We start from the raw sequence: 72,089 nt of genomic DNA on the forward strand, positions 1-72,089 counted from the left end.
GCCTCAAGGTTAGCTATAACTTTAAAGGACATAAGCCATGTAAAAATTTACTAAACACAAACATTTCAACTTCATGTCTTAGAAGAAAGGTTTGTCTGAGAGATACGCAAGCCAGGGACGGGTAACCGGAACTGGAAGTCACACTCGGTGTAGTAGATGCCCTTCAGTGCCATAAACCCCCCCGTCAAAACTTTTCCACCTCATGTAAATCACTTGACAAACGTGCCTAATGCACAAAGCAAACATTCCAGCATGAATTCACAGCACTTCCCTCTGAGGGAGAGAAGATACTCTCCATTGATGATGCAGTTAAAAAAGGGGGCTAATTTCCCTTTAATCAGCAGCTTAGCCCTGAATGGTATGTCACTACTGATGCAATGCAAGAAGTGTAGCTCGGACGAGGTATAAAGCCCAACACACTTAGCATAAATGACGGTCAGCAGTTCACATGCAGTTCGCATGCAAGCACACACTCTCAACTCTCTGCGGTTGTTTTTCAGACTTCCGTTGACCATTAAAGATTTAGAGTTACAGGCAGGACAGAAATAAGGCTTATTTTGATTGAAATATTGATGAAGCCATCTAAATTATTAACGGAACTGATTTCTGGAATAAAGATGCTGTTGACCTAGTCAAGAGAGAGGTGAGAGGAGCTGTCTTCTTTCTCTGCCCTTCCCTCAAACGTGGGTGAAGACTGCTGCGTAAGAACACTTTTCCTCGATGTTTGCATATATGAATGAGACAGCGATGACGTTCCTGCTTTTATTCTTTATGCAACCACACCATACCTGTCATTGTTGGAGCGAAGTAACAATCTGCGTGGTTTTAAGTGTCTTCCATGTAAACGTAATTTGTCTTTGCAGAATGGGGTTAGTCAGTGCAACTGTGAGTGTACAGCACATTATGCATTAGTCCAGCAGCTTGCTTGTATAACGGAGGTAATGGTTGATTTATTTTGTTTACACATGAATTCTTTACCTGCTGCCTCATGCAATCACATTGTTTTCTGGCTTTCTTAAAGATTCACAAGCCTTCAAATGATTTTTCATCATTTACAGCCGACTGCTGTCCCATCCATTCCATGCAGCAGGTAAAGCCTCACTTTGGCATTCGGTGGCTTGGGCTTACCTACCTCGATTCCTTTGCACAAGTTAGCACGGGATTGTTTTTCAACTGTCCACAGTCTTCCCTCGTCAAATGTAATGCCTTTGACTGAATTCTAATTATAGATACCCTGAATGTGAGCTGTAGAATCCTGTTAAAGTATTTTACGGACAGTATTATAAAGCTCAATGCCAATGGCCAGGTCTACTTTAAAACATTTTTAGACATATGGTGCATAAGACTTAACTTTTTAGAAAGATTTGAATGTAAACGAGGCATTCCTAACACAGGTGTGCATTATACACACAAGGAGTAGATATCAGGGTCATTGGTAATTAGGTGATTGCACACATTTGTGCTACATGGGCAAAAGCCAATCTTTGGGAGTCAGAATTTCACCTGTTGAATTTCACACACACACACAAACAAAACAACTAATAAAATCACAGATTTTATAGCATTCGTTAGGTGGTTAATTTCTTTATAAGAGAGCATTCTGATAAATTTAACAACGGCTCATATATTTCATTAGAGAGATGGACAAACGAATGGATCAACTTACTGCTTTGAGCTGCTTTGTCCTTCACATAGGTCAAAAGGACAGACAGGGATGGAAGGGGAGGTAGGGGGTGCCAGGAGGGGAACAGATAGCATCTCTCTCCTCAAGGGATAGAGGGAGGCAGAGAGGGGATAAAGACGTAAGCACATTGGCGAAATGAAAAGATGGAGGGATGGCGACAGGAGTTAGTTGTGGAAGTGAGGCCATCTTGTGTGTATGTGTGTGCTTGTGTGTGTGTGGTTTGGCTGGATAGAGGAAAAGGTACAAATAAGTCTCTGCAATGTGACTATTCTTCTCTCAGAGTAGAGAGTAAGAATTTAGTTGACAAATAATGCGAAAATGTGATTGCATTTGCTGACATATTTGTACCATTTTCACCATTTGTACCAGTTTCAGCTCTAATTGATGAACATCTTACACACAGAGACAATGCTTCTATCATCAGGTATGTGGCTGGATTGTGCAGCACAGGACAAATCCCTGGATTTAGTTAGATGGAATAGATAAAAAAAAGTGTCAAGGGTATAAAGAGATTAGCTAAAATCACTGGAAGCGTGAGGCTTTCAGAAACACGAAGCATAATGGAATGCTACAAAATTTGGAGTATTGTGCACGATGGAATGCGTGTGGGTGTGCGTGTGCGTGTGTGTGTGTGTGTGTGTGTGTGTGTGAATGTCTGTCTCTAAACGATGAGGTGGAATCCCAGGACGGCAGCTAATAGTTTCCATAGATTTATTGGCACCAACAGACCCGACATTGTTTTAGACTCATGGGACCCAAAACAATATGTTATCTACTCAACCAACCAACACTCGTCACAAGGAACAGTGGATTTACCTAGAAGGCTGCTTGGATGCACAGGGACGCATTTTGTACGGAAGGACAGAGTATCTATCTATCTATCTATCTATCTATCTATCTATCTATCTATCTATCTATCTATCTATCTATCTATCTATCTATCTATCTATCTATCTATCTATCTATCTGTCTGTCTGTCTGTCTGTCTGTCTGTCTGTCTGTCTGTCTATCTATCTATCTATCTATCTATCTATCTATCTATCTATCTATCTATCTATCTATCTATCTATCTATCTATCTATCTATCTATCTATCTATCCATCCATCCATCTATCCATCTATATATCTGTTTATATGCACAGGTATTCTTATTTTGAGGACGTTGAAGTAGTGTCCAACAAAACGATCCACTTTGTTTACTGGCAGCTAATTCTTGTGGTAACCTTATTCATATATATTGAGAAAAGAGGCAAACTATTAAGTATGTCTCAAGTGGCCTTTATATTCACAAGTAGCTCGCTGGACAGTGATCTAAAGAGGGAGTAGGAGTGTTAATCGATAGCAGAGGGAGGACCAATGAGGAAACCAACAAACCATTATGCCTGGCTCTGCGCATCAAGGACCGTGACCTTAAAAAAAGAGACATATATGTTTTTTTCTCACTTGCTTTGGTATATCATCTGACCACTTGAATAAAATCCATCCATCCATCCATCCATCCATCCATCCCAGCAGTCTTTGGGTAGTAGGCAGGGGACACTCTCCGAGTCTATAACCACTTAAACTTACAGTAAGTGTATAAGGTTTAATCATTTCAGATTTAAGTAAATACATGTACTGCAGCAGTTGGATGTCCAAGTTGTGTGGGATGTGCATTTAAAGTTAACTTGTCTGTGTGGCATAGAGAAAACCTTCATAGCATGTCTCTCTGCAATATAGCTTAAAAAATAAAAATCTGCTTGCGCTAAGGACATGATAGGCGAGGTGCGAAGTAGCGAGGGATCATGGTATTTTACCTGGTACAAATGACAGCCATGCAATGCATTACAATGATTTTTTAACCTGAAAGCAGTATCCTCCCCCCCCTCCAAAAACCCAAAACACAGCAAGATGGGAGAAGAAAAGTCCGGGGCAAAATCTTTACTTCTTGTTGTTAGTTTCCACTGCAGCAGAGAAGAGTGCGGCAGCAGCAGACCACAAATTTGATATGGACAATAGATGAGATGGACATACACCCATTACTTTCAGTTCGTCAGAGATAAGGACAAGAAGAATATAATAGCTAAGTACCCCCGCTGAAACCATCTACAGTATTTTTAAAAAATCTGTCCCTAACTTAGCCGAATGAACTTGAACTTGAATAATAATATTGAAATTGTGAAATGCAATGTTTCTGCCTAAAGCATCAACAATGCATCACTATGCTGTGAATGTAAGTAATAAAGGGATTAAAATGCAAAAAAAAAAATGTATGTTGTCATGTCTTTAGAGGTTTACATTAAAATACAGATCAAAGGATTTGTACAGTTTTTAGGCTTGATTTTGAATGCATCACCCTATCAAGAGGAGCTGTTGGTAACTTAACATGCACATGCTGGAATCCAATGGTATAATGAAATGTTGAAATGTTCTTTGAGACTGCAGTTTATAATCAAGTGCCCCAAGTTTGAAAAATATGTTATATCTATATGAACATTCATAGTCACCATCACCTGGGAGATAGATTTGTACACTTGTTTTTCAGTTTGTGCCATTTGGAAGCTCTGGCCAGCCCACAGCTCACAGCTGCACTGTCACCATTGATAAACAAACAAATGCGCTCCAATCCACTCTGACTTAATTTTTTAATAGTAGAATCTTTTCCATTTGTCCTAGGAGCTTTGTTGCCTCAAATTTGATCATTACTTTTGCATGCTTCTGGAACCTGTTGTATGGTCAATGATAGTGACCACAATGACAACCTCTCAACTACCTTGAACCTCTTTATGTATTGGCATAGTGTGATACAGTAAAATCAAGTAAAGATTTTACCCAAGGCGGCATGGTTGCAGTTCAGAGGTCCCGGGTTCGATTCCATCTCACCCCAGCCTTTCTGTGTGGAATTTTCATGTTCACGCTCCAAAAACTCGCATGGTAGGGATGATGGACACTCTTAATTGCCCTTAGGTGTGATTGTGAGTGTGAATAGATGTTTGTCTCTGTGTACTCTTCGATTGGCTGGCAACCAGCCGAAGGTGTTCCCTGTCTACAGCCAAAAGACAGCTGGAATAGGCACCAGCAAGCCTGCGACACCAGTGAGGAAGTAGCGCAATAGACAATGGATGGATGAATGGATGTATTTTATCCAAGTAGTTAGCCTAGGGGTATTCTGAAACCTCCTGCTTGTGACCTCCACAGTCTTCAGGTGTATGGCAAGGGCACACTTTCAAAATCTTAAGTGCAGGTCCTAAACTACCTGTTTATCTTTCTTCATCCTGGCTAGTTGCATTCAACATATTTGCTATTGCTCTGCTTCACTTTCTATAGACACAAGAATAACCAACTCCAGTCCATGATGGTACCTATGCAGCATGTTTTGAGTGTTTCCAACCACCACACACCTGATTCATAAGATCAGCTCATCAGGAAAGTCTGCAGAAGCCTGATCCTAATCATTTGAATTAGAATAAGTTAGATAGATAGATAGATAGATAGATAGATAGATAGATAGATAGATAGATAGATAGATAGATAGATAGATAGATAGATAGATAGATAGATAGATAGATAGATAGATAGATAGATACTGTAGATCTATCAGGCAAGGAAGTAGGAAGCAACAAACAGAAGTGACATCCGCGCCCCCATAAACACAGACATGACCGAATTGATCAACCTTCATATCTAGTGGCAATCAAAAGCATGTGGTCCTCCATGTGAAGGTGTTGTATTGATTATGTGCATTTTGTGTGCAAGTGTGTGCATTTTTGTCTTCAATCGCATATGACAGAGCAAGTGAGGAGAAGTGTTATTGATTGTTTTGGCCCAGTGATGCCAGGAAAAGAGGTGTTTGGGAACATCTGTAATTACTTCCCTTTTTCACCCACTCAGCCATCCCACTGTCACGTTCACTTTACATGCGTGCATCAGTCCTACGTTACAATTGTTTGGCCCAAACAAAACGTGCGGTTTGCGTTCATCTATTTTTAGCTTCAAGGAAAGCCGCAACTAGGTTTTTGCAGCTTACCAATTGTGTAGCAGGTATAAAACAAAAATAGCTTAATTAGAATCTAGATGTTATCATCTTACAAAATACAGGGAATACAGGCAATTTCAAGGATTTAAAAGCATTATCTATGAATGAGTTGCCTGGTAAAATCATTCAATACTGGCCCTAAATGTGATCCATTAAAACACACCAAAAACACTTACCGTTCTTCTCTGTGTATAAGTTGAGTTTTTCCCCCTCATTTTCATGCCCCATATTGATAGGATTGACCGATACCTGCATAACTTAAAACCAGACCAATTTTCTCCACATATCTCTGTTTGAATATTAATTTGAATGTGAAATACGTGATATTATTTCATTTTCAAGGTTTAAAATATTTATATATACCTCTATTTCGAAATAGTATGCATCTCTTTTAGCATGTTTGCACGTTCAAATGCACTTTCATCAAGCGCCGCCTTTTTGCCTCCTTGTTGTCAACAAGGAGGCTGCATGGATAATTCGGCGGACTTTGACCCTATATGAAAAGGAAATGACGGCTTGACTTGAAATGCGAGAGCAGTGACATGGCACGCATGGATGTCAGCGGGACAAAACACAGCAAAGAACAATCGTTCCTGCTCTGACCTCACCACAGTCTTCACTTGTATAAGGAAGGCTTCAGCAAAGTATTTCTCGAGACCTCCGTTTCACGAGGTCGACTTGTACACAGAGAAATATGGAAACTCGTGGATGGGAGTGAATGAGTTAACTGATTATTCTTGAGGGTCAATATTGTACAGTATGGTATGAAATGCACACCAGTGATTTGCAACTGTTGGGTTGCCGACCCATTTTGTGTAGGTAGTGGACAACCGTTAAATACTACAATACCTTGAGTAACATGTAGGGCAGCAAAATATATCAAAATACTGTATATTGTTGTGCAGCTCAGTACACCAGTGATGCAAACGCAACATCCACTGGCATTTATACAGCCCCTCCTGTACAAGTGTGATGCAGTCCAAAACAATAACAAATATGTATTCAGCAGCTACTGTTGCACGTGTCTATTTTATTCATTTTCTTCAGATAAAATCTATTGCTGTTGCACTTTTTATTTTCAAAGAAAGTAACATAGCTGAAAAGCCACAGATATCTAATTCCACCATACTTTTCAGTGTGTGAATATAATTAAATACTGGATTAATTCCCCAAGCAAGTCTTTAACTGCACCTGTGCAGAGTGGTTCCAGAAGCACAATGCTCTAATCCCTGGATGATAGCCAATACATTAATATGCACCTCCAACTATTCTTCATGATATACAATTTGTTTTGGACTGTAGGACACATTTAACACACTTTAATTCCCTCAAAAATGTTTCTTCACAAAGGGATGCACCTTATTTATGGAATACTGACTTGAATTTGACTTAAGTTGGACTTATTCACTGTACTGGTTTGTTGACCTTAATGTGCAGTAATGGGCCTTATAACCAGTGATGGAAAGTACAAATACTTTGTTACTGTACTTAAGTAAATATTGCCTGCATTTTTTTCCTTTTAGAAGTATTTTTTTTCCTGACAACTATTTACTTTTCCTCCCTACATATAAAACACAGACACACCTTTTAAAAAAGAGCTAATTATTCTCCTTTTAGCATCTTTGTGCAAATGACGTAAACTGCATTTGACAAATCAACCTGACTGCCGCTAAATCTAAAAAAAAAAGGCAGGGACGTCACAAAACTGTAAGCGCCCCATAACCTGTAGAGCAGAGAAGATACCTAGCGTCGAATAAGACATGGATGCCGAAGAAGCAGAGGCTCAAGAGGCTAAGCCCGCAGCCACTCATCCTCACTCATGGTCATACCTGAGGTTTTCCTCCCATTTGTTGGCGAAAACAAGTCATGTTGGATGGTATGCTCTCTCTCTCTCTCTCTCTCTCTCTCTCTCTCTCTCTCTCTCTCTTTCTCTCTCTCGCTCTCTCTCTCTCTCTCTCTCTTATATATATTTATATATATATATATATATATATATATATATATATATATATATATATATATATATATATACATATATATATATATATATATATATATATATATATATATATATATATATATATATATATAAGTGATGCAGTAGAGTTTTAAAGGAATTGATTATTTCAACTTGATTGACTTGCAGTTTTATGTGTCTTTATTGGGTTATTTGATTTGCACATGATGGCTCAGTGGAAGAGTGGTTAGCACGTCTGCCTCACCGTTCAGAGTCCCGAGTTCAAATCCAGCTCGCTCTGAACTGTGTGTAGTTTGCATGTTTCCCTGAGTCCGCATGGGGTTCTCTCCTGCCACTCCGGCTTTCTCCCACATTCTGAAAAGTATGATAATTACAGAGTTATGTTCATGTCTAATTATATAATGTGCTCTCAATCTTCTTTGGAATATTTGAAGATTACAAATTCATGTTGAAAAAAAATATTTTAAACGTATTTTCAGTGGCTATTTTTAACCAATTATTGTTTATTTTCCTTATCTTTTAAAATCCACTTTGCAGTAAAAGGGAAATATTGATCCCACGGTGAAAACAGTTTACCACCACTGGCTTTACGCAATCCGTATACATAACAACGTGCACTTGCATTACATGAACACACAAATATTTGTCTTGTACACAAATCTGATGCATGTTGGTCTAAAGCATGCCCCAATTTTCTTAGCCAAAGCAATCCAGATTGTAGAGTGTGTGTGTCTGTTGTAAACGATGAGTATGTACACATCTGCCTGTCTCTATGCTCACCAGCTTGGCTTTTTTTCTCTCATGAGAACAAAACAGACGGCAACACAAAAACCATTTGTGTCTCTGCGTGTATTTGTGTGATGAGCTAAACAGATACATGATTAGTTGCAACATAGGAGAAGGAATCTTCGTCTCATCATAATAAGGGCCAAGGATCCGGATTAAAAGAGCAGCATTATGTCTACCAGATTATTGCGTGCATGTGTGTGTGCGTGGTTGCCTGGTTTTCTCATTACAGGATTAAAGAGCATCTGGTTCAGTGTTCCGACTCAACTGTGCCAGTCAAATTCACGGGGGAAATAATACACAAATGTCCATCTGTGTCTTGGTGCGCATGTGTGTACCGGCCGCATACGTGATTGTGCATGCATGGTAACCAGAGGGAGCGCTTATGGATCGAACAAAGCTGGACATGAGTGGAAATTAAATGGCTGCGTCTAGGGGTTTGTGTCACAGAGAGTGGACAAGCATGTCTGCTGGGCTCCTGGTGCAAAAATGCTCTTGACTCAAATATATTTTCGGTTATATAATGAAAGGGAGGCTGCAAGGGACTTATCTGGATCTGCTGGTGGTTGAGTTGGGGTTGGAAGGTGGAAGAAGACAGATTGCATGCAACTTGAAAGAATTTGAAGGGAGATGGTCCAGGTTAAAGGTAAAGCTGGAGAGTTGAAGATTGGGTGCAGCTGTCTGATGGTCCGCACAAATACCGACGTGGAAATTTGATGGTTTTTTTTGTAAGCGCCAGATTTGCAGCATCAAAAAACAATCAGACGGAATATCAGAATTGAAAACGAACAACCTCAGCAGTAATAAAGCCCTTCTTGTTGAGTAAAGCTGGTATCCCACCGACGGGCAAATGCTGGCATGTGTCATTGAAGGCGGTGGCTCTTTTGATGTTGTCCAGTCATTGCAAGGTCACCAGAGGTCGCTATAAAAGCACCACATGTTGCTCACACAAAATTTCCTTGCGACTAAAGCAATGACTGGTGACCTTACTGCGACCTCTGATCTTGAACACACCCTGGAGGAGATCAAAGGGCCGCTACCTGCGCAGATGCTCTTTGGCCCTCAGAGGGATAGGGGCTTAAGGAAGACTGCCTTCATATTTTTCTGAAAACATTAATCTATAAGCTTTTTGCAGCTGTAAGATGATATATTTTCTCATTCTTGTTTTGCATTGTGTTTGAAGTTATTAAGTCACAATTTCTTTAACCGCAGGGAGTTGGGATCAGGACTATTGGCTAGTTGAAAAGCTTAAACTATATTCTCATTTTTGGATGCATGGTTATGTTCTGAGGGATCTGTTTTAAATGAAACTCCTAGAGTTAATAGTTTAATATACAATTGTTTTCTCTTGGTTGCATTTGTGAAAAACCACATTGCATTACAAACTCATAAGCATATATTAGGGATGTCCAGATCACATTTTTCTGCATCCGAGTCCTGATTTTGAGGATCTTATTGAGTCCTGATTTGATAACTTGGCAATATATAAAGCAGAAAAAAAAATGTTTTCAAACGGTCTCTTTTTTCTTCATTGTTGTTATTTACAAAAATAAAACTATTATGTCTGAAGCAATGTTTTAAACCAACCCTAACCCATAACTCTAAAACATGTAACGACTCGGTCCTATGGCCTAACTCAAAAATTATTGGATATTTTTAAACAACATTTCTCAATTGGAAAAGAGTTTCTATGAGTAGAAGATGAAGCTGTATAAGCAGAGAAATAATAAAGTCATACCTGTTTACTCTAATTTGAAGGTGGTTTATTTTTTTTAACCAGATTTATTTAAAAGAAGGTTTCATACTCAGGTGAAAGTGGCTATTACAAGCACACGTCGCGTTTCAACAGATTTTATTTAATAAATAAATAAATAAATAAATAAATAAATAAATAAATAAAATCTTGTTGCTCGTCCATGAACTGGGTGTGGAAATTATACAAATGATCATAACAAAATCTTTGAAAATTTTTATTCACCAGCATTAGACCAATTTTCCCTCTTCGTGACTGCAATGATGTTTTCATGGACTAATACACATTCCCGTCAGTAATTTTTGTGTGTTTGAATCTGTTGTATCCATGTTTATGGCCAATCTGCTCATTAATCAGAACCTATCACTGGTGCTTAATGGAGACAGATTATAAAGCGGAAAGACGTGACTTTCCCTAGAGACGACCTGGTTTCCTTGTATATATGTGCGTGCGTGTGACTGTGATGCAGTAAATACACTGATAACAGTGCGACTCTGTGCCGCCAACATTGGTGACACATGCCCCCAATAAAACTGGCAGGGGGATATTTCTGCGGATGCAGAGTCAAAAGCACAATAACTTTTTCCTTACAAATTAAGCCTGCATACATATGGTTTGTGTGTGTGTGCGTGTGTGTGTGTATGATTAAATACAAGACTAATTCCCCAAGTAAGACTTTAACTGCACCTGTGCCGACTTTTTCCACAAGCCCATGGCTTCACTCCCTGGGCGATAATCAATAAATATTTGGTCAACGCTAAATATTTTTCACTACATAATGAAGACATGTCTGTGCAAGGTAACCTTGGAAATTCTCAGTCTCCTAGTATGAAAAATCCAGTCATCTGAGCCTCATCTTAAAATAACAATACGCAGCTGCACAGCAACAACGGAGCTCATGCACTCCAATTGATCCTTGCATAAGCAACATTGTCAATAAATGTAGACATACTCAAGTATACAAAGACAGATACTGAAATTTACTTATGTATATATATATATATATATATATATATATATATATATATATATATATATATATATATATATATATATATATATATATATATATATATATATATATACAGTATATATACAGTATATATACAGTATAAGTAATAAGTATAAGTATAAGTATAAGTATAAGTATCTATATATGTTGCATGAGCTCCGTGCTTTAGTTTAGGAGGCAATAATTTATCCTGTTATTTTGGGAGAGAACAAAATCAAAGGCGTGCAATTTCGACATGGTTTAATCAACAGGAATTGCATGGAACAATTTGCTTGGAAATTTTAACAGCCTAGCAAACATTGTCAGCACCTCTCTTGTTATTTTATCACATGCGGTTGAAGAGTTAGTTTTACTCCAAAATGTAATACCCTTCAAAAATATGGTTTGTAATATGTCAATAATATTTGTGGCAAAAATAAAAATGACATTCAGAAACAAACAGGCAGGCCTATTGTGGTGACACTATACACTTAATTCATTTTTGGAAAAATGTTGGTGTCTGCCGTGGAAAAAGAAATTGAAAAGTGCTGATGTGATTTGGATTTGTTGATGACATTTGTAGGTCAGTCGAGCCGACAACAACCTTCAGGGTTTCAGCGAACAAAATACTCCAAATTCCCAAACACTCGTTACATTGTTTAGCTTCTTTCTTCTATTGATTGGCAGCCAGTCAGACTTGCTGATGACCTTTAAAATCACTGCTTGTATACCAGTGTGTGTATTTGTGAGTGGTGTCCAGAAGCAGCATGTGCTCTCTCTTTGTGCTCGCTCATGTTATCATATTTTCTGCTGTTCTCCTCATTGATTATCTGTCCACAGGCTGAAAAGTGGACTTTGCTTTGGCCAAGTTAGTAAAGACAGAGAGAAAGAAAGTGTCTGTGGGTGTCTGTGATTGTCTGAGTCGCTGGCCAGTTCCCTTTGTTTTTCTCATTTCTAGTCACTTGCTTATTTCAGTGTCTGGACTTTAAATGCATTGCATTATGAATCATTCAGAAGTCGTGGCATCTCCGAGCCTCTCCTAAGGTCTGACCTTGTTTAACAACGCGCGGGACAACCATTTGCTTTTGTTTCCTTCAGTGTCATGTGTGTGTCTTAGAATAAAGAATCAAACACAAGTAAAACACGTCTGTAAAGCGTGTCTTTATGCTGTGCGTGCTCTGTGTATCTTGGAGGCGTGTTATCTGAAGTCTTGGGAGTAATGCATTACTTTTTTTTTTTAATGCGGTAGTGTAATATATTAGACACAATTGTTTAAAAATATTTTACTCGTTACAAACGAGAGAAAATAAATGCATTAAAATGCGTTTTTAGCCTGGGACTGGTGTTTCCACCCCCCCACAAATTTGCCCAAAACACCGCGAGATCAGAGGAGAAAAGTCCGAGGCAAAATGTTTTCTTTCTGTTATTAGCACCTTCTACAGCAGAGATGAGTGCGGCTGCAGCAGACAACAAGTGGAATATGGACATATCATGACTTTCAGTTTGTCAGAGATAAAGAAATGAAGAATAAAATAGTTAGGGGCACTTAACGCGACACCTAAAGTCGAATCACCAGCGTTTCGAAACCTTGTCAGCAAGATCTAGCAACAAGCAATAATGACAAGGTAAGCTAACTCTCATTTTTAGCATTTTAAAATTGCTATCAATAATAATCTATAAATAGTTCTGGTGAATGTGTATCAAAGTGAAGCATACAAATACTCACATTAAACAGTACGTTTAACACCAAAACGTCCAACCAAAACCATCTAATTTTCAAACATCTGTCCCTAACCTAGCCGACTGAACTTGAATTTGAATATTAACATTGAAATTGTGGAATGCACTAACTGTTTTTGCCCAAAGTATAAACAATGCATCACTATACTTTGAAGCTAAATAATAAAGGGACTAAAATACATGAAAAAGATTCCGTCTCTTGTCATGTTCTTAAAGGTTTACAATACAGTACATATCAAATGATTTATAATGTTTTTAGGCTTAAACTAATATTTCACTGGATGTGTAATAAGCGTAATGCGCTAGAGTTAGAATGGCAAATCCATATTTCCAGTTATAGTGGTGAGGGTAACATAGAAGTAATGCAATGGTAGTGTAATGCATTACATTTCAAAAGCAGTAATATTGTAATGTAAGCAATTACTTTGAAAAGATGGTAATAAGTAATAAATAATGCATTACAGTTTTGAAGTAACTTGCCCAACCCTGGTTATATGTGGGACTGCATGTGAGGTTTGAAGCAGACGAGGAGGAAAAGGTTAAGTAGAAAGGTCGACAGAGTAGCACAAAGGAGATAGACACGTTAGCAGAAAGCAATAGATATCCGCAGACGCAGAGGCTATTTATTTTTATTTCTATTGGAACGACAACAGTTTGCAGAGGTACACTGGCAGCCAGCCTAAGGACAGCTTGGCACATCATCTGCAGACATTTGGATGAGAACATTGAGCCCAACCAAACAAATCAGGGGAAAAAAAGAAGCTTACTTGGCTGCGGTGTTTGTGTGTGTGTGATTTTTAAAGTGTATGTACTAAGTAGGGAAACCTGATTCATCCAATATTGAGTTAAAGCTTCAGTCTTTAGAGAACTTCATCATTTGGTGTTTGGTTTTTCACAGGACTGGTACTGCACCATAATACTTTCACGTACGTTTGAACATACTTGAAAAGGTTTTTAAACATTTAGGCTAACTTATACCGATACATTTGAAAATGATCCATCCATAGTGATTAGTGTTAATTCATTGTATTTTGTTTAGTCCCCTTGACACCATGCAGTCTCTCACTGGTCAGGTACAGCGACAGACTTTGTCCTTGTCATTTGTGGAGTCTGACTGTCACATTTTTAAAGTTGATTTGTGACAAGATGAAGAAACACATACTGCTGTTCTATTGTATGTCTTTCATCTTCACATGCCAACACAAAACTTGTACAAATGTCACAAAGTCACAAGGTTCAAAGATTCAAAAGCTCATTTGAACTTGCCTGCTGGATGAGTGGCATGCCCGCCACGGGTTCACTATTTTATTTAACACTACGAGTTACAAATTTAACACTCAAAAGCATTCGACATGTAAAATATTTTATATAGGTGTTTTCAAAAACTGTTGAAATAGTGTGTTGATATTTTGTAAAATATGGCGTTATATTTGTGCCACAATTACGCACGCGCGGAAAAAAAAATTGAGCGGAGAAAATCAAACTGAGCGAGCGAAAACAGATTTTGAGAGGCAAGAAAAAAACTATTGAGCGCGTAATGATAAGAGTTTGAGCGCGCGCCGATGGAGTTAGAACACAGAAAAAGAAATTGCTCGCTCAAAATTCCTTTTTGCTCGCTCGCAATAGCATTCTCGCGCTCAACATCTCGCTCTCGCTCGCGATACTCCTCCCTCCCTCGCTCAACATCGCGTTTGCTCAACATCGAGCTCTCGCTCGCTCGAGTCGTCCTCTGCGCTCGCTCAGTTCTGTTCACGCGTTACGTTTGTGCCACAAAACCAGCCAATCAGAGCTTGTTAAAGCACATTGATTGACAGCTTGGTATCCAATGAGATTGCTTGTTGTGTTCACCCGGAACGAGCAAACGAGAGTGCGTCACATCGACGTAGGCGGGAGGGGTGGGCTTATATTATTAAAGTACAAAAACTAACAAGGTATTTCTGTCAAATGATACAATACAGTAATAATAATAATATTAAAAGTAATTCTCCAGCCCAAGTCCGTGTTGACGCACTCTCGTTTGCCCTTTTCGGGTGAACACAGGGCAAACGAGAGTGCGTCAACGGATAGCGTACAAGCAATCTCATTGGATACTAAGCTGTGTCAATCAAAGTGCTTTTACAAGCTCTGATTGGCTGGTTTTGTGGCACAAACGTAACGCGTGAACAGAACTGAGCGAGCGCAGAGGACGAGTCGAGCGAGCGAGAGCTCAATGTTGAGCAAACGCAATGTTGAGCGAGGGAGGGAGGAGTATCGCGAGCGAGAGCGAGATGTTGAGCGAGAGAGGGCTATCCCGGCGCGAGCAAAGAGGAATTTTGAGCGAGCAATTTCTTTTTCTGTGTTCAAACTCAATCGGCGCGCGCTCAAACTCTTATCATTACGCGCTCAATAGTTTTTTTCTTGCTCTCAAAATCTGTTTTCGCTCGCTCAGTTTGATTTTCTCCGCTCAATTTTTTTTCCCGCGCGTGCGTAATTGTGGCACAAATATAACGCCATAGTAAAATAGATGGTTGTATTGGGAACTGTTGTAAAATTGTTGATAATTCAGAACTATTGTGTTGCTTTTAATTGGAAAGGAAAGCAAATCACAATTTAAAAAAAATACTAAATGCTCACTAGTCTTCATCACATTAACATTATCGCTTGCATCAAAAACTCATGCAGTTTAAGCAGAAAAAGAAAAAATAATACCTTTTAATACCTTGTGATTTAATACCTTTTCAAAACTCTATCCTGCCTCTTCCAAGCTGCTCTTTTAAATTTCTTGCATAGACAGCCAACCAAGACGATGTCATGCAACCTGTTCTCTCTACCATTTTGATTCCATTTCTCTCCACTTTCCTCCCACACGCTCCATCACCTTCTCCCTCCTCATCCTTGGATTTTCTTCTCTACTCCTTCCACGGATTCCATTCTCCTGTCTTCCTCACCTCCTGTCTCCATTGCCTCTCTAATTATGACTCGCTCTTGCAATGACAGGCCTGGGCGTGATCTATTTCTATCTCCTCTCAGACGTGTGTCATATGTATGCGTGTACTTGTGAAAGTGAGAGGGCATGCAGACGCTTGTACTGAATGAGCATTTACGTTTGACCACCATAAAAAAAAAAATACATCTTTGTTTGAGAATTAAGAACATAAAGTAATAGATTGCAACTCATCAACATTATATGATTTAAATATTGACATTAGAGCAGCAAAATCATATCCTTTATTTCTCTCTCTCTCTCTCTTTATATATATATATATATATATATATATATATATATATATATATATATATATATATATGTATATATATATATATATACATATATATATATATATATATATATATATATATATATATACACACACACATATATATATATATATATATATATATATATATATATATATATATATATGTATATATATATATATATACATATATATATATATATATATATATATATATATATATATACACACACACATATATATATATATATATATATATATATATATATATATATATATATATATATATATATATATATATATATATATGGGGTACCACATTTTTTTGTCCCCTCTATGGTATTTTTCCCGCTTTATGACAAAAACAACTGTCATGACCTAGGGGATTGGCTATATTTGTGTTGTTTTGTCTCCATCTTCAGGCGTTTTTCTGTTATTGCTCTTATTTTCTGGTCCAGTCAAACTGCCTGCGCTGCAGCGCGTCACTCAGGTGCTGGTCTGCTATTGGTCGGCGTCACTGTCAAAATGGCGGCATGCTCCAGACTGGATCCTGTCTGAGTGCTTTAAACTATTTATTGTGCATTTTACTGCTTAATTCAAACTTGGATGGGTGAGCCTGGGTCCCAAGATTGCTAGTGATGTTAGAGAAGTAAGAAGATGATTTATATGGTTAGAAGCTGAAGATAAGAAATACAAAGCTAGCTTAGCATAGGCTACCTTTAAAAGGGAATATGGCCATAACAAACTGGTTGTATATTTTATATACGTAATGCTTACTATACTATTTTGATACCATTTTTTAAATATTTTGATGTTTTAGCAAATTAACATATGATTGGATTGCCTGAATTTATATATATATATATATATATATATATATATATATATATATATATATATATATATATATATATATATATATATATATATATATATATATATATCCTGTTGGTTTGAAATAATCATGCAATGACCACAACATGGATTTCAAATTAAAAAAAAAAAAAGTGGGCTTCATGCATGGACTCCATTCTTCAGGTTTTTTAAATCCACAATATATAACTTTTTTAATACAGTATATCTGATACTGTTTTGATGCAGTTTATTTATTGATGCGTATCCTCCTCATTCCCACTCCTCTCTCTCTCTACCTAGAGGAAATATAGATGTGGATAAACCAAAACCTCCATCAGCACTAAAGCTGAAACCATTCTCATCGGCACACCTCATCAGGTCCTAACCTCCAAAATAACCCCCATTTCTTTTCCTGGTCGACTCATCAACCTCACAACTACAATATCCAATCTTGGTGTAAAGCTCAACCCACATCTAACCTTTGGTATCCACATCAAACATCTGTACTATTTCTTCCATTTCAAGAACATTTCCCTGCTACGTCTTACTGCTGATACTGTGAAACTTACTCATGTTTTTTGTTTTTTCCAAGCTTGATTACTGCAATAGTTTGCGCACTGGTATTTTCCCACAACACTCCCAATTTATCCAGCACGTATTCTTATGAGAATCCACAAACATGAACACATCACTCATGTTTCTCAGAATCTATACTGCCTCCCCATAACCTTCGGAATTCAGAATTTGATTACATTCCTCACCCACACCTCTGCATCTTTGGCAGCACACAAGTCTACCACTAAGACTTACTTATCCTGCGCACATCCTCTGAGCTGCTCTGATTTCGCAGCACCAACCTTCTCTGCCAGCCCCGAACAAATCTTAAAACCATGGGACACCGGGCCTTTAACACCACGTCCCTGCATCTGGAACGACCTCAATGAACCTCCAAAGAATCCTTTTTAGAAAGTAGTATGCTTCGTAGCACTTTGAGATTTTGTCAGAACGAAAAGTAAATATCCCAAAACTATGAGGCTAGTAAGGCACACATCAGTTAGCAATCAGAAAAAGTTCTGTTTATTGGCAGGTGCATACCATACAAAAACAGCTCACAATAACTCACTAACACTCATTTGGAAAAATAAATGAATAGTTGTGCTATTTAGTTGTGCTCAAATGTAATCATTTAGGACCATTTTCTACAATTTCATGAGAGAGTGTGGCCCAATGGCAGTGCTTTTGAACGCACCTCCAAACAAGTCTAAACTATTTCTCCCGCTCATATTCAATACTGTGTTTTAATGGCCATTCTTTACAAACATGCCAACACATCCATCTGATTATTTGTCGGATAAGAGCATTCCATAAAAACATCCTGTGCAACATTAACTGCATCCTCCCTCGTAGAGCTTGATGGGCTGCCTATTAACAAGCACAACACAGCATTAATATGGATGAGCTGATGTAAGGGAAATGTGTTTGGGATTGTTTAAAAACAGTCGCTCTACATAACAGATAGGGCTACTGTACTATGTATTAATTGAACATAACTTTGCAAGTTAGGCTATTAAACTTTTACTTGCGTCAATCACCTTTCCAGGTATGCTAACCCGTTGTCCCGTTCAGGGTCACTTAGCTGGAGTACATCCCAGCTGACTTTTGTAAAGAGGCAGGCCACACTTGGACTGGTCACCTATTATTGAATCTATTTATATATCCATATATATCCAACAACTTCTTATTTTATTATTTTCATTGACAGCTATGTGTTCATGGTTGTTCCACTTTACCAGGTTCGTCTCGTCCGGTAATGCACTTATCGACCTTGCTTTTTAGCGCTGCCAGGAAGTGAGTTTACATATTTATAGCACTTCACAAATAAAGTGCTTTGCGATGAGTGAACTTCTCTACCAACTCGACAGATTTAGACTAAGTTGATGTGACCCCAACCTTCTAAAATGTGTTATTTTTCCTAGTGATTTTGGATTTTCTGTTCGTCAACATAGAGCACCCAATAAAAGTAAATCCTTTCTATTTTTCAAAATATTTTACCACGTGTATAACATTGTAGAACAATGTATATATACTGTCCCCTCAGCGTGACACAATTAATATACATTGGCAAAATTGGTGACAACAGAAGTGAGTACACCCCGGCTGAGGTTATCCAAAGAATCTTTGTTTTGTTGGCAGGGGTCTCAAACTCAAATTAAGTGCCCCCTGCTGAAGTTAAAATCTGGTGCTGTCTGGGTTGCAACAAATACTGTACTCCACAAAAAAGCATTCATGTATTCAGAAATAGAATTATGGTACTTTCCGCACTATAAGGCGCACCTAAAAGCCTTTTTTTTTTTAAAGCTGATGGTGCGCCTTATAACCGGGTGCGCCTTATATATGGAACAATATTGAGATTGGGATCCGTGGATGGGGAATGAACTGATAAAGTAAGTTTAACCGGTTTCTTGTGTGTGTTTACAGTTGAACAATGTTGATCATATTAACATTAAGTTATGCTATTGAGAGTTTAGAGTTATTATTTGAGTTATTATTGTTATTACTTTGAGTATTACTATATTGTGATTGAAAAAGTTTTAAAATATTTCATTTATTGAGGGTGCGCTACATAATCCGGAGAGCCTTATAGTGCGGAACATACGGTACTTTAATATCATTCTTTTATAATAATTGTTCAGAATAGTGATAGATTTTGAAGGAACCACTTTGGCTATATGGTCCTCTCTTTCAAATACCTGGTAATTTGCAGACTCCTAAGTTTGTCTATTGAGTTATGATGTTTCAAGAGCACTTCTACTTTCTCTGAGCATTGATGACATATCGGGAACCCTTGTGCTCAACAAAAAGAGATTCTATCTCACGTTCTTCTTGAAATTGACAAAAACCTTCCTCTTCACATCAGGTGTTTAAAAAAAAACATAACTGGACCTGGGTGACAGGACATTTTTATCTTCCACGTGATGTCAAGAGGGTTGATGGCAGTTGCGCAAAAGAGCTATTTTTACAACAACACACTTATCATGTATGGAGGACTGAGAGTGCCAAAATTCACTAAATAAATGCACCAATCAATAGTTAAATAAAGTGTCATTAAATAATTCAATGTTTCGTGAATGAATTAAAACCGTCATCAATTCAATAAATGTTTAATTAAATAATTAAATGTTTCATTGTGTTCAATGTTTCAGTACACCACTCTAATGCACATTCCTCTTCTCAAGTCATTTTATATATATATATATATATATATATATATATATATATATAAAGACCTTATGCATGTTAATGAGCAAATGTGACATAATTTGCAATCAACCCCATTCAAAGCTGCTATGAGCATTAGCATGGCATTCTTTAAATGAATTTAAAAAAAATAATAAATAAATTAAAAAAAAAACACCAAGGTCATTGACTCATTAAACCGCACAAACACTAAATTGCAAGATCAAGGTATATTACAGTTGAATAGGGATCAATATCCCTATTTTGATACCCCTGGGTTCCACCTCTCCAAAACCTTTTATAAATGGCCCTTTGTGTGAGGCTGTCATAATAACAGTGAACATCGAGTCTTATCTGCACTCTCTGCGGTGTCATGAAACACTTCACTGGAATCTCCTCAGAGACCCTGGCCTGTTTTGGTGTGTGTTGCTCGATCCAGAAAGCCCGCCTGCCCTATCCCAAAGCTAGCATCGGTTTTCTTTTTGACCTCCCTCGTAACCTTCCTCCGGGGGGCCCACAATCCAATCAGATCATAGGCCTATTTGCAGACCATCCCTTTGGGCGCTCGGAGGATCCAATCAGATAAGAGTTCGTGTGAGAGCACAATCAACAAGGGAGGTGACCACAGTCACACACCCTTCAAATGAAAGATGGATGACAAAACCTTCACCCAAAAAAAAAAAAGCCTCATAAAAAAGGGCACAGCTGTGATGAGCTCTGCTGTATTTCACTAAAAGCAGCCTGCCGAGTGGGCATCTTACCCCAAGTCGCTTTGCAATGAAGAAAACATGAGCATGCCAATTATTTTGAGGATGATGCATGAGGATGTTCCCACTTTCTTCTATTTCATAAGCTGCGTGCGCCCTTGAACAACTCAACTCGTTTTTGTAAGCTCACTCACATTTCCGTGTTTATTTTTTTATGAATTTTCCTCCCTCCCCGTAAACATCTGTCACCATGTTCCCATTGTATGCAGCAGGTTGCATGTATAATATCGGCGTGCGCTGGAGGGGGAGCGAACGTGTTTGTGCGCCTTGTGGAGCGGTTGTCATCAGTGTCACTTTCATCCTGGCGTGCTACTCTCCACTCTGTCAAATGCTTTGAAGATTCACAGCCACTTTAATTCCATCTTTTGCTCACAGCAACTCCTAGATATGTACACAAACACACACACACATACTTGCAGCCCCATTTGTATCCGTCTTCAGGCCTTTAAGGAACAGTTGTGATCCATGGAGGAGTGCTTTCTCTTTTATTGTTTTTGTTTTGCCCAGAGGAGGAAATGATTATTCATGCTAAAACATTCATTACTGTACCTCTTAACCTGTTCATGGTTACGAGGAGCTAATGTTTTTCGTCTTGAATACCTGCTCTTCAGTGTACGCCTCAACAAATGTCAAGCCAATCGGAGGAACAATTTTAAGGCTCTGCAAACCTGTCGCGACCAGTCTTTCTACTACAACTGTTGCTGCTGACACCTGATACAAACAACACAACTTTGTTCTGAAATAAAGTTGAATCGCCAATCGCCAATCGGGGAGATAATAAATCACTTCAACTATGCCGAAATTGATATAAGGCAGTGTTTACTAGTGGCTCAAGCTCCATTTTATCCATTTTAGCATAAATTTGCCGCCAGCCAGCAGTGTTTGAGTGGTCCATATAGGGTAGTGTGATCGATATAAATAGCGCTGCACACTTTGGTGATGCCAGCCTGATAGTTGCTGTGCCTGCTGATCACTTTTTAAAAGAAAACATGCCGACTCAAATGAACTGTTTCAGTTGGCATATTGATCTCTTAGACCAAATTTATGGGGAGGGATTTGTCTAAAATCTAATTTTTCTTGCAAAGAAAGTAGTGCATTACTAAGTACATTTTACATTTAAATAAAAAAAAAAAAGATCATCAAAAATTTATCAAATTTGGTCTTTCCTAAGTAATGTGCTTGACTCATGCGTGACTCAAAATACCATGAGGTTACAGGGAAGTGGATGCTGGGGTGGAGAGTAATGGCTCTCTCCCATCTAAAATCCAAATAGATTGCTTTGAACTTTGTTAAAAAAAAGAAATGCCTGATGTTTATTTTAAACATGTCTGCTTTGTTAGATGCACTCGCAGAATATAATGAGGCTGACTGACTGCAAAAGGTCCATCAAACAAATATGCTTTAAGATAAAAGAGCTTAAGCTCATTGAAGCTGTCATAGAGGTATTATTAAGTAATGCTAGTTATTGCTGAAATATGCCATATAATTTGTCTTCTTTATTTAGGTTAATAATTTAATGTTGAGCTGCATCGAACAATTATTTTAATAATCCATTAATCCATTGATCATTTTGTTGATTGATTGATGACACTGATTAAGAAAACAGCTTTCGATTTGCATTTTTTTCTAAACTATTTACATTTGGAAAAGGCGAACAACAAAAAAATACATAAATCTAGCCATCCTTTTTTTTATTATTATTTTTTTACAGTGGTCCTTATCCTCTTTTGCATTGCACTTACAGCCATTCATATTTGGTTGAACAATTGTAGAAGGCCATGATAACTCCACATTGGAATAACACAGCTGAGATTTGAACCATTTAGCTGTGAGGTAGGCAACGTAACCATGACAACAATGTTTTTCCTGGAATATATTAATACAGTATACAATTATACAATCATACAATCCAGATAAACAGGTCAAAAAAGAGTCCACAGCAAAATGATCGGAATCACTGATTTTGAAACAACATTGATTATTTGTATTATTACTTTCCAAAACCAATATACATTCACTACTATGACATGACTCAAAAAATTAAATACAGATATCCTTCTTAAATGCTACATTGTTTTTGCATGTGCAATTCTATTTGGAATGAAAAAAAATCTTTATTAGGTGGAGTTTAGGTAATCTGTTGGAGCAGTAACTAGCAATTCACAGGTGTACCTATTGTTGTGGCTAAGTGTGAGTGCATTTGCATTATGAAAGTGATATATTTGGACTGCAATGGATCAGATGCTAATGTGTTCACTGCACCAAGGGCCTCAAATGTCCTTTATAGCTGTCAAAATGCCAAATCGTTAATCAACACTTGTGTGCCCACCAGGCGCCAGCTGCCCTAACATCAACATGGGTCCTTTGCACAACGTGTGCGTGCACATCATTATTAGCATGTCTTAAAAAAATAAGACAATTAAACTAACAACCTTAAATCTAACTTCCAAAATTGAAGGTGACTGACTTCAGATCTCCTCTTTGTAGGTCATTCTTTTGCCCACTTAATTCCAAAGCTCAATGTAATTCATATTCATCCTATTTCACTACACTGACCAGTGTAATCAAGCTTTTAAAGAGCAAAAAAAAGCCCCTGCACAAGCCCAAACAAAATTTGTACTTATCTTTTTTTTCTCCTCCCAAATCAAGTCTTAAGGCAAAATAGGGGAGAGAAGAAACATCTTTTTCACATATCTCCTAACACTGAGACCTAGAAAATACTAGTGGGAGCAGTGGATCACTTACTTTAAATAGCTTTGCTAATACACTCAAATAACTCCTCAGCCACACACAAATATACACACGCACACACACGCACATAAGTCAACAGACAGTATTACTCAAACACACATAACCTGGACAAGAAAGACTACGTGTAGTAAATGTGAAGCTTTCCCAATGTTTATGGAGAAAAGTGTGTGTGAGTGCATGCCTCTGAGTATATATTAATGTGTGTGTAGAACAAGTGCATTTGGCACCTCTCCACCATCAGTAAAGAACTCCTCTCCGCTATAAATGTAGATTTTCACCTCTTTGACCTGCAAACACTCACTCAAAAGTATTGACTGGTGTCTTACTTAAAAAGCCGGAGGCAGCTGAGTGGGCTGAATTTCAATAATAGTCTTTGGCAACTCATAATGGTTACAGTGATACCACGAATCCATCAGCTCGATACAATTGGTATGCTATTAGAGGTTTTTCTTTTTTTCTGTTTTAAGAGTGATCTTGAAAACAGAAAAAAAAAAAGATCCCTCACAGGCATCATTGAGGACACAATTTGAATTCTAAAGCAAAATTCAATATCATCCTACTCCAAAATGTAATATCCAGTATGATCAGCCATCAGTCAACTGTCCCTGGAGATAAAAACTCACAGTAAATGTTATGCGGCAGCCTAGAGGACCATCTCACTGTGGTAGTCCCAGACTAGTCATGATGAACCAGGAATTATATGAAGAAGAGAAGTTTATCGCCAAAAATGTCATTGTGAAGCATCGGTAACACCAAGTGTGTACTTAGTTTCTGTGTGAATGTTGAACCATCTCTCATTACGGAGCCTGGCCACTGCAGGGCACAGAAACCACAATGAAATATTTAACCCTTCCTTGCTCTCCAGCAAACGACATTTTAGTGCTCTTGGCAAACCGTCATTATTATAACATAAACACACACACACTTGCCCCATGTATGGTCATTATATTCCAGTTATACATCAATTGCAGAGCAACTGCCCAGAGTGTTCAACGGTTTACTGCTTTTATTAAAATGTGGAGAGCTTGGCTTCTGGGTGTCGAGGTCGCTGGTTTGACTCCACAGGGAGTCTTTAGTTAACATATATGCGATTAAAATGTCTTCTCGCTGCAGATATTTACAGCCTGACCATTGACCTCTACTTCCGCAAAGCATCACATGTGTCCAATCTATTCTGGGATCCAACACAGACTACAGTGAAAAATCTTGCCAATCATTAGCATGGGAGATTTCTATAGCTGTGGGATTTTCAGTAGCTTCATCATTAGAATAATTACTGTACATGTGTGTGCATAATACATGCAATGGGGTTTTCTCAAGGTACTCACATGGCCCCAAAACATACTTTTTTACTTAATGAAGAAATGTCCCGCAGGTGTGTGTGCGATGAAAAAAGTACTTGATCTATTCTGTTTTGTAAAAGAGTATTGGACAGTATTTTTCAGATGGAAAAGCCCAGACTAAAAGGCACTGCGCATTATAAGGCGCAGTCACAATTTTGGGGAGATTTCAAGATTGAGTTATACGAGACCTTTTGTAATTTTTAGAAAGTTAAAGGATTTTATTGACACGTCCCGTGTGCCTAATTGTCTGTCTTGGTCAGCAGATTAGGGGGTGGAGCCACCGGCCGCGCACCTGCAGCGCATCCCAATCAGGGGACTATTTAGGTGCGACTGAAGCAAGAGGTTGTTGCTGGGTTAGTGCTTTACGCGGCCTTCCAGTGCCCATGTCATGCTCCAGTTTCTCGTGTCCTCGTCTCTTAGCATTTTCACCTGTTTTTGTTGTCACTTGCAACCTTTTTTTGACACTTGCTATTTTATACAGCCCTTTAAGCTGTTACTTTGTGTTTCTTGGTGATGTCCTCCTGCTGGTTCCGCCCCCGGATCTGGTTACTTACATGCACTTTAGCATTGTCACTTTCATTTGTGCTTTGACTCTCGTTTTCACCTTTGTGTTTTACTATTAATAATATCTGTTGTTAATTCATGCATCGTGAGCTCTTTTTGTTAATAAACTTTTTATCACTAAAGCTGCCTTCAGCATGTTCCAGGGTTCACTAAAATACTGTCATCCTACGTGTAATATTTCTTCATATAAATGACCTTTTACATGACATATATATGCTACGTTCAGCCGTCTGAAGTTACACAATTTTGATCCACTTTTTTCAAATGCAGCCTAGGCTACTTGGGTACGTGGTCTCTAAGCCGATCCATATCCAATCTTTCGTCATGCGACTTCAATCTGAACAGCCAGGTGGCATTCATCCGACCAACTTGTGACCAAAAATCAAATTTCTGCACTGAAAAAGGCAGAACCAGCTGGGAAAAAACAAAAAATCAATTGCACACAATCGTGCACACACGGGTCACATACAGGTCAACTAATTTGAAATGGGTACAACCTCATAAAATCTCAAAATTTCAAGAAAAAAATAACTGAGTATTAAGCCCTGCTGTGTCAGCGTAGCATAACATTCTTGTTTTTCTCACTTCACAAGGTTGAAAAAAACTTTACATGGAAAAAAAGAACACTGTACTTGTGTTGTGCTTTTTTATGGCGTTTGTTCTGTCTTTGCATGTCGGCATGTATGTATTTGTGTGTGGAAGTGTGGTGCTATGGTAGGGTTGACATAGCGTCATTTTTATACATGTATGTCATTTATTTATTTGATATAATGGTAAAGCTACTGATTTGTTTACATTTCAATTTACATCACACCTGTGTAGCAGTATTATGTTGCCATAGTGACAGCTTACCTAAGTACAATGTCAAAGTATGTAGTAATTTAATAGCTATATTTGAAGGAGATACACAGTCTTTCATATTTAATAAATGCTCAATTTTTCTATTACTCTGGTATCTTATGATGCATAAACCTTACCATAGCCTACCCCATCCCTCTAAAAATGTGTGTTTTCACAAAACTATGCTTGTATTTCTGAAGTTGACAATAGAGACTGATTCTAATTCTACAATTAGTTCTTTCTCTCTCTCTCTCTCGCTCTCTCTCTCTCTCTCTCTCTACTATATATATATATATATATATATATATATATATATGAGGTTTGAACATGGCTTCACCTATTGGTACATGTGGTCAATAAAAAAAGACATTCTATTACACAGCAACATAGAGGAGGAAAACTGTTACGTCAGCAACTTTGAGCTTTTATTTCATTCCCTTAAACATCAGATTGCAGTCAAATGTCCGTAGGGAAGTTCCAAATAGTGCACTGTACATCTAACATGCGGCTCCACTTTCATCTCCTTAATGTCTGTTGATTACAGTTTTACGGCCTCATTTCATCCTCTATATCTTTCCCTCTCTGCTCCTTGACCATTAAATGTAATATCCCTCCACTGCAACTACAAAACCAAGACCAATTCCTAGCCAAATCCTTTTTTTAAAGATGTCAAATTAAATTTGCATGATTATGGAATCATGAATTAACTGCCTTTGACGCATCTGCAGGATGCCTGACGTTGGGAACCTTGACTTCATTGTGGCATCATTGTTTTATTGAAAGCTGTCCATCAAGATTTAAATATTGTGAATGTGTGTTTAATGCGGTGGGAATGGATGCGGTTAATCAAGTCATGCAGAAATCAATGTTATGCTTTGTCTCAATATTTAGTGAAGAAGTGAGCCGTGAATGACAGGAACCAGCTCTCGTCTTGTGGTCATTTATTCATCCCCTTTCTCTATTTTTGAGGGCATTTTCAGAAATTTCTTTTTCATGGTGTGGTCCATAATATTGGTAAAACAAACAGAAAAAAGACACACTGTTCTCATGAAGTGATGTGCAACAGAGGACAAGACAGATTTCTAATAACAAACTCACAGTGGCGGCGCATATATGACTGGAATATTTAGGTCAAATAGTGGGCTCATTAGTGGTTCACACCAAATGCCTCAACTCTGTGGGGAGTAGTAATAATAGAGTGCATGTTTATGGATGAGAAAAAGTCCATGTACAGTAGTATGTAATGTGTAGCGCTATCCAACTGCTCATGCAAATGCAACTCACACTAAATTAATGACAAGAGATCCAGCTGGGGTGGAGGTGTTCAATAAATCAGGCCTTCCGAGTGTGTCTCCTCCAAAATAAAAAAGAAGAAATGGACTGAGCAAGGCTGGGAGGAGCCAGACAAAGAATCTTGGGGGAAATTTTGTCACATCCTAATACAGTACTTTCTTTTTACACCATTTTTAGTATTTGTATAGTATTAGTATTTTTTATTATTATTTTTTTTTTGTGTCAAGATCCAAGTTTTGGGCCTTCTACTCCAAGCTCCAGGTGTATTCTTATCACCATATTCAAATAAACATACACAGCATACATGGGATATGATGGATAATTATGTTAATATGTCAAAATTAAAAAAAAACAAAAACAAATTATGCTGTAAACAATTCTAGTAGTTTATTTTGTGATTTATCATTGCTCGCTTAACACAGTCGTGTCATGTTTAGTTGGGATTTTGTTCTGGGTTTTGGGTTTTTTGTTGCTGTGGGGTTTTGTTTACATTTCTAGTTTATGTCACTGTTTCTTGTGTCTGCCTTTCGTGTCTGTGTTCTCTTTAGTTTGATATCGTCCACCTGCGTGTTTACCTGCCGCCCACATGTCATGCAATACCCTTTCCCTACCTCTTGTTCCCTTCCAGGTGTTGCATATTTCCCTAATTAGTCTTCTTGTATTTAAATCACAGTTTTGTTTTAGTTATTTGTCGGTCATTGTTTTTTCCTCGCTGTTTTGTTGTCACTGTCCACCATAGTCCACCATTTTTCACGAGTTAGTTCCTAGCTTCCTGTCTCTGTTCCTCGCTGCCTCTCATGAGTTTTTCTTTTTAGAGTTTTTTGTTACCTTGTGTTATTTTTGCTCCTGTTGATCCTGCCTCAGTTTTCATTAAATCTCATTTGTTTGAGCCATATTCTCCGCAGTTTCCCTCCTTCCACACCTCCACTCACAATGCCAAAACGTAACATTTCAATCCCCATAACATATTTATACATCTTTACAGAGTTGAGTCATTTACATTATTTTCTGTTCAAATCTTTGTTTAAAGAAGGATCTGAAAATAGATGGCATTGAATAAGTAATATAATTTCATAACAATTTCTTTCTCTGGGTCTTATGTAATGTTTGCCAAACGCCACTTGCTGCATGACAGAATCATTTGTGCGCTATACACAAATAAAAAGCAGGATGTCCGACAAACACACAAAAATATCCCCAACAGCTTCGTAAGGGTTGTAAATGACATGTACTCTGGACTTCGTCTGTCACAGAGCTTTATTATTTGACCTCTTTTATGTTGATAGCAGCATAAAATTGGGCTGCAGAGGTCTCACAGACAAATTAATGTCCTTCGAGTCTTTGGTAGCTTCAGGACAAAAAGTAGAGGAATATAATAAGCTAATGAGTTGCTGAACATAGGCCCTGCATCTTTTAAGAACTTGAAAGAATATAACTGACAAGCCAAAAGAAATTTTCCCTTGCTGTCATTGATGTAATTGCATTGTGGGATTGCACAGATGTTCAACGTTCCACGGCTCACATTCTGATCTTGAATTATATTAATCTTGTGTTGAATGTCATGAATGTCAGAGTTGCACCCTTGGAAAGCAGAAAAAGTTGATTAATTTGTACATATGAAAAATACAGTTGTATCCTTTTATGTCTGAAACCATTTGGACTATTTATTGAATCAACTGAAAGAGGTGAATCAATGATTAGAAGCTTGCTATACAAGTTCTACTCAGCAACACAAGGTCTGTCCTTCACCCTGCAATGGTAAATGCTCAACAACCTGCACAAGAAAAACCTGTTCTTTGAGGTTAAGGACAGCCAGCTCCAAGAATGATAAATATTAATATTTATATACATTAACTTTGCTGTTGAAATCACTGTTCTGTATTCAATATAAAATACTCTTAATAATCTTAAGAATTGCAACGCCAGCACCCTTTGTCCTCTCAATTACTCTGTATTGAATATAAAAAATCAATTAGAAATAAAACCAGCAACATCTGCTTGTTGTGATGGCCTCTAGGGCTCTGTTGTACCATAAATAACCCAGCCTGTATGGTGTATGTGCACTTTAGTTCATTGGGGGAGAAATTGAACATAAAATAGCACATGGAACAGTAAAAGTGACTATACAAGTTTGCTGGTTTATGCGCTTTCTAAGGTGTGGCATCATTTTTCACTTCCTTTTTCCTCCCCTCCATCTTGGCCATTTTTTCCCCATCTCTGATTCTGCTTCACTTTAACAAAATTGTCTTCTGTCCATGCCATCTCAGAGCCTGTCAGCTCCCCTCGGAGAGACACCCTGGCAGGCAGACGAAAATGGAACATGATGCCTCTCAGAAAGTGGATAGAATTTCAATATTTAGGTGGGTTAACATTTCAAATACAGTGTACAATTAAGCCTCACGTCCCTTCCTCTGTGACACTCTATGGGAGCGCCTCTGTCATCTTAGGTTTTCTTCAGCACGGGTTAAACTGGAGGCTAATCCTTCTTGCCCCACGAGGACACCCGCAGACAGCTGGAGATGACGTCATCTTGCCTCTCCGTGGGCCGCACGTTTACGTGAATATGCTCTGAAACAAAACTCCTGTGAGGGTTGATCCTTACTTTAAGAAATGTAAATGTTGTGTGGATTGTGCAGGGTGTGTCAAGGTTACTTCCTGAGAACATCTTGATGTGCAATTATGTGAACGTTTGTGATTCTTTTCAAACAGTTTTCATGATTTATTTACATTTTGGAAGCGAGCGCAGACGCTTCATTAAAGGCACAAACAGAAGAAAAGAAAAACGCTAATGAGCCGAGAAGCAGCTGAAGTGCTATCAAGTATTTATTTCTAAGATTTTAATTGAATTTCAGGAAGCATTTAGGAAACTCGGCCAATAAATATAAAATGGAAATGCAAAACTGCATAAAGTATGAAAGTACACAAGATGCCACTCCAGATAATTGACATGTCACGGCAACCACGCGGCACACTCTCGTTAGATGAAGCCTCTCTATCGTATATATCCAGTTCAATGTATGTCAGCATCTTTTACTTGTAAACAGTTCATCAAAACAGCTTTCAGTAGATTACTTTAATAGCTGTCAACTACTGTTACCCTAACCCTGAAAAGAATAATAAACGAAACGACAATAGTAGTCTTTTCCCTGACATTTGTCAGCGACACTAGCCATGACAAAAAAAAAATACAGATATGATTTTTACATAGAATTTCCAAGGAACAAATTCTCACTTAGCCACTGGTATTATTAAGTGTGTTTACTGTCAGATGTAGTCATTGACAGACTCGCACCAGTTACGACAGTATGAGCCTGTTATATGTCGTGACATCATTAAAGAGCAGGATAGAAATGCAACGAACAGTCTTACAGACAGAAGGTGTGTTGAAACTTTGTAAATTGGAGTGGAATTGTCATTAAAGCTGCAATGTTCATTCTGCTGTGTCCAGACACTGTTTGGCTTGAGTGCTAGGGAGGATGAGGTTCTCAGGCAAATACCCCACTAAATTACAATCAAAGTCTGTCAGATAAGTATGTCTCTTTTTCCCTGTTGTAAAACCACCACAAGTGGACCGACAGCAGTATTGACCATTACCACTGATACCACCAGTATGTACTTTTGATGCACAAAATTTCCCACCCAAATCAATGACTGATCATTTTAAAGAAATGTGTATGCTTATGTGAGCACATAGTTTAGTGTATTACAGAGTGATGTTAATGAGGGCATATTATTAAGATTCCACCTGGACAAATGCACTCACTTTTTAAGGCATAAATCACACTAATTCAAGCTATTGTCTCCACTCATCTGCATGTGTGTATTTGTGCGTGTACACTTGTGTGAGCATTGCCTGCAAACATCTTGGTCAGTATGATGACCACGCATATTCATTTGCATTTATGCGCCAGCATGCCCACCTGGGGATGTTGCATGTTTATGTGTTCTGGACTGAGCGCACAACATATGTTGGTGGAATTTGCATATTCACTTTAGCACAATGCTAAACTGCGATGCGGCCCGCCCCGCCGATCTGTCTCCCTGATCCTTTTTTCAGGTTCAGCGCAGGTTTTCTAATGCTTTCACTACAACCATATGGTGGGAGCATCCGTTAAATTGCTGTTGTTGCAGTGCCACCTGGCCATGCACACAGAGACTGTGAACCCTATATGGCTGGTTCAGATCAAGGACACAAGAAAGGGTGAGACCTAAGCTAGCGGGACATGTGTACAAAGGCAGGATGGAATAAATACATATGGAGCCTTCCATCGGTCTTAAGAAGCGTGCATCCTTTCCAATTCCCGAGATTCAGGTCTTCCAAGCCTCTTTTGCGCCTCCATTGACTGAGGCAAATGGGACATAATTAAACTCTAAATTCTAGTTAAGGTTCGGCCTCTTATCAGCACGCTGCTGAACTTCAAAGCCATTGTATGTGCTTGCTTTTGAGTCACGAACTGTACGTATAAAGGTCATCTTAACTCAGCCTGATTAAAAGCCTGTGCATGTATCGAAGTGTGTGCATGTGTGTTTTTAGGAAACATGACTATAGATGTTTCCTATCCTCCCAGCCATTAGAAGAGGCTCATATAACCGGCCGGTGGGCCTGAGAGACACCCACTCTATAAATACACTCCACTTAAGGGCCTGTGAGGGGGGGACTTGGTATACACATCCAGCACACAGGCGGCAGTTTCACAACTTCCTATTAAGCCTTCAAATGGATGTTTATGCTTTTCTTAACGTGAACAGGCCTCAAAATTTCACATCAAGGTCGAAAAGGGAGAACTTCACGCCGGCAACCTTATTGCTTAACCTTAACTATTTCTTATTGTACTTCTTTTCTGCATTAATTAACTCAGTGAATTAACTTTGTCATTTAGACTAGGCTTAGGGGAATGCAAGCTGGCATTTTCTGGAGATTTGAAAGAAGGTTACATGCGCCGCTCTTGACACATAACTGTGCATGTGGAACACTTAGCCACAGTGTAAAGTGGCAATGCTGTACACCTCTTCCCCCTTTTCCTTCTGTGTGCAAGTGTGTGTAAATCCTCCTCCATCAGTACTTTTATACTTTTAGCACCTTGTTTTGGCAGCATGTTACTACTTCATCGAGTGCCTCCGTAATGGCTGGTGCGGTATGACACACAGACATCCACACACACACGCATACAAACGGAGGCTACACACATTAACACACACTCACACATGTGTGTACATTTATCCCCCCATGTGTCCACATTCAGTGTATCCCAGCAGAGTTAATGTATGTCAGTCTGGTAGATTTTCACAGTCTGTTTGTCTCTCACTCCCAAAAAGCATGCTTGTCCTAATAGAAGGGCCATCCGTCAATTTTGATATCTGTCCAGCTGTTTGTCAGCACAAATGCATGATGGATGTAAAAAGCCCAGTAGTATGGGATATTTTAGCAATGCTAAATATAGTCCTATACAGTGAAACCCCGAAAATACACTAAGTGGAGCCCCCACTTTTCACATTATAAAAAAATATATAATTTTTTTAACGTGACAAGTCTTCATGCTATACATATTATTAAAGACAGTTGTGGATTACTTACCTCACAGCGTGGGCCAATCCAATCCCACTAACTCACTGAGTAAGTGTGAATGAATCTGTGTCTCTATTCGTGTTATATCATTGACCGCCGACCAGTCCTGGCCAGACAACTCGGATAAGCTCCAACTCCCCGTGACGCTGAAGGGGATATTAACAACAAATGGATGAATTATATTGAAGCACGTTCCAACATAAACTAGCATGAAGCTGAAAGCATAATGACTAAATGACTGATGAAAGAGTACTTTTTTTTACCTACACATACCTATTAGAGTGCTGAATAAATTACTCTCCATTAGGATAAGTGGCAGAGAAAATGTATATATGAATGGATGTGTCAGGCGTCTGCAGAAATTGAGAAGTTTTGTTGAATGTTATAACACAGCGTCTCTTTTATGTACTTGCAAAACTCGAAAAGGCCAGTGCTTTTGACATCGTGCATGTGATGTGACCAAAATATTAGAAACATACGGTAGCATTGATCAATCCACCTCAACGCATAGACCTGAACCTCCAGACACAGCTATTGTTCATGGAACCTTTCAGGAGTGATTAAATACCTAATGTTCTGGGTGAGTGTTAACATTCTCGAGGAAAAACAAAGAATCACATATCTTGTCATGACCAAAAGTAGTGGTGCTACAATTATCACTCCCTCGCACTTTGTTTCTTGTAATGTGCAATCATGCTGCTTCTCTCCTACTGACTGCAGTATAGCAGTAGAATTGGGAAGACATGTTTATTAAGCTCTAAAGCAATGCAAAGTTGAGTGTTATCGCTTGGCTCTTATGCAAAGCAAAGTTGTCAAAGTTGTCACATCCCCTGACATACTTAGCTTCACTGGTTTCTTTTCAAGGATTCCTCAATTGGTCGTCTTGAAACTCTTGGCACGTTTCAACAGCGTCTGTCACTCATTTTCCTTTGTGCTAGCCAGCAATTGTTAATGTGATTTGAAAACTGTTTAAAAAAATTAAAATAAATAAACTAGAAAAAAAAAAACAAGTAAAAAAGGAACAAGTACAAACACCCACACGTCAAAGCATTTTCACAGTCTCGGCAATCAAAAGACATTTAAAGTTTAGATGCAGCATGACAGATTTATATACAGTACCGTTCACTTTCCAATTTAAATGGTTTCAAACCCACAGGTCAAGAAATTCAAGCAAGACATAGCTATGAACCTAGAGTAACTTTAGGTCATAAAGCATCATCCGCATCTTAAAGCTGACTGAGAAAACAACAACATGTGTGCAAAACCAATATAGAGGCAAAAAGTGGCTGACCGAAGAATCTAAATGATAAAATCATTCTGTTTTGGGTGAAAAAAAATTTGTTTGCCATGTACAGCTATCAACATTTCTTCTAAATTCCTATGAGGTGTGAATCTATATTTCAGGAATTTTTTAAGTATGGAAAAAAAATAGTGTTTCCATACTTTTGACCGATACTATGTCTATAAATGTTAAGCACACACTGCACAGTAAATAATTGATTCTATCACTGTTATCTTGAGATTTTCTGGTTGTTTTTGAAGTTTTGAAGAACATATCTGACCGTCTTCAATATTATTGATAATAAACGTGCACTGATTTGACCTCAGCTATTCTGAGCATAGTTTTTGACATACTAGGAAAAAAAATCCCTGCCAAAGTAAATCATGTATGGTATTCAGGTGATGCAGATTTTACAACTGTTGCTGATCAAATACACACTCTCCTGGGATACAAGCATACATAATAAAGCTAAGAAACGCCGCCTTTATGAGCGTAATAAGGCTCAGTTTTGGCATTGCAATAACCCTACTGAGTGTTTATTACAGTCATTGTAGTATGCAGTGGTGTAAATTCTCACTGCATCATACTGCGTGGCATTTTAAAATTCTTAGAAGCATCAACACGGTAAAGTAATATTTATTTTTAATGATAAATTCATGTTATATAGTACTTTGGTTTGCTGAGTGTGTTAATATGCAAATTAGCATTTAATATTTACATCTTTTTACATCCTGCTGTTTACTGTTTTCACAAGTTTCCTAAAGTTCAAATCATTTTTTTTACGTATCCATTTTAAATATATTCTTTAGTCGTTTAGATCAGAAAAAGAAATGTGCATTTTTTTGTGATTACGGGAGGCATTGCAGCTTCTAACTTCCAAGATTTGGGGTTTGAATGTCAAACTGTGGAGTTTGCATGTGCTCTCCATTCTTGTGTGGTGACCACTGACCACAACAGGGTTCACTCCGCCTCTTGCCCAAAGTCTGCCGGGGTAGGCCTCATTTCACCCATAACCTGACTAAGGACACATACTAGAGAAGATGGATGGTTGGATGGATTTTTTATTAATGACTTTTTAATGTGCCAGACGTAGCAATCGCTACGTAATTTTTTTGGACAGTTTTTTTCTTTTTTTTAATGTGATTGGGTTAAAGGCATCAAATAGAAGAAAGTGGTCTTTGTCAAAAGGCAATCTAGGCCGGAATAGATGTGCATGGGCTGTTGCCCCTCAGGGTGCACCTCAGGGGGTTGACATGGAGTTGCTGTGAAGCTTAGATTCTCACACTGTCAACGACTACTTGCTGATGGGCTTTTAATCCTGTGTCTTAGCCCTCCAATCCCATGGAGGAAGGGAGAGTTTTTGCCTAGGAGCCCATGCACAAAACCCAAAGAGTAGGGGGCGGGAAGTGGGGTTGGGCTTCGGAGCACCTAGGATTGAATGCTCCTGTCCCATCTAATAATATCTTTGTGTGTGAGTGTGCGCCCGTGTGTGTGTCTGCTTGCACACGTGTGGGTACACATGGGCTTGGTAGTGATCCATTACTCTGTCAGCTCTCTCCCAAGATGCTCGCCAGAGCCTCACACCGTTCTCCACGTCTGGAGAAAATGACTTCATCCTCGCAATGACCGCACTACCTCATTCCTTTACTGTATTTCCTTTAGATTGTCTCCTCTCCTTTGAACCCGTCTCCATGCACTGTAATCAACTCCATTGGCAATCTTAGGTTTTATCTCTATCTCTGTCTGCTTTTGTGTCATTCTGGATCACTTCATCTGCTTCCCTATTTTCTGCCTGTGACTCATTTTCGTTCTCCCTATCTCCCCCACATACGCATCCACTCTGTCTTTTTGTCGCAGACGTTACAGCAACATGTCAAGCAGCCTCAAGCTTTTATGTAACGCTAACATGACAAATGCCACGTTTCGTTGTCTGTTTCAGTCCCGTCTCACACACACGCTCATGCACAGCGGAACATTTAGTGTGATACGCTTGAGTGTGAAGCATCAACGAGGCCTCGAGCTATATGACTTTGTTCGCTCATTTTCATGCGAAGCAGTATCGTACACTGATTTGTGTTGCGGGACACAGTCAGCGGCTATTCATACCGCACACACACTGTAATCTTTCACATTCCCTTGACAAAAAAAAAAGACTGAAGCGGCCATTGGGAGTGATTTCCACCATTGAGTAGTTAAAGTTCTGCTGCATCACCTGGAAATAAAAATAGAAAGGCTTTCAAATTAAAAGATTCATTACTTTTGAGCTTGAGTTGGCGTTTGCACAACAAAGATTTTTTTTACTCTAAAAGTGTTGCTTGGCATCATTTATTAGGCTTCTGTTGTTGGTGGAAGGACAGGACATGAAAATAGAAGCACATTTGAGGATTGTCGGTCGGTCGGTCGGTCGGTCGGTCCGTCCATCCATCCATCCATCCATCCATCCATCCATCCATCCATCCATCCATCCATCCATCCAATATCTGATGAATAGTAAATTGAACTTTAAAATCCATCTCATCGGCAAAGCTAAAAATGGGAGGGATATGCATTCTTGTAAAAAGCTTGCTCAAGTACAGCCGACCACATAAATGCAAAGCAGCGAGCTGTTTATGCAGTCATAGCTAGCGATAGCAATACAGATGCTAACCAGCAATAGCAAAGTTCTTTGCCCAAATAAACCTGAGAGCACCCCACATTTGAGCGAGTAAGAAATGGACAGAATTTACAGTTTTATTTTAACGTGATGTTTTAATTATTTGGTGAAAATAGAAAATAGCACCGTTCATCTTGAAGGTCAAAAATGAACGCTGCAGCCAGCACTTGGACTAGTCTCAAATACAGCATAAGGTATAATAGTTACAAATAGTTACAATTGCATCTATTAAAGAAAAGAAAGAAAATAATAAATGTATTGGTGAGATATAAATAAATTTTAGTAAAAATTTCATCAATTAATTACCAATCTTTATGAATTAATCTCATTTTTTTTAAATCTCCCCACAGCTGAATTCCAATTTGTGGATATATCAGAAACTTTTTCAAATGATGTAAAACTAGCATAGAAACACAAAAACATACATCAGTGAGGACTCTGATAGAAGAAACCTGACAAATGTGGCATGACTACCAATAAAGCTTTCATTCAGAAAAAAAAAAAAAAAACCTCTGGGTGACTGGATTTCAGCATATAGAAACTATTTTGAGACTTCACTATGCTAATAGAGTGAATGTAAATGAGCTTTGTCATTTAATTTACTGTGAATTTTTGCAGTACAACAGTCACAAAGAAGGAAGCGTTCATCAGCCTAATCCTTCAATCCCATAAACACGCAGGCTATAATACTGGTCATCATTGTTATAGAGCCGCTAATTAGTTGTGTTTTATGAAGACAAATGCGGTTATTCCATCAAACTCAAGTATATGACTAAAGTACTTTACTGCAGAGGCTTTTTTTAATCAAACTGATTGAAGCAAATTGGATCCAAGGCATCCTATTTTTGTCTTTCTACCTATATAATGTCTTTGCCTGCATTGATGGATGCTCACGTGTGTGCACATTCAACTGTCTCTTCCCTCCGCAGTGCTTTTGCACACAATGACAACCTATTCAAATCCAATTAACGCAGCAGTGAGTACTCCACGGCATCATTCATTCATCTGCCACTCATCCTCTCCTTCTTATCTGCCCCACACTCTCACGCTTGCAGATGACTGGATGGCATCTGGGTGGGTGAGCACCTTGTTTCATCTCTGCCTTTTCTATTTAATCCCTTATGTGCATGCACCTTTTCTTTGCCCTACCAATCACCAGTTTGCAGAGGTGCACGTCAAAACACTTGTTCAGCTGTCAATGAGGATAGTACACAGAATGTCACAATTACAGTCTAAGATTTCACACGACAAATCCATTTGAACATAACTAAAGCACTGAGGCATCCATAAATAGTAACAAAAACAATGGCGGCTTTAGCATGGATGATCCTATTTTTCACTAACAAGTTTCAGTTTTATTAAACAGCAATATGATCGTCGCTTAGATTTTTCTCTTTTATCAATTTGTTCAGGAAAATAAATAACTACAGCAGGGAAGTGACCCAATTTCAACATTGGAAATCACTGTACTGACTTCTCTTGTAATGTCCCAGATAAGCGATCAACTGGCAATAAAAATATATGCAGACATCCCAAATATTGGCCAGTTCAAATATCTCAATGATCCGTTATGGAGCATCCCAAAATTCATCAGAAGCTGAAATAAAAAACATCTCAAATCACAGCAAATTTTTATTGAGGAGTAAATTTAGTGTAAAGATCATTTTGACACAAAGACCAATTATGTAAGTGCAAATTTTCAAGCCAATCAAGTGGCCCTCCAAAAACTATAGCGGGAATTAGCTGTGCAGGTGCAAGTTTAGATTCAAGAGTTTTCTTGTCATATACATAGTAATACTACATAATGAAATTCTTATTCCGTTCACTTCCCCGAGCAGACTACATTCCATAATCGAGCAAATAATAAAGTAGGCTTCCCCTTTTGCCTCGTTTCCGCCTTAGCCTCCTAGGCTGCTCAATCCACCCGAAGTCGGAGCTGTTGTGTCATTCAGACATAACAGAAAGCCAAAGTCCGCGAGGCTAAATGAATTTCAATGATGTTAAGTCGTGCCTCTTTGCTGTAGCGTACAGTCGTCCGTGAGTGACATATGTTCAATATAAACAATAAGGCAAAAATAAATTTAAAAATACGTCTGCAAAGGGAGTGTGAAACAGAGACGGCTGCCGCAGTGGGGACCATCTTGGAAAAAAAATCTCTCTCGCTCTTTCTCTCTCTCTCTCTCTCTCTCTAACTCTCTCTAATATGCAAGTGTTGTCACATGAGCAGGAAGATTTGGACCAGAGGAGGCAAAAGTGGAGAAGTAGAAAGTCATTAGATGCAAAAATACAATGTAAGCAGTGAGCATTGGAAACTTGAACTAGTTTTGGAACACAATACTCAGATACCGTCTCGGGAAAATAAACTCGGAATTTACAGACTCGGAAAGAAACTCATACAGCTTAACATGGCAGCTGGATAGGTTGATGTAACGTTCTGACAATGTGTCACAGAAATCTCAAATATTGTCCCATATCCCGTATGTCATATAATCCCATGTGTTCAACGGATACCACAACAAGTGTAAAGGTTAGCCACCATCATTATAATTAGTATTCAGCATAATGGTGCCTTCATTTTGTTGCCAAGTGATGACATGCTCAAGTGATGCATGAGTCTGATTATTAATTAATTTGAGTCCCTGGCCAAGGCAGGTTTTTCTTTTGAATCAAATTTGCAGAAAGGTCAACATTGTTTTGATATGACATTATTGTTTTTTAATACTCTACCATGACTATTAAGATATTATTTTCTTTTTCCCCTATAGTTTCATTGAATTCCAAATAGGCTCATTCACTTATAAAAGTTCCACTGTAGCACAAAATGACCTCAGGCTGTGATGTGCTATGAAAAAAAAGCAGATTTGAAAAGCATTGTAATACTCTGTATTACGCTGTTGGATGAACAAGACTGAAGAAACAGATGCAACTCTGACTCAGTATCTTGGCAACATGAAGAGACTTGTGTTCCAACAGACAAAGTGAAAGATTTCCATCTTTATTTCAAAGCTGCTCACAGCATGTATCAATCTTTATAATGTACATCTCTAATGCACAAAACACATCCATTTAAATATAGTGCATCAAATTAATTATCAGAATTTATACAAAGTAAAGCAAACATATATATTGATCTTGCATACAAAATGCTATGCTATCCAGTTTCATTATTCACAAAGTTTATATACATTAGTGATGTCAAATATTCAACAACTGTTTAACTACCATATTTTTGGATATTAAGGCACTCCAAATTATAAGACACAACAATAAAACCTGAATAGAAAATGTATTTTTGTCATGTATAGGCCACGTAGGACTATAACCTTCAGGTTGTAACATCAGATATTGACACAGGAAGATAGTACATGTTTTTTTTTTATTTTTATTGAAACCTTTTTTTTCTTTTTTCAAACTGCATGGTGACAGCAACATCATGCTTTGAACACATAATGAAAATGCCTGCATGCTTAGAAATAAGAGCAGCACCAACATATTGTCAAGTCTGACACTCTCACATAGTAGACTAATTATTGCACCAACAAAACAGTAACAGGTCTGATTGAGGTTACTAGTGGAAAGAGCCCCCTGGCGGGGAGTAGAATAGCAGATCTCCAACGCAAATCAACATTTCAATATTTCGTCTTTTGTGTTTCCATTTACTGATTGACTGACTGAGATTGTCCCTGGTGGCAAGTACTGATCTACAAGCCGCAGGGTTTACACATGAGAAAAGAAGTAGTGGCGTCTGGTTCGAAATTTACTGTTACTTAATAAAACATTTCCATGATTACTCATGTTTAAGCACATATTTTATCAACTATTCTCTGTTTGTAACTGATACTTGTGTAAAAAAAAAAAAAAAGCCGTCGGCAGCGTTAGTTGTCTTTCTCTGTCTGTATATTATTGACCCTTCATTACATTTGGCTGAGATGAGTATTAATCTAATATTTTGTTTGTTTTTTTTTTCAATCAAAAATTCTGGTATGTTATTGTTGTCGCTCTTTAACCCTTAATGCAAATATAATTTCACGGAGGTCAGGCCAGATTGCAATCTGTTGCTGAAGCAGATTGTGCACAAACTGTTCAAACCAGAAGGGCCAAAATTTCAGATTTTACCAGTAGGAAAAAGCTTGATTACTGCGTGTCTCTGAAAGATTATCCGCAGTGATTATCCTGCGGTGTGAGGTGTGTTACAAGTGTTTTTTTTCTTTTGTTTGTTTCTTTTCTCCCTAATCTGCTCAGCAAATGTCTGGGGCTGACAATTGAAATTTTAAACCTGTTCATTATGTACAATTGCAAATTCTTATGTGTTTGTGTCTTCAAAAGTGAGTTCACACAAGGTACACCACACGCTGTGAGCCTATTCTCATTTGTGCTTGAGAAGGAAAAGCCATGCAGTTCTGCTTCGCGAATTCTCCCATCGACTTACAGTAAGTCTATCATTTACTCACCTCCATGCCGCGCAAAAATGTGAGCAACCCTTGTCAAATTTTGTTTCTGTGCACTCTTTTGTTAATTTGGCACTTTTTCTCTCGCGTTCCTTTAATGAACCAATAAAGAAGCTGGCAGAATATGTCTTATTTCTAAGTTTCTATTTTGTTTTATACAGTTTTATAAAGATTGTCATTATTATTAATGATGCCATTTTGACTGAAAAAATTATTTTGCAGGGATAGATAAATCTGGGCAACAAGATGCAAGACTGGTTAGCAGTTAGGGTTTGGCTCTGGCTTTCATGCATTTGCATGTTCTCCCCATGCCTACATAGGTTTCCTACCACATTCCAAAAGCAGGCATCATAGGTAAATTCTACAGACGACGGTAAATTTCCCTATGGTGAGCTTGTTAGTGTGTATGGTCTTTGGATTTTGTGTCCCCGTGTTTGGCTGGCAAGCAGCTCAGGGTGCATTCCACTTAATGTCTAAAATCAGCGAGGAAAGGGTCCGGCACGCCAGCGACCCTTGTGAGGCTAAGCGGTTAAGATGATGGATGGATGGACGTCACTGACAAAAGGTTGGAGGTAGGAGAAGCAACTAATTGGACAGTCGGTACAGCATACTTCTTCCTTAATTGCCGGACCTCAAAATATGGATTTAGAGTAAAACCACAATTTCCTTGACTATATTTGATTTGATTTAATACTGAAAAGAAATCACGCCCTTCAAAGTTGGAGTGATGCACAGTTCCCGCGCGCACAGTATCTACTAAAAAAAAAAAAACCCAAATATGTTTAAAGTGTGTTTTATATTTTTCCACATTCCATAATTCCCAGATAGCTTGACTGCCGAAATCACGCTTATTCTGTGTTTTTGCATTAATTTACCGCTTCTGCTTGGAAGTCTATAGAATACACAGCAATGAAAATGGTGCAATTGCAGCGGCGTAAAAAACAGGACTGGAGAAGATGGCCCTGTAAGTACGGTATGGTTCATTCGTTTTTCTTCTTCATTATGCGTTGGGGCTTTCAGTCAAAGTTTAAGACTTATAAAATCTGTATGTGTATACCTGACCTCATTAGGTCAACTACATGCCCCTGTTAGTTGTACAGCTCTATTGATTTGAATGATTATAATAGGACATAGAGCAAAAGGTTAATTGATTAACTAAGATCTTTCACATAAGACTATTGCATCTTCGTCCGAGCTAAAATGCAACTCGGGCATCTGAAATATGCTAATTTGTCGCTGTAAATTCATGACAGAATCAATGGCTTTCATTTTTATCAAATCAATCAGACCTCAGCGCCATAAAGATGCACACACAGCAAGGACCAACTGAAAATGAATCCTGACTGGGCAGGCAGGCCTCGGAACAATATGTCATGTTTCTGACTCGCGGGCCCATGACTTCATCCAGCAGTGGCCCTGAACAGCATTTCTCTTATGGGGTGATCGTAAACATATATTTTGTCTCACGATCAGCCGAATCATGATAACGTCAATGAAAGAGGAGTGAGAAACCGCGATAACCCGAATAATAACTGCAATATTGGAAATGCTTCCATGGTTTTCAGGATGGACCGAGACAGGTATATTATTTGAAAGTAACCCTCTTAGTTGCTCTTGTTTCCATCAAACAGTATTGATTTTAGTGTAAATAAAGATAGGATGCTCAATAATCTACTGAACTCCATGATTAGTTCAATTGTATAGTGATTTTTAGGGAAATCCCAAACGTAATTTACAGGGTTACAATTACTTTTATTATTTGTCTCACATTAACAATAACGCTTTATTAAAAAAAAAAAAATCATATGAAATGTTTATTATATGCTAGTTTTTCACATCTTTCAAAAAGTTATACAGACTATCAATAACACACCACTCACAGTTCAGGAACCCTGAACTGTGAGTGATGCTCTAAGTATTATCTTTAATCCTACTTTTGGCCCACTTTACACAGTATCTAAAAATAATTTTGATGGTTAGACCTGGGCCCACACTCAGCTAAAGATGACCCTTGCCACCGCCCGTAAATGATTTTCTTTTGAGGAAAAAAGGAAGTCTTTTGGTGGCTGGGACTTTTCATTCAAGTGGATGACTCATTCAGAGAACAATTGAGGCAAAGATTATTGAAAAAAATAAGATAATGTTGACTTTGGCATGTTTGATAAGCATTACATTTCATTTAATGTTCTTTGTTGTTGAATTTCACTGCTAAGAGTGACATTAATGTAGGTTTGACAATCCCTATCCAAGAATGTAAGAAAGAATCAATAGATTTCAGTATCAAACACACATTGCGGCATTTTATGGAATACGGTGTGATAAATGAGGTCCCAAGTTAGCCAAGTTTTGTGAAAATAAATAAATAAAAACACAATCAGATAAAACAAGTAGCAGTTCTAAATGATTATAGTTTTCTCAAAATATGGTGCAAAAGATTGAGACTGTGCTAAAAACAGCATGGGTTATATGAACCTCTTTTATTACACATTATATTGCATTTTTTATGATATTCCATATTGTAGACTTCTTCTACAATTCAAAGAAGCTACAGCCAAATGTTGTAATACTCACACAGTCTTTACTATTACATTTTGCAAAGTATGACTATTTCAAGGCTTGATGTGCTACTTTTTTAAAAAAAGTTTTGGACATTCCTCAAAGCACGGGTATGCCCTTCATCAGGTGAGGATCAGCGTAAGATTTGGCAGAGGGCCACAAGCAATGACATGGCTCTGCAAGCGTCTGTGAAGTTGAGGCGAAATCCTCTGGTGTCTTGTTGGCATGACGACGTGACACGTGGAGAAGGTGGGAGGCTCACCATGAGAGGAAGAAACGACCAAGCAATCCAAGAAGACACCTCATATTTGCTTTTGTTTCAAAAATGGTGTGCTGTGTACACTTGATTAAATCATCTTGATCATCAAGACTGAATGAAAAATGTTCACTTTACTTGAGTTGCGTTGGTAGCATAAATACATATAAAACGATAAAGCAATTGTTTTATAAATGTAACTTATTACGTTGTTAATAGATGACCTCGGGCATTTAGATGTTATTTTTCAATTCCAGAATAGTACTAATTGCTATCTGACATTGAAGGAAAGTCAAATAATTCCAAATTAGGGTCTGTTCATGATCTTTAGCTGCCACAATTTGCAATCGATTTGAAACTTTGTAAAAATCCTACCAAAGTAGAAATTGTCATCAAAGTGGCTGCTGTCAAATGCTATATCCTTTTCGAATTTACAATGAAACACAAAGCACTGGCCACACATTGAGCTATGATATCTGAATTCTGCAAAACTAAGATTTTGTTTTGATTTAAAAAAAACAAAAACATCAAAAGTTAATAAACAGTCCATCATTTTAGATTATAGTCATATCTTGATCCTATTGCTGGTGCTGTGCCAAAACTGCAAAAGTTATCATTTGGTGAATGTAGTGCTTTTAGTGCTTTTTTTTTTTTTTTTTTTTTTAGTTATTGACCAACATGTTGAAAATGGCAAGCGATCTTTCACAATGTTTTGCTAATGAATGGACAAACTTGTAATTTTTGGGGTCTCCAGCGACGTTTCTTGTGTTAATATAACTACTGTCAAATTTAACAGCTTTGTTAAAATGTTGGATGCTAATGCTATCACTTCTGCTCCAAGTTCGACTGACACCTCATATCACAACAAACAAATGAAGCAATACGATTTTTATTCAATAAAATGAAAGCAATAAGAAAGGTAATACTCATTATCAGATTTATTTTTCAGTCACAGAGCCATAACAAGTGGCACATGCAGCTCCACTGACTTAATTAGCTTGACATGTGTTCCAAGGTGATCTGATGTCACACTGTAGCATATGTACCTTTTCAAATGATCTAAGAAATTGTTCCCTCTAATCTGGTAGTGTTATTAATCATTTTAAATGTTTGGAGGAGGAAAAAAAATCTCTTTGATGATTTGAGCATAACTTCTGGAGATAGCTATTCAACAAATATGAACACTAACCATATTTTCAGTTTTATTTGTTGGCTTTTTACAATTATTACTCTTTTGAATCTTAACAAAATGGTGGCTTGATTTGAAAGGGCCATGTTTTGTCCTCTGCTGAATCTTTACATTGCCCCTTGCATTTTCATTAATTATTTTGTACATGCCACATTGCGCTGAAGGCTTTTTTTTTTATATCATTATGAGAGGATGATGGAAGGAACATAATAAAGAAAATAGAATATTCAGCACAAAACAAAGGAAAACTGCATGTTTTCATTTGAATTATTAATGGAATTAAATTAAATCCTAGTACCAATAACATCTAATTCCTCATTGCGCTGCACTCTTAATGCATGGTGGCTGTGTGGTATAACCACAGTCACACAGAGAACACAATCACTGAATACTTAATTGTGACCTCCAAGCAAAGCAATGATACGCCATGGCAAACTTACATGGCTCCATGAATACACTGTCACAGATACATCACTGGTAGCCATGAATTCAAATGGTGTATTATTGCAGTCGTTGGCTAACATGGCTATACTGTCAAATTTATTTATTTATTCATTTTTTGTCAATGTGTTGCCCCCACCACAATATTGGAGATCGAGTCCATTGTAACATTTTAAAGGCATAATTTTGAGATCACTTTTGTGTTGGATCTCATTACTTGATATTTCCGTCCTCCATGATACCTGATTCAAATGACCTGGATGCTTCTCAGGCTTCTGCTGAGCTTGCTGATGAGCTGATCATTTGAATCAGGTGCGCTGGAGGATGGAAACGTCAAAAACTTGCAGGTTAACAACCTTCGAGGACTGAGCTTAGACACCCCTGGTTTGTATTGAAAGTGTTCTGGTTTCAAATAGCATTAACAGAAATAAAGCAGATAAAAATGCACATTTACATCCTCGCAGTTGTACTGCGCATGCACGCTGGCAGTTTTATCAGCCCCTCCTCAACTAGTGTCTTTTTAAAATAGGTCAGGACAGAATGGAAATCAGGGGATTCCTCATTGTACAAGAGACAGACAAGTAGAGAGCCTGAAACACGAATGGGAAGTTATTGTGGTGCTGCGGGTATGATTTTTTTTCAATAACAAAATTTCTCTAACTGTCTAACAGCAAAGGCACTTCATATGTCAAGGGAAGAACATTGATGTATTTTTCATATTGCGCATTACGAGTGGGTAGCTGTTTGAGTGTCTTTGCTGTGTATATGTAGAAACAAAGTCATAGTCATATGCATCCAAAAAACTATTCCAACAATTGGTACATCACCACTTTTTCTTTCTTTGTTGCCACCAGTTTTCTTTTTTTGTTGCCAAGACAACAGTTATAAAGCGGATGTTCTGCCCGGCTGACAATTTTGCCCTCAGCTACTTTTTTTCCAAAGTCAAAAGGTCTGCAAAGAGTGTGATATTGTTGTGTGGCTAATGATTCAGTAACGTAAACAGCCTTGCATGGGAGGCATAGGGAGTGAGCCAGCTAGAGGCGGAAAAGTAAATACTGGACGTGGGAGCTACCTCGGGTAAGCGAGGATACTGAGAAAATATCACAGAAAAAAGAAAAACAAAACTGACATTGACTTTGTTTACAAGAGAGCAAACACTTGTCTGTACAAGCACTAAAACACCACAACCAATTTTTAAAATGTAAAAGACTTTGTGTTCTAAAGTGGATCAATATCGGTCACCGTGTGGTGCACTGACATGGCAAAACATTCTCTAGGCCATTTTGCTCTTCCTATAGTGATGCTGAGGTTGTCCTGTTGGTAATAGTGTCACTAGAAAGCAAAAAACAAAAACAAAAAAATTAACTGCAAGTGATAGCGCCAATAAGGCTAAACACTTGGTATCAGTATTGGTGATACTGGTACAAGTATTTACTTGGTATCCACTGATTAAAATGTACTATGTACAGCACAGCTCTTACTTCCAAAGTTAATCATTTGAATCACACCAAACTGAAGTCTTGTGAGGTACTATTTGTTGTCAACTTAGGTCAAACTCTCAAGTGCAATTACTGTATTAAACGTTAGAGCATAATTGTCAAAATGAAGTCCTCCAGGGCAGGTAGGTGTATTGCATGTTTCTGGTTTTCTCTCCCAACACACCTTGGCTTTTTATCAAACTTTGCAGGAGCTTGAAAAAGATCTTACTCATTTGAATCAGCTGTGTTAGAGAGAGAAGGTTCAAAAACAGGATATGAGTTTGACAAATGTGCGTTAGAGGCTCTGCTGTATTAGTGATGTATTTTAATTTGTGGTACAATTCATACATTTTAGAACAGAACCAAAAGAGGTTGTGCTAATGTTATTTAATCGCTCCATTTTTTTTCTTGATTGGGGCAATCATCCAATCAAAGCTTTCTGTTGATAGCCTCACAAAGCTATTAACGGTTATCACAGTGTCATAAAAATAGCACTGAGAACAGACGCTTCCTTTTTTTTCATTGTGCCCCTTGTCAATATGTCCTGCTGCTGTTGACTCTGCCTCGATTACTTTGTGGATAACCAAAAAACACACAAAAAAAACCCAAAAATCATTTCAGTCCCAGCTGACAAACCACAGCATGACATCATCATTGGGCCACATTAAATTTGAAATGACATTTTGCTGTCAAAAATGTATTCTGGGGCCTTCCAAAGCCTCTTTATGCTTTACACTGATGCAGGAAAACAATTTAAGTTAACAGCGAACACAGTGGGACATACATGTGGCATAGATATCAAATAAATGAAACAAGGAAATTTCCTTTTCTTTTAAATACCAAAACCCATTGAGATTAATGTATTTTTATATTCCTTCTTTTATTTTCTGTAACATTTTACTTCAGTGAGGTCAAAGGTCAACTGAAGTATATCCTGGTCAACCTTGAGCAAGAGGCTGTTACGGCGGGACGAGGAAGGACCCAAGAGCACGCACGCACTGGTAAGGGCAATGGCAGAGTGTTTATTGAACAGAAGGTGCGGGTAGCCGTGGGAGCTGACGGGAGCGTGGCACAGACGTCTGGGGGGTTCTGGAGTCGGGAGAACTGGGGTTTGGCTGGGAGTCGGGCAAAGGGAGCGAGACGGGAGGGGGGCTCGGGCATACAGGTAAAGACGGCAGGCTAGCGGGTGGTCAGAGGCAGGCAAGGTCGAAATACCAAGGATCCAGTCAATTCGGCAGGCAATCGGGAGGTCAAGGGCGAACAGGGTCGGACAACAGGCAGGCTGGCAGGAGGAATTGCTGGAAAGCTCGGCGTAGCGCATAGAGACGATCTGGCGGGTTGTGGAGGGAAGTGACCGGGCTTTATACTGAGCGGGTAAATGGTTGCAGGTGTTGGTGTTCGAGGCTGATTAGAAGGAGGGCTGAGCGGGTGTGGTGAAGCTGGAAGTGAGGTGGCTGAAATGGTGGACTGTGACAGAACCCCCCCATCAAGGGACGGCTCCCGACGTCCCAAGGCCACCACTGGGCGGGAGGGAAAGGCCAACGGCCGGGGAAACCCCATGGGCGGGGGGGCGGGCAACACGCCGGGGCGCGCCACGACGCCCAGACGGTCCAGATGGCTGATCAGGATGAAGGCGGTGAAAGTCAGAGACCAAGGAGGCATCCACAACCTGGCGGGCTGGGATCCAAGACCGCTCTTCCGGGCCATACCCCTCCCAGTCCACTAGGTACTGGAGGCCCCTGCCGCGGCGACGGGAGCGGAGCAGCCGCCGGACTGTGTACACCGGGCCCCCATCAACGAACCGAGGAGGCGGAGGAGGCGGAAGCGCGGGAACCAGGGGGCTATCTATTGCAGGCTTGATTCGGGAGACATGGAAACTTGGGTGAACACGCATCGAGCGAGGTAGGGCAAGACGCACAGCTGACGGGTTCAGTACCTTCTGGATGGGGAAGGGACCAATGAAACGGGGAGCGAGTTTGTTGGATTCCACTCGAAGGGGCAAATCCTTAGTGGACAACCAGACCTTCTGACCCACCTGGTACGTTGGGGCCGAAGTACGCCGCCTATTGGCCGTCCGAGTGTAGCGTTTACTGGCCTGCAGCAAGGCCGAGCGGGCTCGGGCCCATGTCAGGCGGCACCGCCGAGCAAAGGCAAGGGCAGACGGACAGGTGGCGTCGTCGTCTAGAGCCGGAAACAACGGAGGTTGGTAGCCGTGAACGCATTCGAAGGGGGAAATTCCTGTGGCGGAGCTGGTCAGCGTGTTGTGGGCATACTCTGCCCACTGGAGCTGGGCCGACCAGGAGGCAGGGTCTCGGGATGCCAGACAGCGGAGGGCAGTTTCCATCTCCTGATTTACTCTCTCCGTTTGCCCGTTGGTCTGCGGATGGAACCCGGAGGACAGGCTGGCCGTAGCGCCAATGAGCCGGCAAAACTCCTTCCAAAAAGCCGCCCTGAACTGAGGACCCCTGTCTGACACCACATCAAGGGGAAGCCCATGTAGGCGGAAAACATGATCAATCAGGAGTTGTGCCGTTTCCTTTGCGGAGGGAAGCTTCGGGAGGGGAACAAAGTGAGCCATTTTGCTGAATCTATCAACTATGGACAGGATGGCTGTGTTACCGTTTGATGGAGGTAGACCGGTCACGAAGTCAAGTGAAACATGAGACCAAGGGCGATGCGGAACAGGAAGGGGGCGCAGCAGCCCGGAAGGAGCCTGATGTGACGATTTATTCTGACTACAAATGGGACATGCCTGGATAAATTCACGCACGTCCCTCTCCATAGAGGACCACCAGAACCGTCGCCTGAGGACAATCAGGGTCCGCTGAATGCCGGGATGGCAAGTCAATTTCGAAGAGTGAGCCCACTGTAGAACTTCGGAACGAAGATAGTCGGGGACAGGCAGACGGTTACTGGGACATTGGCTTGGTTTAGTCTGCCCCTTGGCAGCTGACTTCACCTTCTCCTCGATCTCCCAGGTGAGCAAGCCAATGACACATGACGGGGGAAGGATAGTCTCGGGGTCCCGGCATGAACTGTCCTCAAGTTCAAACTGCCTGGAGAGGGCGTCCGGCTTGATATTCTGGGATCCTGGGCGGTAGGAGAGGTTGAAGTTGAACCTGGTGAAGAACAATGCCCAACGAGCTTGGCGGGAGTTCAGCCTCTTAGCCTGACGGATATACTCGAGGTTTTTGTGATCTGTCCACACCACAAAGGGGATCTTCGTTCCCTCCAGCCAGTGCCGCCATTCCTCCAGGGCGGATTTCACGGCAAGTAGTTCGCGGTTTCCTATGTCATAATTTCTCTCTGCGGGAGAGAGGCGCTGAGAAAAGAATGCGCAGGGGTGGAGTTTCCCATCCTTCCGTGACCGCTGGGAGAGAACGGCCCCAACCCCAGTCTCCGATGCATCAACCTCGACCATGAATTGTTGACCAGGATCTGGCATTTGAAGGATTGGGGCCGATGTGAAGCGGTGCTTGAGTTCCTGGAAGGCCCTTTTGGCACCTGGGTTCCACCGGAAAGGGGTTTTGGGGCTGGTGAGAGCCGTAAGAGGAGCTGCCGTGGCGCTGTAATTCCTGATAAATCGCCTGTAAAAGTTAGCAAAGCCAAGAAAGCGCTGCAGTTGTTTTCTGGTTTCGGGCGTTGGCCAGGAAGTAACAGCCGAGACTTTTGCGGGATCCATACTGATGCTATCCTTAGCGATTATGTAGCCCAAGAAGGACACTGATGAGGCATGAAACTCACACTTTTCCGCTTTGACAAACAGAGAGTTTTCCAGCAGGCGTTGCAGAACTGCGCGAACGTGGAGAACATGCTCACCCTGCGTCTTGGAGAAGATGAGAATGTCATCCAGGTAAACGAATACAAATCTGTCGAGCATGTCCCGCAGGACATCGTTGAGTAGTGCCTGGAAGACCGCTGGGGCATTGGTGAGTCCAAAGGGCATGACTAGGTACTCATAGTGTCCGAGCGGGGTATTGAAGGCAGTCTTCCATTCATCGCCTTCCCTAATCCGCACGAGATGGTAGGCATTGCGTAGGTCGAGCTTTGTGAAGTAGGCAGCCCCCTGCAGTAGCTCAAACCCTGAGGTCATTAGTGGAAGAGGATATCTATTCTTAATCGTGATATCGTTCAGGCCCCGATAATCGATACAAGGGCGGAGAGTCTTGTCCTTCTTCTCGGAAAAGAAAAACCCTGCCCCCGCCGGAGAAGAGGAAGGACGTATGATGCCCGCCGCTAGCGACTCGTTGACATACCTCTCCATGGCCTGCCGTTCTGGACCCGACAGAGAGTATAGGCGACCCCTTGGAGGCGTTGTCCCGGGCAATAGGTCAATTGCACAATCATAAGGGCGGTGGGGAGGCAGGGAGGTTGCACGCGCTTTGCTGAAGACTTGGCTAAGGTCGTGATACTCAGGCGGCACACCAGCGATATCGGCATGCGCAGGCGGAGCGGCGAGGGGATCAGGAACAGATGCGCGCTTGAGGCAGGAGAGATGGCATGATGAGCCCCAAGCCAAAATGACTCCCTTCTCCCAATTGATGTGAGGGTTGTGGCGACAAAGCCAAGGCAGCCCCAAAATTAGCGGTATCTGCGGATGATCTAGGATGCAAAATTGTATTTTTTCCTCATGGTTGCCTGACAGGCGCATAGAGAGGGGTGCGGTTTGGTGAGTTATCACCCCCAGGGGGCGCCCGTCCAAGGCATGGGCAGGTGAGGGTTTGGGCAGGGGGAAGCTCTTGAGACCGAGTTGAATCATTAGCTGCCGGCTAATGACGTTAGCGTCAGCCCCAGAGTCCACCAGGGTGCCTACAGTGTGGGGGCCATCAGACAGCAGGAGTTGGGCTTGTAAGAGAGCTCTGTCACGGGACAGGGAAAGAGTCACTTGACCCATTTTTACGCTACTCGGGACCGGGATTGGTCTTTTCACTGGGCATGCGGAAATAAAGTGTCCTGGTTCCCCACAATAAAGGCAGAGCCGGGCGGAGCGGCGGCGTTGCCGCTCTTCAGGAGTCAGGGGCGCGCGAGCTGGCTGCGTTGGCGCCCTCCCGCCACCGGGAGGAGCTGACGTCGCCAGATGGGAGCTCACTCTGGCCGGCGGAGAAGCCCTCTGGTGCGTCTCTTCCCGTTGCAGTTCGCGTAGCCGATGCTGCAAGCGGATATCTATCCGCGTCGCCAGGTTAATCACCCCGTCCAAGGTGACGGGGAGTTCATGAGAAACTAATTCGTCCTTAAGACGGCTGGACAGTCCATGAAGGAAGGCGTCTACGAGTGCGGGACCGTTCCACCTATTCTGACTGGCTCGCGTCCGGAAGTCAATGGCGTAATCCGCCACCGTTCCGTCGCCTTGACGCAACTCGAGCAGGCCCCGGCCCAATTCCGCACTGGCGTAGCTGAGTCCAAAGACTTTTAAAATCTCCTCCTCGAGCGCCTGGAAGGAGGCACACGCGGGTGACCGTCTCCTCCATTCCGCCGTTCCCCACAAGCGGGCTCGGCCCGTAAGGTGGTTGATGACGAACGCTACTTTAGCGCGCTCGGAGGCAAATGTTCGGGGCTGCAGGGCGAACAAAAGTGAACAATTCGTTAGGAACGCCTCGCAAGTTTCGGGATCACCTTCGTAGCGTTCCGGGACGCCAATTTGGGGCTCGGGCCGGTCATGAGGCAGAAAATTGGGCGGATGATCGGGAGCGGATGACGGCTGGATGAGGGATCGGCGCGCTGGGTCCATTTGGACTGGCCAGATCGTACTGTTACGGCGGGACGAGGAAGGACCCAAGAGCACGCACGCACTGGTAAGGGCAATGGCAGAGTGTTTATTGAACAGAAGGTGCGGGTAGCCGTGGGAGCTGACGGGAGCGTGGCACAGACGTCTGGGGGGTTCTGGAGTCGGGAGAACTGGGGTTTGGCTGGGAGTCGGGCAAAGGGAGCGAGACGGGAGGGGGGCTCGGGCATACAGGTAAAGACGGCAGGCTAGCGGGTGGTCAGAGGCAGGCAAGGTCGAAATACCAAGGATCCAGTCAATTCGGCAGGCAATCGGGAGGTCAAGGGCGAACAGGGTCGGACAACAGGCAGGCTGGCAGGAGGAATTGCTGGAAAGCTCGGCGTAGCGCATAGAGACGATCTGGCGGGTTGTGGAGGGAAGTGACCGGGCTTTATACTGAGCGGGTAAATGGTTGCAGGTGTTGGTGTTCGAGGCTGATTAGAAGGAGGGCTGAGCGGGTGTGGTGAAGCTGGAAGTGAGGTGGCTGAAATGGTGGACTGTGACAGAGGCAGATTAACCCTAAAACAGTTGACTCAATCCATTCGTTATTTATAGCCGTGAATCCTCACCAGGGTTGCTGGCTTGCTGGTGCCTATCCTAGCTGTTTATGGGCAGTAGGCGGGGGACACCCTGAAATGGTTGCCAGCCAATCGCAGGGCACAGAGGGAGAAACAAACATTCATGCACCCAACCACACCTAAGAATCATTTTAGTATGTCCAATTCACGTGCCGTGAATGTTTTTGGAGTCTCGGAGTGCCCGGAGGGAACCCACATGGGCTCGGGGAGAACATGCAAACTCCACACAGGAAGGCCGGCTAACCACTCTGCCACAAGCAGCCCCAGTTGGGTCAATAATTACCGAAATCGGTTGAAATGGAGACCGCCCACTCCATTTGAGTTATTCATCTGAAACAAAAAGTGGGATCAAAAATGGACTGACCCAGCTTTTTCAGTTATGCACTTCACCCAAAAGGATCAACTGAATAACACCACAAAATAATTTTTTTTTTTTTTTTTTTTTGGGGGGGGGGGTTGAATTGTGTGGTTATTGAGTGGAGGGGAAAACATATAGACTCCACATATATAGAATATGCATTTATTATGTCTTTATCTCACATCTCACACGTTTTTCTAATTTCCTGCTTTTTTTTACTTGTTTTTCTACTCCAGCAGGTTGTATAATTATGTTGTTATCATTCTCTCCACACATGATTAACAATCAGTCTTTTTGTACTCTCTGTGAAGCACAAGATTTGGAAACTGACCATGTCTGTGTAACTGCTTTACTAATATATTAAGCTAACCTTGTAGAAACATTGGATGTTACTTTTTGATGTTATACAGCAAATGTTAGGGTTAAATTTTATGTTATTATGTTATATCATATTTAGTCATTATTAAACAGATTGGTAAAGCCTGTCGAATTGATAGCCTTTAACAACCAGGCCAAAACAGTGGTTAACACATTAATCTCACAATTAAGAGGTTGTGGGTTCAATACTGGGGCGTCGGTATTGGAGGTTGCATGTTCTTTGTGTTCTGCACTCTGGTTTGCTTTCACATTCCAAAACTTGCATGCTAGGTACTAAATTGCCCATAGATCTGAATGACAGTGTGAGCTTTTTTTTTTTTTCCATCTATATTTACCTTGTGATTGGCTTGCGACCAATCCAGGGCATAGCCCCACCTCTCACCGTCAGCTAGGGTCCAGCCTAACTGCAATGGGTAAGCTGGATAGAAAATCGATAGATGGATGAATTAACAATGATGCAGGACTTTTACTCTCTCTGGTGTGTTAGTTGCTGCCAGAAAATACATTGCAATCAAAGAGTTTCCATCCTGTGTATCTAACTTGGTGCCCTACGATCGACTGGCGTTCACTCCAGGGTGTACTGGCCTTTAGCCCCACGTCTGCTGGGAGGCACTTCAGTTCACCTGTGACCGCAGTGAGGAAAAAATTAGTGAGGAAAATTAATAAAATAATATTCAGCCTTAAATATAGGTTTCAGTAGCTAAAAACTATTTCAAAATTATCACAATGCTACACACACACAGACATATATATATATATATATATATATATATATATATATATATATATATATATATATATATATATATATATATATATATATATATATATATATATAGCATTAAATATATATATATATATATGTATATATATATATATATATATGTATGTATATGTATGTATATATATATATATATATATATATATATGTAGCATTAAAGACAAAATTCCAATGATAGCCAAGACGAAGAATACAGGAGTAGAGAGTCTTGTTTTTTAAAAAACCGCTAGGGCTATATCCTTCTGACCTTTGTTCAATAGAACAAAAGGAGCAGAAAGAAAAGATCATGTAAATGGGTTTCTTTTCCAATGACACATTCTGAAACGTCTACCTGAGGATAAAATCTCATATTCAGAATATAAAACGTTGAGGATCAGCCTCGATTCTGTACTGTAAAATACACGAACCAAGCTCCTATAGCAGGGGTGGGCAAACTTTTTGGCTCTGGGGGCACATTGATATTTAAAACATGAGCTGGACCAGGACAGCAACAAGATACAATACAAAAAACAAACAAAACAAAAAAACACCAGCATTTGTTAACAATACATATAAAACATAAACATAGCTAAAGTATTAATTTAATAAGATACAGTATACTTTGAGAACAGTGTTGTTGATCTCCCATTTTAGCCAGTGCATCAAAGTCTAGAGGTAATCCTGTTGTGTCAATTCTAAGAACAGATCTGAGGTGTTCATCACTCATAACACTCAAAGCCAATCTGTGTCATTCAGCTCTGGAAAATTGTCAGTAATTTTCAAGTAGCTCTAAAAATGAAATAATATCCTGTTTGAGCTCCTAGACATGTTGACATACCTTTCCTAAACTTAACAGCGGACATTAGAATGGTAACTTCATATGATCAGCATAAGAATAAATGGGTGATGGCGAAGTCCCCTCTATCAATTAAAGTTGACAGAAATTAAAAAACAAATAAATTATGTGCCCATTCTTTCTTAAACACCCGGCTTTGCCATTGCTAGAGATGTGTTCTGATTTGACCAGTAAAAGAGCGATAATTGAAAATGGCTCATTCGCATTCACTCTCTCGTGATTGCTGTCTCTTATTCTTCCTTGAGGCTCTGCAAAATCATGTCATTGCGCCCACAGTGACACCTGGTGTTGGAATGTGTCATAACAAGTCAAAATGAAATGAATGGAATTTTTCAAACCAAACCATTATTCTATGCCATCGTAAGCGGGCCACATTAAAAAGACCAATCTGGCCTGCACGCCATAGTTTGCCCATCCTCGTCCTATACTGTATTTGATGATGCTACCAAACACAACATCATAGACACATCATAAAGCATGCCACCAAACACAGCATCATAAAAAGTGGTCATAACTCCCATGCTTACCACAAAGAATCAGACAAAGTGCAACCTTTGGGCAAGCTTGACAGTATTGCGGCTTGAACGTGTAAAGTGAAATATTGGGCGATGTCAAAAATAAACCTTCTAAGGCCTATATATTAACAAAGACTGAAAAAAAGAAAACATAGAAAAAATAGAACATATTAAACATATTAAACAGAGAGGGATAGAAAGAGACCGAAAGATAGATAGTGTAATGATTTATTACAAATTAAGGGAAAAATGGCTACTGGGTGGAGAGAAAGGGAGTAATTCAAACAAAAAGTGCTACTGACGAGTATTAGGTGGGAGGTGTCAAGGAAGTTTTAATCGGCAAAACAGATCCTCTCTAAAGGATCAAGCATGTCCAAATCACAACTCAAATCACCCTTTCAGCTCTAAGTGATGTCGAATTTTTCCATTCGTGTAGAACTAAAAAAAAAAAAAAAAAATCATTGTTAATCATTTAGTCATTGTTATCATCACTCCAGTGTAGTAGATTTCCACAGTGTTAATAATCCAAAATGAATGCAAAACAAACAAAAATTCAAACGCAGGTGTTTTGTCCTGGCTGTTGTTGGTGACTGATCTCATGGCGTCAATATTCAATAAAAAAAATCCAGAAAATGGCCAAGTTCTGACCAACAGATTTTTGTAGACCACAAAAAAGGTCACAATGGCAATCACTCAAAGACTTCTGAGTGCACGTTTCTATACTTTCATGGAGAATTGGTCTCCAAGGCGTTTTGTTAGCAGGGTGTGATTTTTGTCCATTGCGAATGGGCTCTCCCTGTCAATTTTCCTTTTGTTAGTAGGCCAACACTTGGACAAATGCTTTGGAACCTTGTGATATCTTGGACTAATTCAACCTGCCAGTCCTTCATCGCGCAGCTGGATTTTGAGTATAAAAGACTTGACTCCATTGTGAGATTTGTATCCTTTATTAAAGAAAAATAGCTATCGATTTTGATGTTAAATTAGCTTGTCAAATTAGCGCTTATTAATTTTCTGTCCTCTTCCAATTTGTAAGGATCATTATCCTATACAAAAACATATCCTCAATTATCCTGAATGTCCTCAGCACAGGTACATGCACAACATAAGCCCACTGTCTTTATTGCTGCTCAGTATTTTTTTTTCACAAGGAAATCCGCAACCTCATCATATTTGTTTTGTCCTGGGTAACAACGCTAAGCTTGTGGACAAAAGTCTAAAATGCACATTTGTGTATACGTTTTGGTTTTTAGTTCAAACACAAACGTTATATCTTGGTATTTTTGTTTTTGTACACTTAGTGCAGGTATGTCGATAAACATATGTTGAGCACTCAAAATGATCATTTAATCTGTAAAATAAACGAAAAAAATCAAATTTGAGCCTGAAGCCTGAAAGGCTTTGGCGAAACCCTGTGCACTGTGGTAACAGTTAAAATAAAACAGTTAATACGAACCAACAAAGCAATAGGAAATATGATCCTGATTAATTTCAAGTAAAAAGAAAACAACATAAATATGTATGAACTTGACCACTTTTTCTGTTGAATACTTGCAAGCTCTGAATCAATGATGTAATTCATTTTGTCATTTTTATGTGGCTTTTCTACTTGATGTTTTCCTGCAAATTGGTTTAAATAATTTCAAATTCATATTTTTTAGTCCTTCACCCTTATTAATCCTAAAGCTTGGATTTGTGGGATAAAGCGGAATGGACCATGCGGAAATGTTTAATAAGAAATCCGAGGGGATCCCTGCACAGTATGCAAATGAATAGAACTCATCTGTCATGCACCATAAGCTGTGATGTTGATTCCTGGAAGGTATTTTATATCATTATGCTGGGATCATAAATAATATAAAATGTTATGATTTATTTTATGAAGTGAATATAAATGTATTGTACTCTTTATTTAGTTCAGAAGAACTAACAAAGTGTGCATTTTTTAGCAAGACACAATTTGAAATGCAATATAGTTCGGATCTAAACCTTTGGTGTAAGTCAACCTTTTCAAGTATATCCGAAGTAACAGCACATTTCCGTCATATTTTTATACTTTGTCAGATAAAAACTGATGAAAGCTGTAAGCTGGCTAAACACAGTAACAAAACAACAAGCTTAAATTAAGTGTGTTAGGCAGCTGCAAGCTTGGGGGAAGTAAAATGACGCATGGAAGAGAGCTAAAGAAGACTTAAAGTGAATTACTGATGACCTTATCACCATCTGGCTTTACAGTCTGCCACTGTCCTTAAATTGGAGTATAACAAGCTTTCTGTACTTTTACAGGCCACCAAAAGTCATTTCAACCCTTCCCTAGTACATCCAGCTAAATTAACAATACGAAAACATACGAATCAGTTGCTAACTGTTAATAACAAACAAAATCTTAGTAGGCATCTTTTATATCATATTTCTACTGCAATCGCATACATCAGTATCTGCGATTGTTGATGTTTGCATTGTTTTGAATCGATTTGGTTTCCTTTCATGTTATGTCTTCTATGCCGATGTTCCTTGTTTGTCTGCTTTCTTAGTTTTTGTTTCCACCTGTTCTCTCGCCAGACCTTTTGCTTGCGTCTACCAATCAGCACCCTCCAGCCACTCATTTATTGTTCAGGTTTGCTCCTTTAATTCTCAGTATTTTTGTATTTAGTTACCTGCTTAATGACCCACCAGATCCATTTTCTTACAATAAATGATACACTTTTTTTCGCAATCAAAGTTGTAAGAGGACACCTTTAAGTTGCTGCTTTTATTCTTTGCTAATAACTATCTGTAAGATCACAAATCATTGTGATCCGATCCCATTAAGTACAAATTCATTTCTTAATACAGTCGAAATGCAGCACCAATTGAGCACCAATGAAAAAAAGTGCACAAGTAAACAAGAGGTAAACAATAAGTAAATTTGACATTTAAGTCAGTGTTCCGAATCACTTGACTGCGGCCCGGTACTAGCCCGTGGATCAACTGGCACTGGGCCGTGTGGGCCGCACCCAAAATAACGTTTTGGAACTGATAGTTCATTCATTTGTGCTTTGTTTGGCTTGATCGTTGTTTTGACGCCACCTCTGGCCGCTGTTGATATTACATTTTATAGTGAGAAGAATGGCGTGGTTTTGAGAGCAGTCAGTCAGTGACGCACACGTTGTTTATTCCCTGCGAAATTTGGCCCATGGCTGTCTGTAAGTTGTACTTTATTTGCAAGAATGTTGATGTATGGTAATATGGCCAAAAATAATTTGTTTGTTGATCCTATAACTTGTGACTGTGGATAACATGCCAGCTAATATTACTTCTTATCTTCATCATGTTATACAGTGCTGCCCTGCATGCCTTTAGCTCATTTGCATTTTCGTTCCTGCGCCAGGTATTTCCCTTGAAATGAATAGCTTTTGTAATTCAGTTTTATGATTGACTGTAATTTCTGTACATTTTTTTACATTTTGAGCCCCTCTCCCTGGTTCGCAGTAACAATTTCAAGTGTTGACCAGTCTGTGGTGATAAAAAGGCTGGAGACCACAGTTTTAAGTGACCAATATTGCATTCTTGCTAAAAACCCCAATAAAATACAGAACAACACATTTCTATCAATCAGACAGATGACAGACATTTCAGCACTAGCCTAGTGCCTAGTACCCTCACCCACTTTCTGGAGAGAAAAAAGTAGGTGTGTAAATCTTTCCATTGACTGCTGTTCAGCTCGGTTCAAAACGAACTGTGCAATCAAATTTGTTTATTTGCTGTGACGTATTCTTTGTGAGTAACGTCACTCTTCAGCGCTGGAACCACGTCCGTACTCCACGTAACAAAGTGACACACAGTGTTTCGTTCCGTTTTAAACTCAGGGTTAAATGACCTGACACTTATGACACCCATTTATCTTTTTTCTTAGCAGCTTATCCTCACATGGGTCATAGGTTAGGTCGGAGCCTAAGCTACCCATCTGTAGACAGTGGGCTGGGTTAGAAATGGTTGACAGCCAATCAAATGATACACAGAGACAAGCAACAATCCACTCTCACAAAATTTGAAGTGCGGAATATACCTACCATGCATGTTTTGGGGGGAATTTGTGCAGAAACTGGTGTACCTGGAGAAAACACACACGGGTATGGGGAGACATGCAAACTCCGACCACCGCATGTCAGCAGAATGTGGTAACTAGTCCACCGGGTTGCCGCACACTTATTACACCAACTCATTAGATTTTCGGAACAATGACATAAGTTACTCACTACTGTGTCTATTTGAGTAGCCCTGTTGAATTTATTCAGCCTTTATTTATATTGTTTACTACTTGAATTCCCCGCATGGATTTTCTGAAGTCACGTCCACTCTTTGCTGATTGATTCTTTCAACTGTATGTTTGGCCAGATTTGCACTGCATGAGAAATGTGCTTATTGGTATCAGTGCCCAAACTCGAGTTGGGGATCATTTGAATTTAGACAATTTCGGTTTGCGCCACAATTACACTTCGGGGTGGTTCTAAGAATGAAAATGTAACACTGACATTATAATTCGAAATGATTCCTGCAGAACTGGAATGATAGTTGTAGGTTCAATTCGGTTGACGATTCCCTGTGATTCTCCGAAACACATTCGTTTAGGAAATGATTAGGATTGGACAAAAAAGGAAATCACACAAGGATTGTTTAAAGTTACGAAAAGTGTTGGAGGGACTGGCATTTGTTTATCACTTAAGTTGTGATTACATACAAACAACTCAATGTGACAAGGGCAATGGAACAAACTATCCATATTGTCTAAATTGTCTACATGCTTGTGATGTGTACAAAAAGAGTGCCCCTCAAAGAGAGCCACATCATTAACTGGCTGTCACAGGATATCAGGTTCTGCACATCCTGGGTGGTAGCAGTTTCACACTAGCTGGCTGGAAAGTAGCTTGCGTATACACACCAATAAACACAACGTGCCATGTAAGTGCACACAGTTCCAGCGCACATTGGTGAGTGGTGATGTGTGTTAAACGCACACTTCATTTGCACCCTGACAGCTCGGCACATGTTTCTGATGTGAGAATTGACAGTTCAAGGTGACACCTGCCTCTATTTTATCTAGTCTTGTGCTTTGTGGTGTTTGTATGACGCTGTAAGTGCACACATTAATTTTTACGTGGCACGGTTTGCACCAGGTAGGGGGTGGCTGACAGGTGTCCCTTCTTTTTAGCCATGCAATTTATCACCCCGCTGGTGGCACAGGAAGCATTTCCTTTTGTGCAAATTCCAGAGGAGGAAAAACTCTCCTGAGTGTCCAACCTGTTTTTTAGTCAGCGCACAAAGCAAGCACCTTTAAAAACATATCATTTTGCCTATAATGTTGCTTCAGGAAACTTTACTTCTTCTCTTTTCTTGATCTGTCATAGAAGCATTCAAATTAGCCCCTTTTCGACACAGTGTGCAGCAATGCAAATTTTCAAATCTTTTGTTCATTCTGCCACGAGACTGGAATGTATTTGAGCCGACTGTCAAAAATAAACCATGACTATCAATACCGCTCCTCAGATATCATTATTTTAGTTCTATTCAATTAATTATGAGAGAGCATGCTGAGACGCTACTTTAGATCTCATTTCAGGCCCTAAATTGGTTTGTGAGCATAAAAACCCATATTGTGTTCACCCTGCAGCTCTTTCGTTCTCTCACAAGCACACTCGCACACCCACATAATGGTGTGGAAAGTGAAATTGGATGTAGAAGTTAAATGTATAATTTAGTAGCTGCACATCACAACAATTTCTTTGACATTGACAGGCTTTTATTGAGGCCCGAGCACCCTTTTGGTATTTTGTTAAACAGGATGATTTGGTTTCTTTTCAAATGCGCATTCCATCGCTCTATCCTTGGTAACAGTGGCTTCCTCTGTGGGGAGCCCCTTCCCAACAGAGGACCCACTCCCTCCCCGGCATCCCGCCTTTGCCATTCATCCACTGCTGTTCCAGCAAATCAGCCGGGGAGGGGGTGGAAGGGTGTTGGGGGCTTTAAGGCTGGAGGCTGATGCGGCAAACAACACAGCGGATAGACAGACCTTAAAGTTGACATACACATCCAATTTCTTGTTTGTGTAGCCTTCCATTTCTATCGGCCTGGCCTTGCAGTGATCATCCCAGCCCACCTCGATCTCCTCGCGAGTGGACGCAAGAAGTCCGGGTGATAAATAGGTCGCGTCCGTTGTGCAGCTCCTCTCCTGTCGCTCTTCCTCCTCCTCCTCCTCCTCTCTCTCTCCTTCTGCTCTCATCCGACTCCCCTTGTCTCGGCTCGCCGCTCTCCTGGACCAACGCTGTGTTCATTCCTGTCAGCAAAAATGGGAATCAGTGAAACAAGCGGAGCTGTGATGCGTGTGTACAAACATGCATGCATGCGCTCAGTCATACACCAGTGCACAAAATGGACTTGGCCCCACATTAAAACACAGAAATGGTGGGATGGTAACGTGTAAAAGGTACTCACTGAGATTCATGGACATGCAGTGTAAAATCACACAGGCTCACACAAACATCGCAACAATCCATTAGGACTCACAACACACAGTCCTGAAAAAATTAACATCATTGGTCAACGGCATCGACACGCCATCACAGCATGCTCTAACTGCATTGTGTGAGTGTGCTGTTGTGTTACATTTGCCAACAAATCCCCCCCATCAAGACAGGATGGAAATCACCCACTCCACCAGGCCGCTTAATCAAATACCATGTTTTTCGCAATATAAGGTGCACTTTATTTTTCTAAAAATAATCCACTGCGCACTTTTTAATCAAGTTGACTCATACTGTATGCTGGATTGGTGTTACTTCCGTTAATGTGCTGATTTATTCCACTTTAGAACCTCGCAAAATAATTTTGTATTAGTCAACCCCCCCCCCCCCCCCCCCCCCAAAAAAAAAAAAAAAAGTGTCCTTTTGGATCATTATCATTATTATCCAAATTAAATGACTTGATTAATAAATATTTGTCCACAAAATAACAGTAGTTGTCAGACTTATTCTTAAAAAGAAATAATTATAAATAAATACTTGTCCTCAGAAGAATATTCTATATAAAACGTCCTCTTTTGGGATGACAGTATGGAACTGTTCACAAAAAATGAATAGTTAACTGAATTATTAATAAATATTATTTCACAAAGAATAAACAATAGAAAGTGTCAGACCTGTACTCAAAAACAAACAATTATGACTAAATATTTGTCCACAGAAAATTACTCAATATATAGTGTCCTCTTTTGAGATTACAGTAGAGATCTATTCACAAAAATAAATTGTTAACGAGATAATAAAAAAAATTTTGTCCACAAAAAGAATCAACAAACTGTCAGACTTGTTCTCAAAAAGAAACAATTATAAATAAATATGTGTCCACAGAAAAATATTAAATACAAAACATCCTCTTTTGTAATTACATTAGAGATCAGTTCACAAAAATAATTATTAACTTAATTATTAATAAATATTTGTCCACAAAAAATAATCAAAATAAAGTGTCAAAAGAAGAAAAATATTCTACTTAAAAATGTTCTCTTTTGGGGTCATAGCAGAGATGTGTTCAGAAAAATACATCTTTAACTTGATAGGTAACAAGATGTGGCTCCTGACAAGTTGGCTCGAACCATTCTCGTATGTGGGGAAATTGGGTCTTTTCAAATAATGAAATTGAATAACCTACTGAGCCTAAAATTTGTTTTATGAACTTATATTTTCCTGATACATTTAATGGAATAATTATTTCTAAGGGAATTTTGCATGTTTTTTGTTTTATTTAAAATCTTCGATACCCCCTGGAGTTGCTTCAAGTACCCCTCAGGGATACCTGTACCCCAATTTGAGAACCACAGGTCTAATGCTTGTTCTATCCTCACACTAAAACAAACTATGAAATGAGCTTAACATAGAATGTCATTTATATTACACTGAGTACAAAGGCATCTTTCTTGGTCAGGTACCTAATCGCCGACAGTTTGCACTCTATTTTTTTTTTTTTTTCAAACAGTGCTCTTCTTTATTTACTATACCGCACATTCATCTTCGATCACCTGCTTCCACAGCATCACTGTATACTATGGCATTATCTATACACATTGCTGAGTTTTAAGAGCTCCAGAATGAACTGAAGTCCTGAATGAACTGAATTTCATGTCTCCATGCGTAGCCTGCAAACTGTTCATAAATACATCAGTGCAAACTTAAAAGACCATAACCTGCAGAGTTATTACCCCTGTAAAACATTCTGATGAACTTTCCTTGACCTCTCAGCAGGCAAGCCACAGTGTCACTAGAGCTTTATTGTGAAACAATTGGTGTAAGCATCTCCTTGATGCGACAATGCATCACCTGTTGTATAATTGAAGACACTGAGTGCCTTTTAATGATCCCTCTGCTTAACCCTGGGCCTGTATTTGCATTCCTTTAGCTTAGCACATAGCTAATAGCTAGCCTGAAGGCGCATCGTCCCCTGCTTAGGATCGAACTCCAATTTCCAAATGCCAGGGGCAAGCCTGCCACATCATTTGGAGCGCAAGAGAGACGGTGCAGAAACGCATGGTCGTGCATTCTCTATAATGCCTGAAACCCAGAATGTGTAACACACACAAACACATTGTATTATTTGGCCTGCAGGAGTGTTGAACAGGAACAATGAAAGATGCTATTTATTTAGCTGTGGAAAATGAACCTGTTAGCAGAAAGCTGAGGTGGGAGGTGCAAACATCCCCAGAGAACTGGGCTGATTCTTTCACCCAGTAAGAGGTCACTGAGGGTTAAGAGCAAAGACAGCACGCTACTAAAGAAAATTGAGCCTAAATGGAACACACCAACACGCAGGACCCTGCCGTCTCTCTGAACTTGTCTTTAAATTGGGTTGTAAAAATTCGCATCTCTCTGGTTTATACAAGTGTCCAATGTGAAATAGAGCGAGAGATAAAAGCAAGCAAATCAATTTGGGTGCCAGATTTATTTTCCGATCACAGCAGGTAGTGAGTAATAAAAACTGTATACCACCAAGGCTAAGCTTGCCTTGCATTTTACATTTTCTTGTGTGAATACAAAAGGTCTCCAGCAACTTTATAGGTACAGCAAAACAATTCAATGAGGTCCACTACACTGCATTAAAGACTGCATTAAAGACACTTAAGCAAATACCCTTCCCCAAATAACTATTTACCTTTAAAAATTGAAAGATTAAAGTCACTCCCATTGGGTGTTATCAAATAGCGACAAATGAAGATTTGCAGAAGGCATATGCTTACAGTTACATCTATGGTTTTGTTGTGTGTATGCTTTGGGTCTCTCCCTTGTGGTTTGGTGCTTACAGAGCTTCCCGTTTCCTTGCCTGGGGGGCAGGGTCACGCACAGCACACCTGAGAGCCATCGGCCATTATCCTGTTTTTTAAGGGCAGCAGAAACAGAGGGACAGCATTGGATTATTTTCTGTATTCATAAAAATGTATGTGCCCCTCGTTGTCTCGTTACGAGATTTTTTGGTGCTGTTCCGTTGTTTGTTCCTCTAAGTACCTATTTGCCCTTCAGTTGCTACTTAGTAGTTCTGCATCAGACGACATCCCTCTGTTGTTTCCCTTTACAGCGGCATGTTAGCGCTGATGGACTGTCCGTCAGTTTGTCGTCAATGGACTGAATGACGGGAATGCTAAAAAAATGACGAATTAGGAATGTCGGAAGTGCATTTTTCATCCTTTGTTGTAATCATCTGGATAGACAGTCAACCACACTTTTGTTGATTGAAAGTCAACTGGCTTGTACTGTATGTTTACCTGTTGTATTGCTGCATATTTAGAGTACAATTTGCGATCACTTAAGACAATGTGACATTAGTCACTTTGCTTTGCCGCCAAGCAGTACTACTCCTTGTAATTCACTGCTGTAACACAGCTGACTGCACTTTTCTGAGGATTTTGTTGTTTGTGCTGCCTTTCTGAGTCATAGTTTCATGAATCAAAATGCATATCGGACACACACACTCAGATGAATTGTCATGCGGACCAAAAGTTAAAAGTAATGTTGAGAAATAAGTGTGAAGAGATTTTTTGTGTTATTTAGCTTTTTAAATATGATTTACATGAAGATAGTGCTTGCTGATAAGAGCATTCTGGGATGTGTTTCCACTGCAAGGAGGTTACTTTTTCAAGTAACCAATAGCCCTTTTCACACCGTAGGAACTCTTCCGCTGTACCCTGGTAGATTGATTCCCCCTTTCTGTTCACACCAAAAAGCGTTCCGGATCTGAAGGATTCTCCTTAGCATCTACCAAGAACTTTCTAAGAGCTTAATTGCAACGAGTACATTTCTTTTTACATTTACAATTGTCATAATAACAACGTCAATAATAATAATAATAATACTAATAATAATAATAATAATAATAATAATAGTAATAATAATAATAATAATAATAATAATAATAATAATAATAATAATAATAATAATAATAATAATAATGATGATAACAGTAACAGGAGCAACAATAACATTTGCTCTTATTATGACTTTACTGTGTTATTGTAGATTAGTGATAAACTACAGCATGTTGTCATTATGTAAAAATCAGTCACCAACTGTAGTCTTAAAAATGTAGACCTCCTGTAGCCACATTTCCTCTTGGCATTCCAGTTTGTTTCAGTTCACCGACCCTGATTAGGTTAGCACTGCAGGAGCTCTGTAAAGAGTGTGATATCATAGCGGCAGGACAGTGAATTAAAAAAAGTAAAAAAACAAGAAAATAAAACATCTTTCAATCATCCTATTGTCACAAGATTTCAGTGTTGTGTTGTTTATGTTAAGATGCTTAAAAGCAGCACCTGCTCCTCCCTGAATGGCATTTGGTTTCCAGAAGAGCCACCAGATGCAGTGATTCACCACCAATGTTTAAATGATTGTGTATAGTCTTAAAAATTGGATGACTGTGCCATATGTGAAGTCAGTCCTTATATGTACCGCTGTCTTTTTGTTTTTATTCCCTTCCTTTGTGTCCTTTGCCAGACTTGTATTCAATTTGTTCTTTTAGTCAATTCATTTGTGTGAAGCTCTAGCAGACTGTCGGAATTGGGGAAAGTTTACTCTAATTTGAGGCATAGTGTTGCTAATGTTTTCGTTGGGCTGTGCCCATGTTCTCAGAATCGTGAGCACTTGTGTGCGTTTAATTCAGAACCTCACATGGATAACTTTGAGGTTGGAATTAGAATAATCTGCCGTCATTTAACAAAAAACAACAAAAAAGGTTCTTGAGATCAACAATACAACAAAATATTTAATTCATGAAACACAAGAACCAAACATTGAACTAGCGTCTAGTCTTATATCTATGCAGGAAGTAAAATAGACATATCCCAGTGCAGTTACACGGCACATTATACCCCAAAAATTGGGACACTTATCATAAGATAGAGAAGAATTAATTAACTTAATTTTTAATTAATTTTTCCTCTCAATCAATGAAAATAGGCCACTGGACAATGTGAGGCAGTTACACATTCTTTCTCTTGACGACACAAAACATATTTATTGACGAACTGACACGCAGAGGCATGTCAGGGAAACACCATATTGGCCCACTATCAATATAGTTTGTAGTCTATAGTCTATAGTTTGTAGTCCACTGTCAACATAGTTTGTAGTCTTGCCCCCAATCTCTTTTTGAAGAAATGCTGAATCCAATTTTAATACAGCTTCTCATGACAGTGTTAAAACTGTGAAGCTTTAATATTGTCTAATATATGTGTATTATTCATAACTTCTTTCTCAGAAACAACTAATTAGTGTACTTGCTTAGATGTGACGTACTATTTAATGCAACCCAGACACAACAAAAGTCCATGTTTACAACACACAATGTGAGCAAATAAACTTGTGTGATCTCCCTCTTAGCTGGTTTTATACTGAGTGGAGACCTATTACCGGAAAGTAGACAAACATAAAAGAATCAATTTAAGGGAAGGGATGAGATATGTTTTTTACGTGTGATTTGGAGGGTGTGCCAACAACTTTACTCCAAAATTCTACAGGGAATGATCTAGCTGGACTGTAAGTCTCTAAACCATCAGTGTTTCCAAGGTGCATTAATTGAAATGGAACTAGAGAGAGAAGCTGTTACAAACAAGAGTGTGATTTATGAAATCCATCCCTCTGTTCATCAGAGAGAACTCATTACGTATGCGTGGCAGCAGCGGGCCTACGAGAAGACAGATGAGCCGTCCCGGCGGCGGAGGAAGAGCGATGGCGATGGTAAACTCCGCCAGTAATCAACTGGTGAAATTAAACATCAAAAAAGGTAGGAATGATTGTGTGCGGCAAAGCGATTTGTCTGCAATTAGCAACTAGTCGCATAATTCACATGCAGGAGCCCATAAACACGTTCATGCTTAATGGAACAAGACGGTGTAACGTGGAGTGCGCGTGCGTGTGTGTGTGTGTGTGTGTGTGTGTGCTTGCTGAATAAACATAAAAACAGTAAGTTAATAAACGTAAGTGACATTAACAGGACCTGGGGCTAATGGTGAACAGCTTCCTCGTTTGTCAGCAGTTTCTATTGAATGCTTTCTAAAAGGTCTGCTAGTATTTACGGTCTGGCCTCACTCATTTGTACATGCACGTCAAATTAAGTAGACGAGGGAGACTTTGCTTTTTGCTTCATGTCATCTTTATAAACACCGCTAGTACGAACTTTGGCGGGATAGTGTGACTAAATGGTAGCAGGAAATGATTTTGTCTCATTTAAAGCCAGTGACAGATTTAGTCATCAAAAATCTATTTTAACTGGGGTGACTGTGAAAGAATTAGAATTGTAATTGGGCAGCATAGTGTTTTGTGGTGAGCACATATGCTGTGCTTTCAAATGTTCTTAGTTTGAATCTCAGGTCGTGCCTTTCTGTGGTCTGTTCGGGCTGTGCCTTATATATTGCTAAGTCAGCTGGAAATGAGTAGCTCCCGTGACCTTGGGATTGATGGATGGATGGATGGATGGATGGATGGATGGATGGATGGATGGATGGATGGATGGAAGGGTGGATGGATGGATGGATGGATGGAATAGTCCTGAAGGTAAGGAGAGAGTTTGTGGGTCACCAACAGTTCATTCAACAGAAATGAGCTCATAGAGTCACAATCAAAAATCATAAGCCTCTTCCCTTTACGCTACCAAAACCCAATCAATTCTCCGCCATCTTTATTTTCATATAAAAGAGCATAACATTTTATTTGTTGCTGAATTAAATCCCTGAATGTTTTCTTACTGTTCACCTCTGCCGAGGTGTGACAGACATCTGTGGTTTAGGAGACGCCAACGCAAAATAGAGAAAGCACGAAGTTGAGTCATATACTACACGCGAATGTCAACAAGCACATATGTAGACCACAGCTACTAAACCGCAGACCACCGTGCATGACATGAAAAAAGATGGCAAAGACCTGCAGCTAATAAGCATGTTTCTTTCCCTTCTCTTGAATTTTTCTGTATTATGGGATTACTAGTTGTCTGAATTTATTTACATAGATATGAGCTATTCCTAATCCTTAATCCATTTAGGAGGGTTGGAGGGTGTCAAATGATTGAATAACCATAGATATGACTCCCTGCCTGCAAAAACAAACCTGCTCTCATGATATTTTAGCAGGATTTCATGCAAAAATGTAACATACCAACATATGAAAAAAAAAAAAAAGAAGATTTGTTTGACATGAGTATTAAAGGTAGGCTATTGGATAAAGTGCCCCAGGATGAAGTGAACCCCAGAGTATGTCATGAACATTGGCCGTTGCAAAGACAAGGATGTCAGGAATAACCCCAAACGGCCCTTCACTAGATGTGCTGGCTGCTAGGGTCCCTTTCTGACGGAGGGTTTATATTGGTTCATTTTAATGACAAAACAATAAAAAAATGTTGTCTTAAAGAAAGACCTAGGTATCCAATTCTGGCTTTGTCCTTAAAAACGACATGAAATTAAAGTCACATTTCTATGATCTTTTTATATTTCTTTTTGTGATGTAACAAATCAGAGAACTCATAATTATGTTGGGATCATTGATTTGAATCACAAGTCTAAAAGAAATCCTCGCGATAAAGACCGTTGTCTTCATTTGTTATATAAAACACTTTTTGCTGATTTCTAAAAAAAAAAAAAAAAAAAAAAAAAAAAAATGTCACTCAATAGATAAATGTAAGACTTCAAAGTGTATATTAGATATTCTGTTGCACTCGTTGACGTTTCGATGACTACAATGGAGGATGGAAGAGAATATATAAACAATTTTAGTTATTAATGTTTGATGCACCGATAGACATGTTTTGTTTAAAATGTCCAACTGTATTAAAATGTTTATATATATATATATATATATATATATATATATATATATATATATATATATATATATATATATACCCCTCATTCTTGAACATACTCACAGAAATTGCATCTTAATTAGACATGTATGTCTTTAGTCCCTGATCATAAAACAGCCACAAGTGGGCTGATCGGTCACAGTTGAGAGTATTGATATCTTGAAATATGGACTGGTATCTGGTCTATACCTGGTATTGGTACTTGTCCATCCATATTTTGTGTGAACAAACTTTCTTTTTCAAAAGCATTTGATGATTTCTTCTACCGAAAATCAACACATTCAATCCTAAACAGCTACTTTATTCATGGTACATATTCAGATTTTGCTTTAGTGTAATGTTGCTCCCAGTTTGGTCCTATTTCATGCATTGAGAATGAGCTATTGCACATACCAAACTTTTATTGAGCCAATAGATGAAGATTTGAACAGCTGAAACACAACCAAACAAATAAATAAAACAGAAAGTTTGCCATCATTAACTTCATGCATTCCTTTGTTCTAAAAACAGACATACATATTTGTTTCAAATTATTTTATCTTACATATTTGTTCTCCATTCCAGTATCAATGACCCCTCACAGGGTCAGACCGAGTTCATTCCCTTTTCTCTTTTCCTATTATGACCTCATTATCTCACCTAAAATCTTAACAGCCAACAGCAAAATACTCTTGGACAAAGACCCGCCCCTCTCAAGAGGAAGCCTCCCCCGGTAGTCTTCAATCCATCTTTTCCTCTTTACCTTTGACCTTTTCATCTTCCAATTCCAGCGTGACAATCGGTTCCTCCATCCTGTCATCTGCTCTCTCTC

The 72,089-nt window shown here is 39.5% G+C and overlaps 2 long non-coding RNA genes across 3 annotated transcripts; both read left to right on the forward strand.

Annotated features, from left to right (window-relative positions):
- The first annotated feature begins 12,463 nt into the window (after positions 1-12,463).
- LOC148421142 (uncharacterized) lies at positions 12,464-32,228 on the forward strand. Its single transcript, XR_015866175.1, has 3 exons — positions 12,464-12,832; positions 30,101-30,193; positions 30,281-32,228. It is a non-coding gene; the product is annotated as an uncharacterized LOC148421142 (long non-coding RNA).
- An 8,416-nt stretch (positions 32,229-40,644) lies between these two features.
- LOC148421143 (uncharacterized) lies at positions 40,645-44,812 on the forward strand. Of its 2 annotated transcripts, none has more exons than XR_015866176.1 (3): positions 40,645-42,354; positions 42,674-42,755; positions 44,465-44,812. It is a non-coding gene; the product is annotated as an uncharacterized LOC148421143 (long non-coding RNA). The 2 variants fall into 2 exon arrangements; XR_015866177.1 differs by having other exon boundaries at positions 40,645-41,764; positions 42,005-42,755.
- The last annotated feature ends 27,277 nt before the right edge of the window (positions 44,813-72,089 follow it).

The sequence above is a fragment of the Hippichthys cyanospilos genome, chromosome 7 (assembly GCF_059441005.1).
Source record: "Hippichthys cyanospilos isolate Australia breed blue-spotted pipefish chromosome 7, RoL_Hcya_1.0, whole genome shotgun sequence".
In the NCBI taxonomy this organism is placed as follows: domain Eukaryota; kingdom Metazoa; phylum Chordata; class Actinopteri; order Syngnathiformes; family Syngnathidae; genus Hippichthys; species Hippichthys cyanospilos.